Raw genomic sequence first — 72,089 nt, forward strand, 5'->3', positions numbered from 1 at the left:
CCCCCCCCACGCCATCCGTGATCTCTGCGCCCCCCCAGCCCTCGGCCCAGGCTCCAGACCCAGGTTCTTTGGCACCTTCGTCCTCAGCAGCCTCGACTTCAGCACCCTCGACCGTGAGCTGCAGCAGCAGCAGCAGCAGCAGGACGAGAAGCACGAAGGAGCAGCAGCAGCGGCAGCGGCATGTCCCGGGCGCGGGGCGCTGCGGGTCCCCCCTTCGCGGAGGGAGGGCGGTGGGGAGGACGGGAGCGGGGAGCGGCGGGGAGGGCAGGGATGGGGCGGGGCCGGGCGGCCCGTGTTGCCCCGACGCGGCCCGCGCTTCCCTGGCAGCCGCCCGCCACGTCAAGGTTTGTTTAATAATGGCCCGGGTATTTATGGCCCGGGCGGACCGGCGGCGGCGGGCGAGCCCGGAGAGCGCGCCGGGCAGCGGATGAGGCGCGGCGGCCTGCGGCTCAGGGCGCCTCCCCCCGGCTTCCCGAACCCTGCCCGGTGCCACCCGAGGGGGAGGATGGAAACAACAGCCGTGCTCTGAGTCCCCAGCCCCTTCCCGCCACCAGACCCCGCGTCCTGCGGAGACCCCCCGCGCGCCCCCTCCCCTCCCACTCCCCTCCACCTGTCCGCCCCCCTCCCGGATCCGGGAGTGCGGGTAAGCGAGCGATGGCGGACAACCTGAAGAAGCTGGTCTCCAACGAGGCTTTACAAATGTTGCAGGACAAGCTCAACAGCTGGGCGAGGGACTACAACGTGAGTCGGGGAGGGAGACCGCGGGACTCGCCTCGGCACGGGACCCCAGGGCCTAGCGCCTGTGATCCCAAAGGGGGACCCTGTCCCCGACCGCGGGAAGCAAGGGTGCGTGCCATCGGGGTGCAGGGGCGACGGCTCCGTGGGGACTGGAGCGCGAGTGCTGGAGCGCGGTCAGCTGCGGCGTAACCTCAGACGCCGGTGGCCATAGCAACAGGAAAGTCGGGTCTGGTCTTGCCTGCCCCCTTCTCTCGCCTCCCCCAGCTCAAGCCTTACCTTCTGCTTCTCAATTTATATTTATGCAATACTACTCTGTCTTCCTGCAAGTCTTCCACTTTGAAAACATCCAGGGGTCATATTAGAATGGATTTTTATAATTTAGGAATTATTACTCAGAAGATGACATGGATACTTGCTGAAGCTGGGCGTTTTGTTCCTGTGTGGGTCAGCATGGCGATAAAGGGACTCCAAAGCAGATTTCAGGAGGTCCATCGCTAAGGCTTTTGTGAGAAGCCATTATTCTGTAAACCAAATCCATAAGCATTACCCAAATCTCAATCTTTGCCCAGCTGGCTCCGGGTTGGGTTTGCCTTACATTCTGTCTCTGTGTCTTAATCTAGAGGTTCCTTGTCAGGCAGAAAGTGACATGAGTGAGAAAGTAGCATCTCCTTCCTCTACCTCAGACACAGCTTCTGAGTCCGACTGCTGACAACCAGCAGAATAACCTCTCTGGATCTCATTATTTGATCTGTCCAATGGTAGTGAAATGTGTAAAATTTCCATATTTCAATTTTTTTGAGTCTAGATTGGCTTGTTTTGGAGCTCCTCATGCTCATTACTTCTTTGGACTTGTTTCCCCATTCACACTTGAGACCAGGCTCCTGAAGTGAAAGACCTTGAAGAACAACTAGAGTTTTCTCCTCAGCCTGGCTTTCTTAGTGTCTAGTGATTTCTCTCAACATCCCTTCTCCCCCCCCCCCCCAATTGCCTCCCCTCAAAGAACCAGCATCAATCGTTTCTTCTCCATTAGTGACTCACATCTGCAATGGCAGCTGCTTGGGAAATTGAGATTAGAAAGATGGAAGTTTGAATCCAGCCTGGACAGAAAAGTCTGTGAAGCTACATCTCCAAGAAACCAGCACAAATGTTGGACTGGAGGTCATTGGTAAAACACCCACCAGCTGTGAGAGAGAAAGCTTAGCAAGAGTGCAAGTCCTGGAGTTCAAACCCTGTGTACCACAGAGCACTTTCTACATCTGGAGGTGGGCAGTGTCCCTGGGCGCTTTTCATTCTTCATCCCACTTCTCCAGCTTCAGGCAACTCTTCTTAAAAAAATGAAGTTTTGTCAGAGGTCCTTAATTTTAATAGGACTTTGATGATTTATGGGTGGAACAAAGCTATAGTCTATTTTCTGAGCACAGTAGCCTTAATTTCTTTGCTTTATCTTACATTGGTATGTTTACTTGGATAGTGTGATCCTATTGTAACCTGAGTATCTTGTACAATGCTTTGTGTGAGAAGTGGTAGCATGTTGTGACATGTCTTGGTAGTGGAACAGTATGCACAGTATTCTATTCTGATACTTAAGTTGTGTGCACAAGCATTCCTTTGAATACCCATAATACACAGGAGGGGACCGTCCTGACATTGAAGTAATACCTTTAATTATTATGCCAGGCTTTGTGCTTGAGTTAGCTTTACAGATCCACTACCTTCAAGATACAAAGAAACAGAGCCTCCTATTTAAATGGATTTTCTAAGGAATAACAGATAATTAGTGGCGAACTGGATTTAAACCCAGGATTACCCGCCCCCCCCCATCCCCAGCCCAGTACCCCTGAACTTACCTTGCAGCTGCTAGTCAAAGCGCTCTACCACTTGAGCCATACTGTCAGCTCTTTGGAGTTTAGTTTGGTTTTTCAGATAGGGTTTTGTGTTTTTGTCCAGACCAGTCTTGGACTGCAGTCTTATTACTTCCACTTCCTGAGTAGCTAGGATTATAGGCCTACATCACCATGCCTGGTCCATGATCTGCCTGACTCTTCAACCTTAAGCTCCTTTTGATGTTGTATACCAGCTCAATGGCATCCAGTTGTTGAATACCTTCTGTCTCCATGGTGTTGGTCATGCATTGTTTTGATTTAATTCACCTAACAATCTGCAAAGCATCACTATCCTCACTGTATGGGAGAGAAAACAGGTTCAGAGAGGGATAACATAGAACTATGGCAAGTGGCAGTGCATCTCAGCTGTTTGAGACTTGAGTCTTTTTGACTCCACTCCCTTTCTGTCCTCTTAGCCAATGGCATGATCTAACCAAGGACAAAAGGCTTGTAGGCAGAGAATGTAGAGCTTAGGAACAGGAAGGCACAGGCTGGGCTCAGTGACTCTTCTCAAAGAGGTTTCTGCTTGTATAGACCCTTGGAGATACAGGTGCTCATTTTCCTTATAAATTTTTGCCTACGGATCATGCCAATTGCTTCTTTTCTCTTGAGTTGCTGTTTTCATTGTTCTGGAATTTGTGGTGTCCATGGAATACTGATGGCAATACTTTATTATGACTTGAGGTGACATATATCTGTGCATGTCTACACGAACATGATTTGTTAGTCTTTTTTGGTGTTGGAATCAATTAGACACTTGATGAAATGGTAAAATATCACCAGACACTGACCAAAACAGAATGATAGCTGAAAGGCCCAGTTCTTCACCTCCCTATTGCCTGTACTCATCACTTAGAAGGCTTCATAATAGCTGTGCAATCACCTACTTCCCTGAGCGTACCTGATTTCTACTCAGACTCAATTTACTTCCTCATGGAAGCCTTCCCTGACTTGTAATACAGTAATATCTTGAATTGAATAGACCTGATGCTCATCTGTGTAGTAAGACTTACTATCTCACTGCAGGGTGACTTTGGACTCTGTCCATCTACTATGTGGTGAGTGCCATCTCTTTATTTTTCCCATGGTATCTTTTATTCAGCAATGTCTTCTCCTATTAAAGAAGCAGTGTTCTCTTTGCTCATATAGGTATGTAAATATAATATATATAAATTATGTAAAGACCACAAACAATAAAGCAGATAAATGAAGCAGCAATTTTTGTTGCCACAAAAGATCTACTCAGTTTTTAAGAATGAAAGAGCTGCACTGATACCAGCTATGTTGGCTTTACAGAAGAATTCATGTGATGAAAACCTGAGTATTTGCCTTGAACTAATTGAACAAGTTGCCAAACTGCAGGGACAACTCTTTACAATTCTCACATCAGCAGCCCAAGAAGGTGAGAGGTGCCTGTGTTCCCTGTCCTGTTCCACCTCCATTTCCTCTTTCTTCTTTTTCCTCCTCCTCTCCTTCCTTTCTCTTTTTTCCTCTCCTGCTTTCTTGTGTCCTCCAACCAAGAAGGTGTGGCTGAGTTCCTTTGCTGACCTGACTGATATATGTGTGCCATTTTCTTAGGAGGACATAATGAGGGTGTGGAAATAATTAAGCAACGTCTTCTGCCTTGGCTCGAAGCTGCTTTTACTGCTGCATCAATGGGAAAATCTCTTGATGCTAAAGTCCCTTCTCTACAGGTATGAATGCTAAAGGAGGACCCTTGGCTTTTTTGTGTATGCATTTCTTCTTCTTCTTCTTCTTTTTTTTTTTTTTTTTTTACTTTTGGTGGTACTGGGGATCACATCCAGGGTCATGGGTATATCAGGCAATCACTGTACCATTGAGCTGCACCCCTAGCCCTAACCTGACTTTGTAAAACAGTGCAATAAACTTGGAACATCTTAGATAAAAATAACATTTAGCAAGAATGTCACAATTTGAAATTGATATTGGTTTCTAGGGGACAGTGTTGGCTTTCAAACAGAGACTGGACTGGAAAGATAATACATAGGTTACTTAAGCATTACTGTGCCTGGGTAAATAAAACATTGGCATATTAGTCCATTTTCTGTTGCTACAACAAAATACCCAAAGCCAGGAAACATATAAAGAAAAGAAGTTTATTTACCTCACAGTTTTAGATGCTGAAAACCCCTACAGCCTGGTATTGACTCCAGCAGGAATTGCATAAGGGGTGGTGTCATACTGGCAAGAATTCATATAGAAGGGAAATTTCAGATGGCCAGAATGGAAGCTAACACACAGAAAAAAGCCTGGCTTGCTCTTTTATAACCACCCTCTCCTTAATAAACTAACCAGAATGTCATGTTTCTTCCAAACACAGAGCCCTCAATGATGGAAGTACTTCCCATTAGGCCCTGTTTCTTAAAAGATTCCACATCTCTTACCTCACCTCACAAGGGACTAACACACAAACCTTTGTAGGACATACTCAGACCATGTCCAAACCATCACATTCAGGAACTTTACTAGGAAAGGTTTAACTGGATTAACATACATTTCTTTCTAAAACTCAAGCATGTAGAGCAGGCTTTTCTAGCAAGAGGGCCTTACAAGACATTTACTGAAGGCTTTCTGCTTGAATCAGTGGGCGGGGAACCAGACCCTATCCCATGGGCCTGGGTAGGTATTTAACTATTTTGTTTGTTTTCTTATTGGGCTGAATTGGGACAATGATTTTGCTGCCCTAACAGTAGGTTCATTGCTGAGGACTCGGCACATGGTAAGGACCATGCCATTAAGCAGTTCTTTTCCTGAGAATTTTTATATGCTTCTCAAATTGTCACTAACTTATGGCTGTTATTCTGGGTATAGAAATGTAGGAGTGTTCATTAATGTCTTTTAAAATTTAAATCAAGATATAATTTATATAACTTGATAAATTATGTTAAATAAGTCCATGAAATTCACGTCTGTGGGAGATAAGTGTTTCTATTACTCCAGAGTGTTAACTTGTGCAACCCTCAAGGCAACCACTCTTGAATTTCTATCATTCTAGGTTAATTTTGTCTGCTCTTACAGCTTTATGTCAATAGAATCATGGTATACATTCTTTGTGTGTTGGCTGACTTCTTTGCTTAGTTCAATTGCTTTGTAATTTACTCATGTCATTTCATGTATTCAGATTACTTTTTGATTTCTTTATCTTTCCAGAACACATTTGATAGGGAGAGAAATAGAGACAATGATTTTCAGGATCTAGACCTACAACAATTAGACAATGACTTGAAGGAAACCCGCGAACAACTCAACCAGGTTCAAGACGAGTAAGAGGAATGCAAGTTATCTTTTTCCAAAAAGAATTGTTTATACTTTAGTTATACTTTATATATTGAGGGGAATAATTGTTCATTTAACATGTGGGCAATTACAAAAAGTAACATGGTTTGTGTGTGCATGTGCATGTGTGTGTGAGTGTGTGTGTGTGTGCAGTGAACTCATATATGTGTGTGTGTATGTGTATAGGGAAAAGGGAGGGATGGGGGAGAGATGGGGAAGAGGGAGAGGACTGGAGTCAATGCCGAGGGTAGGAACAGCAGGACATATTATTCTCTGATCCCTGGTCCTTTAGCTCCTTCTTCATAGTCTCATTGTCAGCTCATATATATTAACAAGTAATGATTGTTAGATGAACAGCTTATCCATTGGGAGAAAGATGCTGATAGGAAAGGGATATAGAGGATGAAAGCTAAGTATCAGCATCCATCTATTGGAAATACATTTTTAGGAGACTATGCCTCAGAGAGTCAGAGTTAAAACAAAACAAAACAAAAATGAAGTAGAGCTGTGGTTCAAATGGTAGAGTTCTAGCCTTGAGTGACTAAGCCTAAAGGACAGTACTTAGGCTCTGAGTTCAAACCCACTACCAGCACAAAACAAAACAAAAACCAAACTAGTCAAAAGTTTAGAAAAGCTAGTAGGTATAAAATGTATTTTAAAATGTATTTAAAAAGTTAAGCAGTGCCAGGCAGCAACCAGGGTCAGATGCATGCCCTGGGCATGCAAGTCAGGGGCGGAAGTGTGGGAGGCCTTGCAGAGAAACGTAGACTTTGGGTTTGAATTTGATGAAGACAGATAAATAGAATGAAATGGCATTCAAAACCCTATAAGGAATTTTGGCTACCATAGCCTTTGGTAGGTATGGGACAGCAAGGAAGTCTGTCTTAACAGTTAATGCTGTGACAGAATAGTGTGTCAAAGCAGAACTCTGCTTTGTTCTCTTGAGCTGATTTTCTTTCTTCTTCCTACAAGGAAAATGTCTCTGTTTCATTTTGCTTGATAATGAAAGTAAAACAATTCTCTTCTGAAATGCACGCAATCAATATAAATGTAAATATGAAAGTTACCTGTATCCTCACCCCTGTGAACATTTTGGCATATTTTATGCAATGATTTTACTTTGTATATGTTTGCGTGCTATTCACAGTCATTTTCCTTTGTATGCACACAGCTATTCATAAAGAGCCAGTGGTAAAGCTACAGCAGTTAAAATGGATAGGTATAACATGCAATAAGTATAATTCCTTGAAGTTCTTAGTTTTATAACATATAGAAAGCATAATTTCTTTGAAGTTCTTTGTTTTAACTATCTCAGTCACTTTCTGGTCTTTTCTGATCTATTGTCTCCCCATTTGTGTAAATGATGCAGTTAATTCCAGGTAAAACTTCCTTTTGAGCTGACCCGGTCCCCTTGTGCAGATTCCTCTCCCTTTATCCTTTCTTAGGTTTGTCTTCCTCTAGAGAAGGGGCACTTGCTTGCTATCCTGGTGTTCCGGGTGAGGCATTTGGGTTCTGTTCTGTCCTCTTGGATTATGCTGGTCTTGAGTCCACTGAGCACCAGAATCTTGTGCTGATAGATCCTGGGTTGAGCCTTGACTGGTTAGATTTCCTGGGACATTGGCTGGCAAGTGCTGCAGGTGCTGAGGGTACCTTCCAGTTGCCTGTAGTTGTGATGTAGAGATGTAAGAATTACTGGTTGTTCTTGTCAAAATTATATGGCTGACATTACCCATAAGGAATACCAGGGACCTAGAAATTTGGAAAATGAATACTTTTTCTGTTCTTTTCTTTTTTTTGGCTAAGACTGGCACTCAAACGGATGCTTTCACCCACTGGCTGGTGCTCTACCAACAAAGCCATGCCTCCAACCCCAGAATGGATGTTTTAAAAACTATTTATATTTTTAAATTTTTTGCCAGTCGTGGCACTTGAACTCAAAGCATGGGCATTGTCCCTGAGCTTCTTTTGCTCAAGGCTAGCACTCTACCACTTGAACCATTGTACCACTAATGCCTTTTTATGTTTATGTGGTACTGAGGAATCAAACCCAGGCCTTCATGCATGCTAGGTAAGCTCTCTACCACTAAGCCACATTCCCAGCCCTAAACATTTTTTTAAAGTTCTAGTTGCATATGAGAGAACATGCAATATTTACCTTTTTATTTCACTTAATATGATGATTTCCAGTTCCATCCATTTTCCTGCAAATGACATAATTCCACTCTTTATGGTTGACTAATACTCCATATTGTGTGAGCATATATATGTGTACAGGTATATATATATATATATATATATATATATAAATGTTACAGATGAATATATATATACACCCACACATGTATATGTTAATGTATACCTCTACACACATATGTGTATCCTTAGAAATCTGTAAAATCTACACACACACATATATATACATGCATATACAAATCTATACATATATTCATATACAAATCTATAACATTTTTTTCTTGATACTTACATCTCCTGGTAGGTACTTAGGCTGAATCCATAGCTTGACTATTGTGCTGCTATATCAGGGGCATGCAAATATATCTGTTCTGTACAGACTTAACATTCTTTTTGGATATATACCCAGAAGTAGTATAGCTGGATTATAATGATGGTTTTGGTTTAGTTTTTGGAGGAGCTTCCATATAGTGGCTACATAAGTTTACATTCTCACAAAAAATAAGAATTTCCTGCATGTTTATGGGCTCCTTTTTCATGGCATCCTTGTTCATTTTCTTTTTCTTTTTTTTTTTTTTTTTTTGGCCAGTCCTGGGCCTTGGACTCAGGGCCTGAGTACTGTCCCTGGCTTCTTCCCGCTCAAGGCTAGCACTCTGCCACTTGAGCCACAGCGCCGCTTCTGGCCGTTTTCTGTATATGTGGTGCTGGGGAATCGAACCTAGGGCCTCGTGTATCCGAGGCAGGCACTCTTGCCACTAGGCTATATCCCCAGCCCCCCTTGTTCATTTTCTTGGTGATAGCTATTCTGATGATAGGGAGGTGGAATCTAGTATTATTATAACTTGTATGTCTTTTATGACTAAGGATGTTAACATTTCTTCATATAGACTATTTGCAAGAATAGTACTAAGAATGTTTATATTATATATATTCTTTCATTTAACTATATTATATATATTCTTTCATTTAACTTTTGCCCTAATTGCTTCATCATTTATGTGTATGTCCCCTCCCCATAGTCACAATTTTCTTCCTCCTGGAACAATTTGAAAATTGCATACAAGCTAGTAGTTGTTGCTCTTCCTGGAATTTACTAGTTTTGTTTTCTTTTAGGTATCCCATATGATTGGGTCTTTGGTAGCCTACTCTTTCTTTCCTCCCTTACTCTGCTTCATGACCCGTAAGGCACTTCCCTGTGGAATGAATGGACAGGTTTCCTCTGTGTAACTTGGTAGAAACCAGTTGGATTCTTACTCTGTTTCAAAGATGCAAATCCCAGTAACACATGGCTAATAGAGACAGGTCTTCACAGGTTTGATGAATCCTAGATCTGGGAAGACTGCTAGATTTTGGGTCTGCTTCAGTTTGTAGATAGGATCTGAATTGGTCATTAAAAAAAAATCACTGTGACAGAATACCCAAAGCTAATAATTTTGGGCCCTACTTTCAGAGATTTCAGCCTATGATTGCTTGGCCTCTTTACTGTAGGCCTCTTGTGATGCTGAACATCATGGTGGGGGGGTGTGTGATCAGCACTGATCCTCACTTCATGATGGTTAGAATGAGAAAAGAGAGGAAAAGGGGTCAGGACTATTGTGTCCCCTTCATGAGTGTGCTTTCAATGACCCATGTCCTCCAGCTAGGCCTGTTTCCTAAAGTTTCTACCCATTCTCAAACATATCCACCAGCTTGGAATCAAGCTTTGAGCCCATTAGTCTTGGGGAGAATTTTAAGGTCATAACTGTAACAGAACCCCAGTGTTTTACCTTTCATTGTTCTTTCACTTAAAGGAATTGCACTTTCATAGTCTCATAACTTCTGTGATGAAAGAATACGGATTTTCCAGGGATGCAGGTCACAGAAATCAGGCATTCTTTGTCAGACCATGATGCCTCAGTGATCTTCATCCAGTGTTAATTCCCCCTTCCTTATTTCTAAATTTAGATAGATCTTAAAGTAAGAGTATGACTGGCTATGTTTTGTCCAGTAAAGAGAGTCTTTGATGCTAGCTCAGTAGTAACTGAGCTATTTGGAATATTCAAGGAAATCCTGTTCAGGTAGAAATAAGATGCAAGAAAACATGAAAGTCTTGATAGTCAAGTGTGATTTTTGTGACTTTCTTCACAGATAGGCAAGCAAATTTTGTACATTTAGGAAGTCTTAGAAAAAGATAAAATACAATTCCATAGTGCAAAATAATGAGAATAATAATGGTATATTACAGAAAGAGATTTTCGTAGAGATCTAACCTAGGGTTTGGGTGTGAGGGAATTAGAGAAGATGAATTAGGAAGGTAAAAAGGATAAACTGAACAAGTCCACCATAACATTTTCAATACTATCTGATTGAATGCAGATGTCTTGTAATTTGATTCTGTTTATATTGAATGTATGTTATATGTGAAAAGTCCCTGAGAGAGTCTGTGCCTTATTTGGTAAGTCTACCAATTTTGAAAAATATGTTTTTCATTACTGATTTCTATTATAGGTTGTCTGAAACTGGAAAGCCTCTTGAAGAATCCAGGAACAGATCAGCTATATCTCTCTTGGCTGCAGAGGAGGAAATAAATCAACTAAAGAAGCAGTAAGAAAAAAGAATGATAGGATTATTGTAGCCTGTTAATGAATCATTGAATTTAGCTTTTTTGGTGTATCATTGCAATATGAAGGAATGTGTTTATGACCAGAGACGAGGTAGAAATAGTTTATATATATACATTTTACTACAAAATATTTCCTAGTTACTATAGACAATTTCTAAAATGCAACATAATATAAAGAAATCTAAAAACCATTTCATAATTCTGGTATTTCTTCTCATCAATGTATTAAAACCAAGTGATGAATACAGAAGTTTGCACATAAATTTTTGGAACCTACATTTCATTTAGCATTGTTTTTAATCTCTTACTAAGAAAAGAATTATTGCAGAACTTAGTCTGAAATAGGTTCATTATTTTCTGTCATTTGGGTAGTTTCATCGTGTTGAATGTTAACTTGGATACTGATTTTTAACCCTAGACACAATACTAGAATGATTTTGTAGAAAAAAATCTTAATTTGGGTTTTAGATTATTTCCTAAAGATCAATTTCTAGAAAGGGAAAATGAACACATTCTTTAAGGTTATACTTGTTATATCTCCCCACTTTAAAAGAGCAAGTAGGAAGCATATTTTACACACAGACACAGATGCACACATGCCACTTAATTGCTTTCACACATGTTGTGGAAACTATAGTCTTGATTTCCTCAGGAATAAACACAAATCCTAGTACTTTTATTTCCTGTTTCATTAATTTCTTATAGCTCCAATTTTGTTCTTTGTCATTTCTAGGCAGTGTAGTTTTTAATCAATTACATTTTTACCTTCTCTACATCCTTCATAACCTCACCTCTTATCTTTGCATCTTATACCACCATCATTTGCATCATAGACTGTTCTTAGACTTATATTCCTTTTTTGTTTTTTACCTGTCCTGATGCTTGAACTATAGGCCTAAGTGCTGTCCCTGACCCCTTTTGCTCAAGGCTAGCCTGTGTTTTAATTGGAGATAAGAGTCTCACAGACTTTCTGGCCCTGGCTGGCTTTAAACCACGATCCTCAGAACTCAGCATCATGAGTACCTAGGATTATAGGTGTGAGCTCACTTCTGTTTTATGGTGGCCATGCCTCTATGGATGTTAATGAGGAAGCCAACTTTATTTCTAAAATTTTGTTTCTTTGTCTGTGTCCATGCTGTATTATTTTCACTGGCACACACTTTCAGCAAGTCTTGTGAATGTCTCTGCATTTCCATTGTAGTTTGCTCCCATGTTCAAAAAATTGAAGATAACTAGCTGGGCTCACACAGGAAGCTGAAATCTGAGGACTGTGACCATCCCAGGCAGGAAAATCTATGATACTCTTTTCTCAAATGAATCACCAAAAAGTCAAAAAAGGAGCCTTGGTTCAAGTGGTATAGCAGTTGCCTTGAGAAAAAGAGCTTGGAGATAGTGCCCAGGCCCTGAGTTCAAGCTCTAAGGAGGGCACCCACACATGAGTGAATGAATAAGTAATTAAATAAGAATTTAAAGAGCCAATGAGGGGAGGAGATTATATCCTAGACCAGCTTGGATTAGATTCCAAGGTTGAACATATTGAGAGTTTGGTGCAATTGAGTACAATATAGAATTTTCCTAGAGGACCTACCAGAAGATCCTTTCTTCTGAATCCTTTCCCCAGGAGGCTGCCACTGTGGCCTGGTGCCCTGACCCTGGTAGTTCTGCTCTCCATTAACTTGAGTGTGTTTGTGTATATCTCCACCCACATTTACCATCCAGTAATATTAAGCATGCTAATAGTTACTTCTTTTCCTCCCCCTCCCTTTTTTCCTACCCTTTCTTTTTTCCATCCTTCCTTTCTCCTGTGCCCTTTCCTTCCCCTTCATCCCACTCACTTCCTTCATTGTTCAGGCTTAAAACACTTCAAGCCCAGGAAGATGCCCGCCACAGAAACTCAGAGCCTAGGCGTTCCGAACAGTACAGATCAGAACGTAGTTCCATCAAACGCAGCTCAGACCAGCGAAGTACAGACAAGCGGACCTCAGAGCCCCGTAGTTCAGATCAGTCTGACCATGAGAAACAGGTCCGAAACCTGAAGGATGAGATAGTGGTCCTGTCTTCTGAAAAGAATGGAAGGTCTGGCAAACTCTCATAAATCTTTTTCTGTAGGGGCTCTTTTTTTTTTTTTTTAACCTAGTTAGTGGTAAAAGCCTGAATGGGATAGGGTGGGTGGATGGGTTGAGTGGATGGGTGAGTAAAATGACAATAATCCCAAACCCCAACAATCTGGGGGGTGCTGTGACTTACAAGCAAAGTATTGTTTGCTTTAACTGTACAGAGGAAAAAAACACCTGGATTTCTAGAACTTGGATCTAATTTATATTGGGTTGAGAGATATAAGAAGGAAAAGAAGGGTCCTTTTGAAAGCCTGACACCAGGCTTCTGGGGTCTGATTATGTGAGAGATGGTAATGCTATTATAAGAATGTTCCATAATTTATTTAATAATTCTTTGTTTATAAGCTGTATGAGTCTTTATGAGGCTTCTGTCTCTCTGAGATGGATAGCTTTTTATTCCAGTATTGTTTAATGTCTCTTGCAAAGGCAAGTTACTACTTGTAATTTTTCCCTTATGAAAAATAAAGGAATAACTTATTCACACAAAAAAAGAATGTTCCATAGAGGCTGGGAATGTATGTGGTTTAGTGGTAGAGTACTTGCCTAGCATGCATGAAGCTCTGGGTCCAATTCCTCAGCACCACAAACACTGAAAAATCCTGAAGTGGAACTGTGGCTCAAGTGGTAGAGTGCTAACCTTGAGCAAAAAGATGCCAGGGACAGTGCTCAGGCCATGAGTTCAAGCCCCATGACTGGAAAAAAAAAAAGAAAAGAATGTTCCATAATATTAGGCTCAGTTCTCTTTTCTGAGGTGTAGGAGTTCTGTTTCTAGGGATGACTGTCCATTTTATTGTATGACCTCTCCTTTTCCTACATCATTTGGATTTCCTACCTCATTCTTACATCTTGGTTGGCATGTGTAAGTAGTGTTCTTGTAAAATCTTTTCCTACTGATGATGGACGGATCAGGTAGCTCATTAAGACAGTATTAATGGAGACAAAGCAGTGTGCTTCTCTTTTTAGCCCCAGCTCTTCCTTTATTCTTTCTACCTACCCCAGCATGTCCTGATTTAGGCTATCAAAGTACCACTCATTGCTCATCCACGTTCTCCTAAATGTTACCTACCTGAGCTTTTGTTTGGTAATTCTCTGATACTACTGTCCTGATATTAACTTGTTCAGGCTTCCAAGAGCCTGTGCCTTTTTGCCTGGTGTGTGTGCACTGTGAAAATAAGCAGAAGACTACAAGGAAGCCTTCTCCCCCCACCCCACCCCACCCCAAGTCTCCTGATTATCTCACTGCTGCACTGTATTTTACACTACTACCTCTTGTACCATGGGGTTTTTTTCCTCTAAGATTTTCCTTTGAGAGACCCATTTTCTTTTTGGCTACTATTCTGATATACATATATATATATATGTGTGTGTGTGTGTGTGTGTGTGTGTGTGTGTGTATGTGTGTGTGTGTGTGTATGTGAACACACATATTTGCCAGTCTTGAAATGTGAACTCAGGGCCTGGGCACTGTCCCTGAGCTTCTTTTGCTTAAGGCTCAGCTCCCCTCCCACTCTACCACTTCATCCACAGCTCTGCTTCTGGCTTTTTCTGTTTATGTTGTACTGAGGAATCAAACCCAGGGCTTCATGCATGCTAGGCAACCACTCTACCACTAAGCCACATTCCCAGCCCCACTAGTCTGATTATTTTAACTTTAGTTTGTACTTGGTAAGAATGTGGTTTAAATCAGAAGGCTTATGTGAGGTGCCCTGTGATGAATTAGTACTCCAAGGTCAAGGGAGGAAATGCCAAGATAAGACTTCTCCTCCTTGGGCTCTTGACTGTGCTATTCCCAAGCTGGTCCTATTAATCATCTTTCAGAACTTCCAAGCCCTCATCTGAAAAATGGCCACCATTGAAAGACTTGGCCTTCACAAGGCTGTTTAAAGCACAAATTGAGTTAGTGCCTGAATGGAGGGGTTTATAGGTGCTCACTGGACACATACTAAGTATTGTTTCTTGTCACGTTTGAGGCGCCTGGGGACAAATGCCTTCCCACAGGCCTAGTGGAGGGAGGGCATCACTCCGTTAGCTTGCTCTGGCCAGCAAGACTCCAGTGTGTCATCTGTGGGCTAGGTGGGGGAGAAGCAACAGAGTCGAGGGACAGCCGCAGAGGAGAACGCAAGGGCTGCCCTCGCTGATTGCCATTCCCTCACAGGTCCACCAGGAGCCGGACTCCTAGTCCCATACGTAGCCACCGAGACAGCCGCAGCCCCACCCGCAGGGACAGTCGTAACTGCAGCCGCCGAGGCAGCCGCGAACACAGCCGCAGGGGCAGCCGCGATCCCAACCACAGGGGCAGCCGCAATGCCAGCCGCCACCGCAGCGGCAGCCGCCACCGCAGCCGCAGCCGCAGCTGCAGCTCGGACCGCGACCGCAGCCGCAGCCGCAGCCGCAGCCGGTCTGGCAGCCCCTCGGTTGCGATTGCCAAGATCAGAAGTCCATCCCCGAACCGTTCCAAAATGTCCAGTGTGGCACGCAAGGCCGCGCTGCTGTCTCGGTTCAGTGACGCCTACTCGCAGGCCCGCCTGGACGCGCAGTGCCTGCTGCGGCGATGCATCGACAAGGCGGAGACCGTGCAGAGGATCATCTACATTGCCACCGTGGTACGTGAGGCCGGCAGCCCACCCGGGGACAGGAGGCAGCACAGGCACCCCCGCTTTGTCCCTTTCCTCCTAAGTTCCTCTCTTCCCTCTTTCCTTCCTCCTCTTCCCCAAAGGTATTTACAGGTCATTTCGCTTTTCGCAGTAAATAAGTATTCACACCGTGTGCATTAATAGTGATGTCAAGTGATCATTTGTTGGGGAGTAGGACTGTGTCAAATGAGCCTGTTCTAAATTGAATTGTGCCTGTACCTTTGGGCTCACTGGGCATATGTGTACACAGTAGATTAATTACTGCAAATAACCGCTTGATTGTCTTCCTGCAGCTTAGTTTGTTTAAGAGTTATTAAGGGGGCTGGGGATATGGCCTAGTGGCAAGAGTGCTTTCCTCCTATACATGAAGGCCTGGGTTCAATTCCCCAGCATCACATATACAGAAAACTGCCAGAAGTGGCGCTGTGGCTCAAGTGGCAGAGTGCTAGCCTTGAGCAAAAAGAAGCCAGGGACAGTGCTCCAAGCCCCAGGACTGGCAAAAAAAAAAAAAAAAAAAAAAAAAAAGAGTTATTAAGTAGTTAACTAAAACTATGAGCATGCTGGCTACTTGATTATGGCAGACTTTAAAAGCATACAAATGAAATCATATGGATGGGTACCCTACTGAGACATGAAGAATCTATTTTGAGATAGTTAAATATTAAAAAAAACCAAAAGATTAATAGAGCAGAATGATCAGAAATCCATATTTACACATTTATATCAGAAGTCAGAGATTGGCAAACTAAGGCTTATGAGCCATAGTTGGATCCAGCTTGTATTTCTGAAACATAGTGCCTCAGAGTTAAGATTGTTTTGCTTTTAGTTTTTTAAAGAAAAAGTCTCACTATGTAACCCAGGTTGTTCCTCCCTGCCTCAGCCTCCTGATAAGAATGGTTTAATATTTTAAAGGGATGTGAGAATTAAAAAAAAAAAAGCAACAGTCACCGAAAAGCTCAAACACTGGCTCTTTGTAGAAAAGAGCTTGCCAACCCTGGCATATATAATGAAGAAGCACTGCTGGGCACCAGTGGCTCATGCCTGTAACCCTAGCTACTCAGGAGGCTGAGATCAGAAAATCGAGGTTTGAATCCAGCCTGGGCAGGAAAACCTTATGAGAGACTCCTATCTCCTATTACTACCAAAAAAGCCAGAAGTGGAATTGTGGCTCAAGTAGTAGAGTGCTAGTCTTGAGCAAAAAAAAAGCTCAAAAACAATGCTTAGGCCCGAGTTCAAGCCCCAAAACCTGCACAAAAAGATAAAGAGAATTACCTACTGAATTAAAGTTGTATGAGCATACTTGTCTTTCTTGAAAAACTAGTTTTCCTAGTCCTTGCTATATAATAGACATGAAATAAATGTTTACTGAACTGATATATAGTGCAAACACAAGTAATAATTTTCTTTTACTTTTTGGCCAGTGAGTAAATAAATTTGCTGCTTGTATCCACAGCAGAGTATTTTTATCCCCAAATCTCTGCACTGCTCTCCTTCCTGTACTCAGAATTATGACAATAATGGTTACTTGTCTTGAAATTAGTGATTGAGAGTTGTCATATATATATATATTTATATGCTTCCAAAATTAAGAGTTTTTTTCTTTATCTCAGATTAAAAATCTTTATGATCTATGGTGTTTAGTTACTTGAAGACTGATACAATGTTGTATTTTTATTCTTTCTAATCCCTTTCTTTGGGTGGGTGGTTTTACATCCTCTTCTCACCAGGTAACTTTTCTGTTTTCATATGCAGGAAGCCTTCCATGTGGCTAAAATGGCATTCAGACATTTCAAGATCCGAGTGAGGAAGTCACTGACGCCATCCTATGTAGGGTCAAGTGACTTTGAGAATGCTGTCTCAGAGTATATCATTTGTCACCTTGATCTATATGATTCCCAAAGTAGTGTTAATGTAAGTATGGGGTCTCTTGTTATGACTAGTTTGTGGCTGAATGACACACTGAGTAGTGATAATACAGCAACTCATCCTGTACTTAGCATTGCTTCTATGTGATGGAAGAATAGAAAAGAATGACAAGCAATTTACAGTATATAACATGTCTTTATTGGTCTTTTCCCCCCTTGGACAATTTATAGGGTGAAATGTTCTGAGCTTTTTGGTACTATTTAGAATTTTTTAATAAATTAAAAACCTGGGCTCTGGTGGTTCACACCTGTAATCCTACTACTCATGAAACTGAGATCTGAGGATTGCAGTTCAAAGCCCGTACAGGCAGGAAAGGCCATGAAACTCATTTCCAATTAAGCTCTAGAAAACTGGAAGTGGCACTTGGGCTCAAAGTGATGGTAGAGTGCTAGCCTTGAACATAAGAAGCTCAGGGAAAGTTCAAGCCTCACAATCACTACCACCACCAACAAAATTTTTTAAAAAGAAAAAGAATTAAAGGTTTAGAAACAGAATATCTTAGTCCTTAAGAGCAAGGACTTTGGGAAATAAGTGTGGATTTGAATCCTGACTCTCCTACATGTTTTTGTACATGATTATGTTTTTGTTTTGTAATCTTTCAATGGGAGCAACAATGGTCATTATCCCGCAGAGCTACTGAGATATTCAATAAGAAAGAAAGGTAATTTGTTTAGCACAAGACTTGGCACATAGTGAATACTCAGTAAGAGAGCTCTCTTTTAATTATTATTATAGATTAGAAACAAGTCAGTTGTATGTTGGTACCTCATACACTTACAATAGAAAGCTAAGGAGCTAAGAGATAAAAGGTGTGGATTTAAAATTTGTAGGGTCTTTCTTTAGCTCTTAGCATCTCATTTATACTCTGTGAAATCTTTTCTTTTTCCCCTACTAACAAGGAGAGCATGCACTGTTTGTTTTTCTATTTATTTTTATTTGAAAGCGTGTTTTACTCACAGGCTCTTTTCCCATCTCCCATTAGTCTAAACTCACGTCAGAGTCCTCAGGATAGGTCAATAACCAGGTGATGCTGTCTCTTGTTTTTCAGGATGTGATCCGAGCCATGAATGTCAACCCTAAGATCTCCTTCCCTCCTGAAGTTGACTTTTGCCTCCTCAGTGAATTCATCCAGGAGATATGCTGCATCGCCTTTGCAATGCAGTCTTTAGACCCACCCCTTGATATCGCATTCGGGGCTGATGGAGAAGTCTTTAATGATTGCAAGTAAGTGGCACAAGGGTAGAATCTAAGGACTGTTCATTAATAAATTGTCTTGTCTCTATTCCCTGGGAACATTTAGGAGAAGGGATTCCAGCTGGGGAAATCAATAGATCTAGGCATTGCCATGGGCTTTTCTCTATTTCTGGTAGGACTCCTTTCTGGGTTCATTCTCCACTGAGCATATGGGCTGTTAGAGAAGTTAATATCTAGAGCTAGTCAATACCTAGAGCTTGTCTTCAGCATTGTGAGAGATGGATGTTTTACACATGCACATAGCCAGACTAGATTTCTCAAAGCATGGTACATAAATCACTTGTATCAGATCACTCAAATTACTCCTGTACCATTTTCCATGACATGAGGTTGAGAATGGAGCTCAGTAAACTGTGATCTCACAATCACATCAGTGTGCTGTATGCACATAGATGTTTGAAAATGTGTGCTCGTAACTCTTGTCTAAGACTATTGGATTTCTGGCAAGTTTTACATGGTAAATATCCCCCTTGTATTTTAATTGTTGTTGTTGTTGTTTCCAGTTGGTCGTGGGGCTTGAACTCTGGGGCTGGGTGCTGTCCCTGAGCTTTTCAGCTCAAGGCTCACATTCTACCAGTTGAACCACAGTGCCACTTCTAATATCCCCCTTGTAAATGAGAAGAAATAAACTGAAAATGTTTATTGAGATTTAATGAGATCTCAGCTACATCTGGAAATTAATCCTGGGAAAGGCCAAGCTAGTGGTTAAGAACACTGATTTTGGCCTCAAGGTCCCCTTATTAGCTGTGTAATCTTGGACATGTTACTTCACTTATCTGCCCCACAATTGAATATGGGTGCTACTTTTAACTTACCAGTGAGAGGAATAAAGACCCTCCCCTGCTTTGTTCCTTCTGGTACTAGGGTGTTAGCTCAGGGATTACTCTTGCTGGGCAGGCACCCTACTACTTGAGCCACACCTCCAGCCCTATTTTGCTGTGATTATTTTTGAGGTAGGGTCTTGCTTTTTGCTTGGACTGTGAACCTCCTGTTGTATTTCTAAATGTAGTTGGGATGACAAGTGTATAAAATTATGACAACTTTTTTAAGATCTGGGGGACTTGTGAACTTGTCTCCCCCCCTCCCCCCGAACTCCTGCCTCCAGGCCCCAGGATGACCTAGAAGTATGACTTGCCAAATCTCAACCTCGTGAATAGTTGGGATTGTAGGCATATGCCACCAAGGCCCAGATAGTACCCTTTTATTCTTATTCTGCATTTTGTTGGCTAATTTGTGTGGTTTGTTGTTTCTTTAGCCTTCAAATACTATTGAATCATTTTGATTTAAGCTGAAACTTATCTGTTTTGCTTTTCACTTTTGCTGTGACCAAACCATGTATTTTCTCTATGTATGTAAATACTCTCTGGACTCAATTGCTGGACTTTGTAAGTTTTCACACTGCCTTTTTTCTTACTAGGTCCAACTTATTCTTCAGGCCAGTTGAGCTATTTTACTTTTTTCCTATCTGCGCCCTCAATGCTGACTATATTTCATACATGTTATTGATAAACATATTAATTTATCATAAGATTGAGAGGGCCCTCAGCTCTCACCATTTATTACCCCTTCTGGGGGGCAAGTATAATTATTGAACCAGTTTCCAATTGTGTTAAAGCCACCTGAATCCATATTTGTCTAGATCTAAGCATAATCAAACCTAAAACTGTATGCCGAGATTTCTCCCATTGTGCTGTATTAACTGCCTAACTTCTGGCTATGGATTTAGCTCAGTGGTTTTAAGAGTTTGCTTAGTGTGGCCAAGGCCCTGGGATTGCAGCCGTAATAGCAAAAGCATTGACCTCTCTTCCCTCTTGTTTTGTGTGTTCACACAGGTACCGCCGAAGCTATGACTCAGATTTTGCTGCTCCCTTGGTCTTTTATCATGTGTGGCCGGCCCTCATAGAGAACGACTGCGTCATTATGAAGGGAGAAGCTGTCACCAGGAGAGGGGCTTTTGTACGGTGGCCTTGCATAGTGAAAATTCATCCCCAGTGTTTGATTCACAAGTTCGAGAACATTTATAAACCCAAAGATTCTATAAAAGAAGTTGATAAAGAATTGTTTGATAAGATTTCATACAAAGGAGAGGAAGGAGATGGCCTTTGAAATAATATCTTTTTGTTTTCACCAAGATACCTTTAGCATTTTCTGGCAACAGTTTCTTTAGTTGCTCTATTTAGAAGTTGGAAACTAGTTATATTTAATTCTTCAACTTAAATATATTTTGATATTTTCAAGCCAAAGCCCTTGGATTTCATCTTGCTGGAGGCCTTCTATAATCCTATACATTTAAAAGTGATTAATTGACTTTTAGGAAATAGTTTGCCAGCTTTTTTTTCCTAAGTAATTTTCCATTTTAGTGGCCTAAACATGTCATTTTTCTCTCCTTGGTATGATGTATAGGGAGGGGAGAGGGATGGAGTAAAATGGTCAGGGGATGTAGGGATGAGAGGAGCCAATCAGGTTTGGAGTGTTGCTTCCTAGTACACTGGTTGTGGAAGTCTTTCCATATGTTAAACACTTGGATCAGACTTCAAAAGGGAGTCTGTATGTGTGTGTGTGTCCCTGGGGGTGGGGTAGGGTGTGGATTTCGTGCTGGGACTGCTTAGATATTCTCTGCACAGTTCATGTGATGTATTGTTTACTTCTACCTTTCTCAGAAAGTTAGGCAGATTCTGAAGAGAGGCCCTTGGTCTAGAGCAAAACCACTGTCTGGGTGGCCCTGGTTCCTGTTTTCTTTGAACCAAACCATAGAGGAAGTGGTCATATCAACAGATAGTGCAGACAGAGAATAGTTTATTTTTTATATAATTTAAGAATAATTGTTTTTGTAGCTTAAAAATCCCATTATATGTGAATTCTGGTGGAATAAAACATTTTGTACTATGAAATTTGATCTGACCATCACAAACCCTCATGAAACATGTGTCTTGCCCCTACAATGGTTACTCTCTATTAAGAAACTTAGCAGCAGTACAGTTTGGAAAGGAGGGAAACAGCCACAGATTTTAAGCTGTATGTCAAATAGCTATTGCTTCTTAATCTTTCATTGAGCACATCACCAACATTCGTCCAAACTTAAACCTTTAAAAAAGGGTAAAAGGAAGAACTTGAAAGAGTTGAATGAAGGAACATGTTCAAAGAAGCATTTTACCTGTAAAATCTTAGTGAATGCAGTTTTTTTCTTGCTTTTTAAAGACAGCTTTATTGAAGTATCAATACATAATAAAAATAGCACATGTCGCCCAGGCCCTGAGTTCAAGCCCCACTACTGGCACACGCATAATAGCACATGTAGATGATGTATGCAGTTTGATGAATTCCACAAGCCACTGTGTTGTTTCATTTCATTCAATAATATTTACTTATTCTGTGGTTAGTCATAATCCAGGCACTGCCCCTAGGTGCTAGAAGATTTAACAATGAAGAAAACAGACACAAATCCCTGACTACATGGAGTAAATGACTACATTTGCCAATACTTATAAACTCAAGTGTGATTTCTCACACATAAAACCTCAGAAAAAAAATCCTATAGCATCAAAGATCTGAATATTCTCCAAATTTATTATGCTAGAGTTTTGTTTAAAAAGTGTTTGGCAGATGTTGGGCAGCTGTAGAAAATGAAAGTGGTGAAGCTCATACTGGTGAATACACATAGCAAAGTATAATGCTGTCAGTAAAGCCTCTCATTGGATGGAATATGCAGTTTTTTTCATCCACTCCTCTTTCTCTTTTTCTCTTTAGTGGAATTCAATGCGGTCTGTAAGTCGATGTCGAAGCAGGAGTTTAAGTCCTATCTACCCTCGTAGCCACATTGGTTTAAGTACGGTACATATCTGTCCAATCATTTTTTCCCAATCATCCTATCATAGACAATTTTTGCTTCAGTAGTTGCCTGTAAAAGAGGTGATTATAAGTCTTTAGGTAGAAAGAGACACTGTTGAATAACATTAACTCTGAAGTGATTTTTTAAAAGATCACTATAGGCTTAGGAATTTAGATTTCTAGAAAAAAAGAAATAGAAGTGGTTTTTAAAAATGTATTTAGCTAAAAGAGTAATATTGGCTGGGAATGTAGCTTAGTTGTAGAGTGCTTGCCTAGCATGCATGAAGCCCTGGGTTCAATTCCTCAGTACTACATACACAGAAAAAACCGGAAGTGGCTCTGTGGCACTGTGGCTAAAGTGGTATAGTGCTAGCTTTGAACAAAAAGAAGCCAGGGGTAGTGCTCAGGCTCTGAGTTCAAGTCCCAGGACTGGCAAATAAAAAAGAGTAATATTTCTTTATCTTTGAATGAAATGGCTATTAAAGATCTGATAATCTTCTGAATAGAAAACTTTATACCTTAATCAACTGATTTGGGATCAAGTCCCAGTTTTAAGGAGAAAGTATTGTATGAGTTTAGAGAAATTGCTAGAATTATCTAGATTTCAGTGCTCTATAAACAGCTTTACAAGGCATTAATTGTTTGCAACTTCGAAGTAGAAAAATGAGTTTAGGTGTTAGTTATTGGGATTATTAATACTTCAATAAAAAATAAAAGAATAGCAAGAGCTTTCTGAAAATTACGGAGATAACATCCCCCCAAAACAGCATTACAACTTACCCCTGTCCTCTATTCAACAAGTAATGTTAGGTCAAAGCCCTTTGGCTATAAGTCTGGATCAAGACATAAACACCAGGGTAGGCTAAATGATTTGCGGTTCCTCAAATTCCAATTGTTGAGATGTGTGTTTGGCCTTGTTTTAGAAAAGAGAGCATTGCAGAAGAGCTCCATTTGATGATGCTGGATGGTGTATCAGTTGATAGAGCTTCAAATTGTCTCTGGCAATGCAGCCATGGCCCTAAAGTGGCAAAACTTCCTCTTCAGAACAAATTTTAAAAAGAGTAAAACATAACCAAACAACCCTGCACCAGTCAGCTCCTTCTCATACATTTCTTTGGCTGGATGCAGTTTTTTGGAGGGACATGAAAATGACCAAACATGGTTATCTCCCGTCAGTGGCTCTCTATATAGGAAAGCCAGAGTTGGTAGTTGGTTTGGTCTTGTAGAATGGGTGGAATTTCAACAGTGGAAGAAAAGAATGAAAGAATTGCTAGGGAAGTAGAAGAGCTAAGCCTCAGATAGTCCTTTTGCTTAATATCTATTTTCATAAATGCTTAAGTATTTACACTATTGGGCAAAAGCAAAATGCTAACACATTTAGTGGACTGATAAGGAAAAGGAAATCTTGGGAGCATTAGACTGGGGGAGATTTAAAGATCTCCGTATTCTAAGAATGATGCTATCAGAGGTCTGGGTAATACTAGATACTTCCTATGTTCCAGCCATGACACACGTTAACTCTAGACTCTCATTGGAAGTTTTCACCAAAGCTTCCTTTGTGATAAGCACTTAAGAAAGCTATGTACTTTCTTTCCCCTGTTTCTTTTCCCATGAAAAGGGAGAACAAAGTCATTTAAGCTTGAAACAGGTCCATTTTTCAATGGTGAAACTGCTGCCTAACTTCCTTCTTTTTCCATCACCCTTCCCTTACAATAAAATTAGACAGAATTCAAATACTTTTGGCTACTCTATCTTTTTGGCTTGCTAAGTCATGATTCAGCAACAGATTCCATCTTCATTAGCACATATTTATATAAGGCCTTTGAGAACTCAGAGCAGATATGATGTTTGTAGCCAACATCAGTGTTAGAGCTACAGCTTAGTCTTTTTAGATTAATGAAAGTGAAGTTGAGATTTGAAAGTGATTCTTTTCTGGCTGCTTGGTAAACTTCCTTATATAGCACGAAATTTTGGACATATGAGGTAACTTTTTAAAAGATCTGTCAGTACATCACAATTTTTGCTTTTGTCAGTTAATTGTATTAATAATTTGTGGAAATCAGTGAATTTTATATGGCTGCTTTTCAGCCATTGAACCCAGCATCTAATTAACAATGTAATTTAAACCAACATAATATAGTTACTAATATAATATGAACCAAAAACAGTGCCCTTTTTATAAAAGCAAAAAAGGAAAAAGTACATCAGAGCCACTATAATTGGTTAGTTTTATGGAAAGGATATGTCTGAAGAGTTCATTTGTTAAGTTCCATCCACCGTGTAGTTCACATTACACTCTTATGTCTTCCAGATATCTCGAAGCCGGAGTCCTTCTCCAATAAGATGTTTGTTGCCAAGTAAGTGAGATCCTAAAGATACAGTTTTTTACTCTTTCAAGTGATTAGCATGTTGCAGGAAGATGAATGTTTGGCTTTCTAGGGAACATCTTTTTCTCCTCCCCACCCTTAATTTCTGGGCTCTGTCATGGATGGAACCCATAGGGGACCTGTGAGTTATAGTTATGTAGGGAGGTTTAATTGCTACAAACAAACTGAGTGCCCATTTTCCATATAGGTACTTGTGCAAGAAAATCTAAGCAAGTGACCATCATTAATGGCATCTCTTTTTTTTTTCTCCCTAGGATTTTAAAACCACCAGACAAGTTCCTTCGCCACAGTTCAGGGTAACAGCCAAGTTCTCCAGTGCCTTCACCTGCCTGCCTGCCTTGTCTGCCTCTGACCTCACTTAACATGATATGAAAAGGCAATTCTGTGTATCACTCCACACAGAGAGTTTATATTTTGGCTTAGCACATTTGTAACTTTAGGTACATTGCACTTTATTTACTTTCTAGGTACAAATTCCATTAATTTCATAAAAACGATTGCATAGGCATTTAGGATCATATTCATTTAAAGCAAAGTCCATTACAGAGGTTCAGGATTTACATTCTGAAATATGGAGCTCTTTTATAACAACCCTATGGACAAAAGTAGAAAGTCTGCTTATTATGCTCAGTCTAAAGGGAAGGCTCAGTCATCTCAGTTTATTAATTATAAATTCTTTAATTGTTGATAACTTTTAACCTGAAACCACACTGGTTGTTTTAATTAGCTTTTAACACTTGGAAGATAGTGCCAGTCTCAGGCTGGAGAATTTAGCGCAGTAGCAGTGATTTGGGGTGAAATGTAGAAGATAATAGCATACAATTAATTGGTTTGCTTTTGTATTCTTCCTTGGAGAATGTTTCATTTGGGTGTAGAGCTGATTGTCAAAATCACAATCCAACTTTCAGTTCAGATGAATGATTTGAATGGAGGCCAACTTGAGATCAATATTAATCACCCTGTGTCTCCTAGGAATTTTCTGTTTTAATGAATTTGTTAAATATAAGTATAAAGTTATCTGGGACCTGCCCTATCTGCTTTACCTAGTTGTTTGCAAGTTCAGACCTCCTGTGAACTCTACCTGGCTAAAATATCTAAATTCAAGGCCCCATTTATTGACTGAGTACTGAGTTTGTTTCTTTCTTAACTTTTTCATCATGAAGTACTCTTGAAAGTTGAAGATCAAGATAAAAATGAACTGCTATTGACTTGGGCTAAGTAATGTTCTTCCTGTTTTTTTTTTTAAACATTCAAGCCAACCTTGCATATGAGCTTCTCCATATATCATGAGCTCATGCAGAGATATGAATTTCTTCCTCCTCATGTTTTTTTTTGTTATTTCTTTGAAGCCAGGTAATGTGTTGAAAGGAGCTCAGTAGCCTCTAGACCCCTTTAATTATTGGCTTGCTTTAATGCCTTGAACAAGTTACTTCCTTCATCTCTCTGAACTCGTCTCACTGTAGAATGAGCATGTTGGATGAAATTAGTACTTCCCTGAACCTTACCAGACTCAATACATATATTTAAAAAAAGATAGAAAAGTGTAGAAAAATATGACAGAGACTACTATCAACTCTCTATAACAACTATACAACTATTCTTTTCATGTATATCCTGAAAGGAAAGCAGAAATTAATATGAAATATATATATATACACATGTACTTTTAATCCACACATACATTGTCCTAACTACCAAATAAAGCAGAAGAAAAGGAAAGCATTTTAGTAACAATAAAATATATTTCAATAAAAAGCAAAGGTATAGCCACCATAGGATAAAAAAATAAAGGCATTAGATGACTGATTTTATGCAGGACTTGCATGTGGTATCATCAGCTACAACTGCATGTGAGTGTTTGATGTACTGGTGGCAGAAGATCACATCTTGTCATTGGAAATGACTTTCTGAGGTGCTGAGCAACTCTTAGTAATGTTTTTTACACAACCCTCTGCCCCCACCCCCGCCCCAGGTCTTGCCTTGATTTACACAGCAATTGCATTCCTGGACAACTCAATGTATATTAAAACCATGCAATAGTTACTTTGTGCTATATATTAAAAGACTTTTCTAAACTCTTACAAATTAATGAAGCCAAACGTATAATTGAATTTGGAAAATGGTCACATATAGCTTAATTGAGTGCTTCTCAGTCTTTAGCTAGCTCCTTGCCATTTTTGTTTTAAACTGTAACTATAGAGGAAAAGCTGGAATAAATTTTGGAAAGACCACTTGAAACTCAAGAAAGCTGGCTTGTGCTCATTTTGCCTTAGAAACTTTGAAAAAATGAAACATTCTTATTTTGTGCCCTGGGTTAGTTTGCATATTAGTAGTTTAATCTCTAACAATAAAATCAAGACAAGGTGCTTTTGTACTGTGCATTCTTTTCAATGAAGTCCTTCTTCAGATAATCAGGGTCATTGATGCCCTTTGCCCATTATAGCCTATGAGGCTGAACCATGGCCACACATCCATCTAGTGAATAGGGACTCCTGCAATCCCATCATGTAGCTTAATTGCTGGCTTCGTATTATTTTATCCATAGCTCTGCTAGTCATATTCAAGCTGTTCTCTGTGACTAGTGCTTTAGCATTGCTGTAGAATTTTTACTTGAATTATTTCAGCTGCTCCCCACAATAATGAGATCAGTCTTCAACTTTATCAATAAGGACTCCACAGTCTTTAAGATTTTCTTACTTCAGAGTAAGACTCTGTTCTGTTTTCTTTCTCTGTCCATGGCACATAGCATCAGTTCTTTGCTGTCTTGTTCATTTAGTCATTCACATACTTTTTGAATACCTCTGTATACACATTTGTAAGTGGGCAAGTTTCATGATGTTTGATGTCATATCCAGTTTTATTCCTTGATGATGTTCCTGTCAAGGTAAGCATAAAATGGAGTTAAGAGTCCATTTTATTTCAAAATGTTACATATTAACAAAAGGATTTGAAAACATTAATTTAGTACCTACTTAAACTTATGAAAGGAGAAAGGAAGATAATGAAGTACACAGGGCATGTAACTCAACTATGTCATCCACAGGTGAATTACTCAAGCCTTTTAACAAGTAGCCATTGAGCTTATAATCCTGGCAAGATGAATACTAAAATGAGTGTGGGAAGGGTGAAAAGGAAGGGCAAAAGGAAGACCATTTCTACCACCACTTGTTTGCCCTGCTTGCTATGTTTGCAGGGCAGTGTGCAGCCCATTCTAATTTGCTTATAGAAACCTGAAAAGTCTGTCTGCTTGAGGAAAGAAACTAGCATTACACGTTGCATTAGGTAATTGAAATACGAGCCTAGGAACCATATGGATAAGTGACATTTAGTGTATGTCATTAAAATACCAAGGCAGTGAAGTGTGTTGGCCTTCATACAGTGAGTGAGCAGGGCCCTTGAAAATCAGACAAGAACTCATTTTCTTATTTCAAAATGAAATGCAGTCAGACAATGTCTCACACAGCAAGCTGGCCACTTGGGGTGAGTATGAACATGGTAATTTCTGTAGTTCACCCAAAATTGTCCATCCAAACTGAATAGCTATTTCTACTTTCTACTAGGTGGGTCACACATGAATGTGATAAGTATGCTATAGGTTTTATTTCAATATAGTTTAAGGCATTTATATACATTTAGTGATTCAAATGGAATAATATATTGAAATGTGAAGTAAAATACATTAGGAAAGCTAACAATGTAGAAATTGGATAATTTGCAGAAGGTCTTGAGTCTAATTGTATGAATCAGGGCTTTTAGAAGTTGATTTATAGTGTTGGATGTTGGAGATGAACATTGTATCCCTTCTACTTTTTTATCTTTTAAATTAACACACAGTAATTGTATGAAAGAGTTTCATTATATTTCCACATATGCATGTAATGTACTTTGATCAAATACATTTCCTTCTATTGTTTTCTCCTCTTGCTCTTATCTTAGACTAGGGTACATTAGAGATTTATCTTAAAATAGACTTCAGGAGTGCTCCAACCCTGTGGGTCACAGCATGGAATTATTAGTTTATTCATCATCCTTTCATATAAAACATTGGTTGCTGTTGTGTGTGGTTCAGGCACTATATTAGGCCCTCAGGATACAATGGAGAGCAAGACTTTCAGTTGTGGTAAGAAAACTTCTAGCGCTCCTTGGCAATGTATACCAATGGGGCTGCTCTGTGGTCTCTCCAGGAGAGAGGGCAGAGATGCTTAGTGACCTTTTTGGGGGATGTTACATAATATTCAGTCCATAATGTTGGCAGAGTGTTGAATCCATGTATTTCTTGGTACTGTCACCTGGACTTAACACCATGTAATAATTCACTCAGAACTTCAGGCAGAGGTTTTCTGGTTCCTTGTAATGCATAGTGAGAATGGATTCAAACAGACAGGTGCCACTGAGTCATGGGCCAAAGGACTTTGTACTCATCTTCACAAGTAGGTCTCTTAATGCTCTACCGCATGGGAGCTTTCTGAGATGTCACATGCAGCATTTGCCAAACTTGCTCTGCCCTGGGACCCTTTGGTTTACAGAGTGAAAGCTACGACCATTTGAGGTTATGTTTTATCAACTTTTTACAGCCAGTGAAGGAAGAATCCTGACTGTGCCATCTGATAAACAGACTCTTCACCCCATAAATGAGTGACTTGGATATGGCTTTAGCACAGTTCAAATTAACTCATTGTGAGGACCTGAGAGGGTGGAAAGTTAATCTTACTAAGTGTCTAGAGATAGGGCCTTTGGGAGATGGCAAGGATTAGATACGATCGATCAGGTCTAGCGCTCATGATGATGGATGATGACTCCGGATGGTCTTACAGGAGAAACCAGAGAGACATGTATACATACATTGGCTCTTTGTATACTGACAAGAAGGCTATTACTAGATATATCCCCTAGACCTTGTACCTCCAGAAACTAGCCCAGATGTACCTCTTTATAAAATAGCCCACCTTCCATATTTTATTATAGTAGTAAAAAGTGGATGAATACTACTAATTATTAAGAGAAAAAGACTAGATCTGTTTATTCCTAATCTTTTTATGTGATGGTTTCCTTTTGTCTATTTTATGCCCTTTGCATCAATTGTACCATAAAATAAAATTACTTTTTTCTTTTGCTGGTCCTTGGGCTTGAACTCAGGGCCTGGGTGCTGTCCCTGAGTTTCTTTGTGCTCAAGGCTAGTGTTCTACCACTTGAGCCACAGGGCAACTTCCAGCTTTTTCTGAGTAGTTTATGGAGATGAGACTCATGGACTTTCTTGCTTGGGCTGGCTGCTAACTGCAATCCTCAGATCTCAGCTTCCTGAGTATCTAGGATTACAGGCATGAGCCACTGGTGCCAGCAAAATTTCTTTGATCTAAATACTTATGAGCTTATATAGCATTCACATCTTATTTAAATCCTTTACCTTGATATATTTATTCACCTTCACTTCTGTTTTCTCTCCCTAATCTGCTTAATTTTTCTTTTCAGAGTTTCAGTTTTTCTAGTTTCCCTGACACAGATGGATATTCACTTCTTACATATTAGCACTTAAGGCAACCACAGGTCAATGACAGACATAAATATTTGGAAATACTGACTAGCATTCTATGTAGATTTATTTATATCCAGATGCTTACAATGCATTTTATGAACTTTTCAGGTAACCTATTTTATTTTTTGAGTATTTGACTTTACTAAAAAGTGCCAAGTTTCAAAATATACTTACGGTAATTTTGAATTTTGATTATTATTATATTTTGAATCTCTTAGATGAAAAATCTGGCTAGCATTACCATTTTTTTTGATGATGAAAACACTTGGCATGTTTATCAGAGAGAATTGAATCTTGGCTTTCTCTATTTGCTTACTTAATAACCTTCAAGGACATTGGTGTTTTCAACATCAACAGGCAGTTTGCAAAACTCTGGTAAGCTTAATAACCTACAAGCAGAATAGTCTCTTGCATAAACTCCCCTGACCTTTAAAATAGAAAATGGCAAAATATTTAAAACACTTGCCTCAATCTAGAAAGAAATCTATATCTACATGCATGCATATAAACATATGGTAAAATGTGGGCTGTAAGATTAACTTTTCAATAAAATACAAGGATGAGAATAATTTATTTCACTTCTGTATATAAAAACCCTCTTCTGTGTTGGGACAGCTTCTTTGTTGAATGTGTCAGAATGTGTATTTTCTACTTAGAAGTCATTCCTGTTCACCTTAAAGATTCGCGTTCACTGTATCTAAGTAGAAGTTGGAGTAATGGTTACTACGTGAGTCCCCATGGCTCGTAGTTTGAACAGTCGCAGTCGCCTGCCAAAGTTAGCCAGAAGTCCCCCAGATAATCCAGACTTGGGAATAGCTTTGTGACAATGTGCATCTCTGAAGAAAAATCCCAAATGAGTGAAACTGACATCTCGTGTTAGACCTCACCGATGGCTCACCTCACTCCGAACGCTGAATGGAGAAAACTATCTTTTCCTATATACTTGAAAAGACACCAAAAATCCTGAAGGAAGACTGGATATGAACTTGAAAGGTTTCTATTCACAAACACCAAAACATTTTCTTTTAGAGCCCAATATAATTCCTATCATCATAGTGCATTAATATTAAAAATGGATTCAAAAAGTTCTGGAGTCAGTGTAACCTCAGTTCAAGTGTGAGAGCATTTGAAAAACATGAGCCCCCAAAGAAATGTTTGGTCAAGACAGCAGATTTTTCTAATACCTTTCTTTGCTGAATTCAGATTTTTTTATGATTAGCTAATTATGGAAACGCAATATGTTGATTTTTGAAAATGAAATTAGTAACATTTCTGTCACAAATTTAATCAACTTGAGCAACAAGTAAGGAAACGCTAGGGAACATAATTCTATTCTTTGTAGCTCTCTGGGACTGTGATTCACATAAGGTTGGAAGTTTCCTTGAGAAATGCATGGGGTTAGCCACAAGATGGCAATGTTGCTTAGGAAATGGCAATATTTGCTGTAGGGGCGGGGTGGGGGTGGGACTCAAACTGGAAAACACTAATTCCTGTCTTTTACTGTTCTCTGTAAATTTGGAGAATAAGTTGATGGGGGATGGTCAGGCATAAAATTCAAAGTGATAAAAATACAATGTTTTACATAACTATGTCTTTAAAACAGAATTTAAGCAAATTCTCAGAATATTTTTTTTCAGTATTAAATGCCATTTAACACCATCATCTTATCAACTTAGAATTTTTACTGAGAGATACAGTGCAGTTAATATTTTGTCCAAAAGATTTTTGCTCTTAAGAAGAGTTCATAGTTTACTTCATGAACCCTTAAGATTTCTAAGATTTTTCATTTAGTATTTCTGATGACAGGAAGCTCTGTTTCAGATACCTTTAGAGTTATTTCAAGTAACAATTTTAGTTTCCTTGAAAGACAGAATGATATTCCTAAGCAACCTGCAAGAAAAATTGCAAGGACCCACCAGAGGGATGTTTCTTGTGCTTTAAACAAGAACAATTTATAGCATTAGTAACTATTTTATAAAATCATCTTTGCAGCAATAGAAATGGGGTTTCTATCAAAAATGTAGATTTTCATTTAGGCTTGAGGCCTACTATAGTATACGTGTAAGTTAGGCTTGAGGCCTTCTATAGTACACACACACACACACACACACACACACACACACACACACGTTGTCAGTTGTGGGGCTTGAACTCAAGGCCTGAATGCTGTCCTTGAGCTCTTTTTGCTTTGAACTACAGCTGCACTTCGTTTTTTCTGGTGCTTAAAATTCTCCAATTAATAGTCTCTAAAACGGTGCATCTGGCACAGTGAGTGTCTACCTTATTTGTACTTAATTTTCACAAGCAGATGCTAAGTGTGGTATTGGGAACAAGTCATTGGTAAGTTGCCTGTTTCATTTGTTTGTTTTGGTGGTGCAGGTCCTGGGGCTTGAACTCAGGGCCTAGGAACTGTCCCTGAACATTTTTTTTGTTGTTGTTGTTGTTCAAGACTAGGTAGGCTCTACCACTTGAACCTTACCTCTGCTTCAGCTTTTTAGGTGCTTAATTAGAGATAAAAAACTCACAGATTTCCCTGACTGGGCTGGCTTTGAACCTGGATCCTGAGATGTTAGCCTCTTGAGTAGCCAGGATTATAGGTGTGAGCCACTGCTGCCCTGCTGCCTGCTTCTGTTTACCGTCTATGTGTAATTAAAGACAATTGAGAAAAGGAGAGGAAGAAGTTCAAATGTGAGAGATGTCAGGAATGGTGAGCATTGAAGGAGAGGTTGAAAGAGGGTCATTTCAATCATCTCTAGATTTGCTCCTGGGAGATAGCTCCCGAAACAGGAGATGAGGATGGGCTGTCCACATTGAGTTGTGTAGATTTTGCTTTTCACAGCCCTGGGGAGCAGCTGTCATTTGGGTCACTGCTGCTCCATCCACAGCTTGGGACAGAGTGTAAATCCACGCACTGCTTGCTTCATGAAGAGAGCCTTGCTGAGCTGGAAGAAGCAAAAGTAAGCCTGTACTAAAAATGCTTAGGACACGATTTCTATGCTAGTGCAAGCTCCTCAGTGAACTGTGAACTCAGAAACAAAGTGTGGGGGTTGCCAGTGGCTCTGAGTAGAACATGTTGAAAACATCGTCCTCTTGAACGATGCAGTGCCCAGCAGCCTGACAAACACATGGATAAGAGGAGGAGACTTGGTGCCATCTTTGAAGTTCCTAGAAAGCATTTTCAGAGAAGAAATCATGGAAGTAGTTCTTTATTTTTTTCCTTCCCCCTGCCCCCCGCCCAAATCTGGGGCTTTGAACTCAGTGCCTGCTCACTGTCTTTGAGATACTTTGCTCAAAGCTGGCACTCTACTACTTTGAGCCAAAGCTCCGCTTCTGGATTTTGAGTTGTTAATTGGGGATAAGAGTCTCATGCGGACTTTTTTGCCCAGGTTCCGCAGAGCTCAGCCTCCTGAGTAGCTAGGATTACAGGCATGAGCCACAGGTGCCCGGATGCTTTTCTCCTTTTAAGCTGAAGTTCCTTAAGAAAGAGAAGAATGGACCAGCATTTGGACAAGGATAAGGGAGTTGCCTAGAATTCACATAAAGAATAATATGAAAACAAAATCTGTGATGGTCATTGCCAACTATGAAACAGACAGGATGATGGTAGTCATACATTCTAGTTTGGAATGCACTTGCAGTTGTCTGCAACCCAGTTGAATTTGGCTACAGTTACTGGGCTTTATGAGAAAATCCTGATGTGAATTCTGTCTGTTCAGTAAGTCATGTTACAAAGAAAACCAAACCTAGCCAGCAAGTTTCTTATACCAGAGGAAATTAGACTGCCATCAACTTTTTTTTCTCTGATGTCACAAAAGTTTTACACACAAGAAATAATGACTTGTTCCATTTTTGTTTTGTCGACATGTGCTGTGTTGTCTATTTATACTTTATTCCGAGGGGTGTTTTAGGTCCTGCCATACATCATGGGCTCAGTTGCCATTCTAATATGCAGGCATCATTACTGGTTGTCTTGAAAAGCGTGCTCTTTTTAATCTTCCAAAAGAACACTGGTTAAATGTTAAAGGATTCAACAAACAATACAGAGACTTTTTTTTGAGCAAAATATAATCTCCCACATTCATATTGAAAGAGAACATCTTGTGTTCTTGGGACAGCATAAGATAACTGAGTTTTGTTAGTGGCTGGACGCAATCCCACTGTATATTCTTTGCTGGAGCTTTCTGAGATATGCATCTTATTTGGCTTGAATGAGTCTACATTGGAGCACTGCCTTAAGCAAAATTACCTAGTGATTGCAGGATAGCGCGGGGTAAACTAACAGGCTATTTTCTGCTTTGAAAAACCAGTGAGTACTTTATAGAAAGAAATCTCAGAAAGACATTCAGTAAGAAGACAACCCTAACATCACACCTGCCTTGTAAGAAAGCACCCCTTTTCATACAGCAGTAATACATTGGAAGGAAATAAATTTCTAAATTATTATTCATCAGTCATTACTGCCACCATTTATACTTTCTGAATGGTGACAATAAAGTCCCTGGAACTGAAGGAAGGCTTTTCTTCTTCCTATGATTGTGGGATCCATGTGTGCTGTCCCCTTTCCCATGGATGAGGGGCTTGCTTTTTATTACCAGAATTCCAGAACATGGACACCTGACTAAGTTTCTTTTGCTCCTGCTTTGCTTGTGGCTGACATCAGCGGCCTCCCAGCAGCCGTCCCTGCCATTCCACATGCAGAAGCCCCTGACGATAGTGCCAGACCCAACTCTACTGCTTTTGCCTGATAGAAATCCTAGTCACAAGGTAGCTTTGTGTGTGATTTCCTAGCCCCCCGAGAGCTACACCAAACACTGGAAATAGGACAGTGTGTGGAAAAATGAAATGTGTCTCTGGGCTTGACTGAGAGATGACAGCTGAGTGTCCACTCCATCTCTTCCCCTCTCGCCAGGCTACAAGAGCAGCAGACTGTGGAGGCTTTGTGTGAAATGTGGGGCTTGAGATGATATGAGAGATTATTGCCCTTTTTCAAGACTGGTTACCAGCTGGCTTAGACCAACACATACCAAATAGCCCAAGCTATGCAGCTTTGGTACATGCCACATGAGCAAGAGACCACTCTCCACCACAACGCTGATTATTACCAGGACAGGAGACTGGTTGTGAGCTTTCAATATGACTTTAGATATGGAAATACTGCAACTAAGAGACAAGGGGAAGTGAGAGAGAACAGGGAAAGAGTGGTTGTAGAGAGATTGCACAGAGACTATCAGGCCATGAATTTTGGAATCATGTATGTATGTGTGTGTGTTGTATGTATGTGTGCCAGTACTGGGGTTTAGACACTGAGCCTGGGTGCTATCCCTTAACTTTCTCACTCAAAGGTGATGCTCTACTTTTTGAACCACAGCTCCACTTCTGGCTTTTTTGCTGGTTAATTGGAGATAAAAGTCTCACTAACCTTCCTGCCTGGACTGGCTTCAAACCTTGATGCTCAGATCTCAGCCTCCCGAATTGTCAGGACCTCAAGGATCCCTTCTCCTCACTTCTCTGGAGAAGATGCCCAAATGTTGGATTTTTTAGGACCCCCTTCCCCCTCTCTCATGGGGGAATGCCTGAACTCAAATTATGAAAGACACTCAGCCCTACACCTCCCACCGGCAGAAGGAATAAGGCGTATCTTTGTGGACTTCGCTGAGTTGAGGAGAAATGACGAAATCCCCTTCCCCACCAGCCCCCCTCACGTGTATGACGCAGGAAGAGAATCCCCGGGAGACAGCTTGAAGGTTGAACGGGTCTTCGCCGCCCAGAGGGCGGGGAGAAGGATTTATTACGATGACAAAGGCGGAAGGGGAAGGACTTGGGCTGACTGACTGATTGGCTGACTGGAATGCCCATCAGGTGATGTCATGAACCTTCCCCTGTGGGCGGGGATTACAGTCCCCCAAGAGCTGGGTTTCTGTAGAAGTCCCCGCCATGATGGCACGCACGTGTTTGCCCCCCAGGGGCGGGGGGCTTCTCTTCCTGTTACAGATGGAAGGGGAGGGGACAAGCTAAAGCCAACTGTGACCTCTTAAAGGCATAGATGTCCCCAACACCGAATAGCTAGGATTATAAATATGAGCCACCATTACCTGGCTCAGGCCATGAATCATAAGAAATCCCCATACTTCATGAGGTGAAATATTTTCTTCTTCATCAAAAAGTTTTCATGATGAGTTGACGCCCACTCTGAAATGATCCTCAGATCAGAGACCTCAGAAGTAGATGTGATGGTTCCTGTGAGAAGATAAATGTACCCAGAAGATTTTTTCCTCTTGATTTCTGATGAAATATTGGAAGTGTTCTAGCACTGGGGGCAACTGAGTAGCCCTTCTCCTCCCAGGAAGACAGAAGTTAAAATGAGCCTTACACATGTCAGCCCTGGAGCTATTTTGTTCTGAAGTAGCCCTGTGTAAGAGTGTGGAGATGTCTGATAGGTCTTAGGGTCACCCCACATCTCAGGTGTGTGGGAGACTTCATCAAGACACCTCCTCACTCCACCCTGAAGACATTGAGGTTTTGAGGCTCATTAGGAGCATCCACAGAGGACAATATCTCCATTCATGCTGGAGGACGCAGAGAGCCACCAGCAAGGATTCTGCAGGGTCTGATTTCTGTGTAAGAATGAGTGATGTGGTAGGAAGATGTGTTAGGGATGAGAGGTACAGAAGGAAGGCTGGAAACAAGCTCCTGAGTAGTCCTGTTACAAAACTCATAGGTATGTAGGTCCATATGGGTTTCATATCTTTTCTTCCCTCCCCTTTTCTCCCTCTGTCCTGTGATTCTTGCTCTAAGTAGGAAGAATCCTTTACTGCCAGCAGACTTTGAGGTGATCCATAGGTGAATTTTCTCTTAGCCATTATATTGTAAACACATGGTCCCAAACATCACATTGCACTCATAAAGTCAGTTGTATGTGTCAATTAAAAATAAAATGAAGCATTTCACAGCAGGTATAACATTATTATCCCATTTTCAAACATTTTTCATGATTATAAAAAAATACCTGAAGTAAGGAAACTCTATCTTGGTTTTTCTCTTATAAAGAACTCACAACACTCAGGATGTAAATCTGGGCACCAGTTCCTCCAGTAATGAGATTGTTCTGCAAAGACTCTCTCTATCCTGTATCTGCAGAAGTAATGGATAGAAATTCTGATCTACTCTGGGCTGGGGTTCTGATGACAAGAAGCAAAAAAAGTCTCCTTTCCCTTTTCTATGCCAAATGTGTTTCCTAGAAGTGTTTGGTCTAGTCAAACAGAATTCAGAAGCTAAAGGCATTGTCCCACTCTGTAGATAGAAATGCTCAGCAAAATACAAATGGGCACAGTTCCATTCCCTCTTATTATCCTAATAAAACAGATGACTGAGCCCCCAAATTAATCATGTTAGGGGGACATAGGAGAATCTTAGTGACATGCTATGTTAATACTAGTTTGCTAAATCCTTTGTCCTAAATCTTTCGCCTGTCTGGTTGCACTTTTAATAATTAAAAACTCAATTAACTCAAATACATAAACCCAGGCAGTATGCAAGCTTGCGTTTCATTTGGAGCCCAACTTGTAGAAACAGCAGACAGTTTATGGGCTTTTATTTTGGCCTGAACCTTCAGGGGCCTGTTAGCAGGCCTCTGCCTTTCTGACTGCCATATGCTTTCCTCACTGCAACTTTAATCAAGACCAGACGTAGCCTGATGTGAAATAAGATCTGAAGGCCCTGAGAAGTCACCCTAATGAAACTTGAGCAGCTGGAGCCCACAGACAGAGAGAAGTGGATTTAGAAACAGCATTTCAGTTCTAGATTTCCAACCCCTCTTAATGAGAACACCGCTCAAATTTGGATTATGCTAGAAACATGTGTGGGGGTTCCTGTGACTTAGTTTAGGAAGTGACAAGTGACTTTCTGGGTATATAGATGTTATTCTAGTAACTTGGGCAAGGAGGATCCCCTATTGTAGGTCAAGTCCTATAGGTGAGTGTTTTTCATAATTGGTTTTCATTCGATTGGGCCAATAGAGTCACCAGAAGGCATTGTGGGAGAAGAAAAAGCTGGGAATAAAATGTCCTCAGTATCCCATGAAATGACAGATTGGACCTGGGGCTGGGGCTGGATGCACAGGGGAGAACAGAACACTGGAACAGAAGCAGCTGGGCTTGGTGTGGGGGACTTCCTCATCCCAAGTTTGCTCTTTGGTCAAAGTGAGAAAAAGCAGTGTCTAGAGAGCCCATCGCCTGAGAGAGGCTGATTGTTTTTCAGCCCTCTGTGGAAACATCTGGAGCCTTTCACATTCATTGGCTCCATGGAAAGAGAGCTAGCTGGACACCTTGAATTTGTTCCTCTATCCTGTCACTTCTTAGTTTATGAGCCACTCCAGTTGTTGTTCAATGGAGGTGGAAAGGTTTCCCAGGCCTTCACGTGGGACTCACTACACATACATTCTGGAAAGAAGTTGGACTCTCAGATCCCCTAGGTTAGCAAAGTTTAACAATTCTGGTGAAGCCACCAAAGAGGTCTCTCCCTAATCAGATGTACAAAGAAAGCACCTGTATGTATACAGGACTTTTGAAGCTCTGCCTCCACATCTCCTCTCATTCCTACTCTTTTGGAGAATTGGACTGATTAACCTCAATCTAATTTGCACTTCTGGTCCTGAGACAGCTATCTTGAGACCTTATGCTTTTGACATACTCAGATCATATCCCATGAAGTCTGACCTGTCTGCTCATGTCCTCAGGGGTTCTGTGTTATATTGGCTGATGTTTGTAGGTCTTGCATGTGTGGTCTTTTCTTTCTTTTTCGTTTTTCTTTTGGCCAGGCCTGGGCCTTAAACTCCAGGCCTGAGTACTGTTCCTGGCTTCGTTTTTTGCTCAAGGCTAGCACTCTACCACTTGAGCCACAGCACCCCTTCTGGCCATTTTCTACATATGTGGTGCTGGGGAATTGAACCCAGGGCTTCATGTATATGAAGCAAGCACTCTTGCCACTAGGCCATATTCCCAGGCCCCCGGTCTTTTCTTTCTTGACAAATCAGGAATGAGGGATCCTCATTGCCTCTCCCCCATCTTCTATGGGTCCCCATCTTTAGTGTAGCTAGCTGCAGCCGCGGTTGGCTGCTGTGTACTTAGCTCTACTTACTTCCCATAAGGCCAATGTATTTCAGCCAATACCAATGAGACACAGATAACTAGGGAGCTCAGAGAGCAAGATGAATCCTATTCTGCTTAAGCATTCTACCTGTTGTCTTTCAGGTCATCTGGGGCTACCTTGAGCAATGATCTCTAGCCCTAGACATCCTGCAAGGCACAAATTCCTCTTAACTTAGCCACTGTTTTTCTCTCTACTGTGGCAAGGGAGAAATGCACAAAGCTGAACTTCTCTCTTCCTAACCATCTTGCCGGTCTCACTCCAAAATCCTGGCTGGACAGAGTAGGTTGTCTTTTATTGCCTTTCTCTTCTACTGGGTCTTCCTTGTGTCTAATCTTTCTGTGTGTCTCTCCTTTTTTTCCTTTCTGACTGTCTCATACTCTTTCTTCCTGAGTTACACTTATCAAACGATTCCATGTTTTCACATTAGCTAAAACAATAACATACATTAAGTTTTTTTGAAGGCTATATAATTAGTATCTGATTATGTTTAGGTGGAGGGAAAGCAATAAGCCTATATTTTACTTCAATTTCATATATTTGGGGCTGTTGGAAGTTTCAAATGTGACATACTATTGTTAACTTTTCTGTAGTATCAGTAAATCTATGTGTTGGTTTTTATCATTATAATGGCATGCCTGAGACAATTAACTTAGAAGGAGAACAGGCTTATTTTAGTTCATCATTTTGGAGGACCTATCCTGGCTCAGGCAGAGATGTTGCTCTGGGTCTGTGGTCAGGTGGGTGCTGGAGGGCGGGGAGCATGGAAAAGAACAAAAGGCCAGGAAGCAAGAAAGAAAGGGAAAGGGCTGTGTCCCATGGTTCTTTGGGGGACCATCCCAATGAACTAAGGACCTTCCTTCTACAAAGTCTTTCTCTCCCTCCCCACCCCCCCAGAGCTGTACAGCACCTCCCCATGATACTACTCTGGGGATCAGGGCTTCACACATAGACCTGTGGTAGACATTCAGCATTCTAAATGGAGCATGGCAGGATACTACTGTGTTTTTTTTACACATCTCACTACTGAGACTTGAACTCAGGGCCTGGTTGCATTATCCTCTAGCTTTTTTTTTTTTTTTGCTCAAGGTTGATGATATACCACTCAAGCCACCACTTTACTTTTGGCTTTTGGGTAGTTAATTGGTGATACAAATTTTACAGCTTGGGCTGGTTTCAAATTATTATTCTTAGATTTCAGCCTCCTGAGTAGCTAGGATTACAATGTGAGCCTGGCTGGAATAATACTTTTGAGTTTATTTGAAAGTATAGTGTTTGATAAAAAATAACATGTCCAAAAAAAATCTCATCACAATCAGGATGCCATAAAGTACACGTGCATGAAATTGGGTGGACTAAAATGTAGGAATGAGTTATATTTTCATTGTAAATAAATGAGAACTATTTGATATTAACTGAATGCTTTCCTTAAAATGAAAAAATGGAGGGGGTGAGGGAAAGAAAAGCTAACGCCAAAAAGCAAAGGGATCCAGGAACTGGAGTGGTATGGTCAGAGGGTGGGTTGCCACCCATACCACTTCTCTCACTTCTCAGTAGAACCCGGGCCAGGTGCCCTGCTGAGAAACCACAGTTCTGTTCCTTCCGTGCCAGGGTTAGCCACGTGTCCAGATTCCAGTCACCCATGTGCAGCTGGGGATGGGATTTCTGAAGAGGTATATTAAGAAGCAAACTCATTTTTTCCTTCTTATTCCTCTGGTTTCAGCTGGATTTCTTTCCAAATAGAAATGGGACCGTTAAAGATGGAAGCCACAACAAAAGCTATAGGACCACAGACATGGCACAGATCCTGTTGGCTTCTTGGAATCACAGCTTCCTTCCTAGGGGGCCCCACTCCAGACTCTTTTACAGAGAGAATGTGTTCTTATGTGATCAGTACATTTTTCTTTTTAGCTTTTCCTCCTCCTCTTCCTCCTCTTCCTCCTTCCTCTTCCTTTCTTCTTCTTCTTTTTTTTTTTTTTTGCCAGTCCTAGGGCTTGAATTTAGGGCCTAGGCACTGTCCTTGAGCTTCTTTTACTCAAGGCTAACACTACCACTTGAACCACAGTGCCTCTTCCAGCCTTTTCTGTGTAGATGTTCTGAATAGACTTTCCTGCCTGGCCAGTACTTTCCCCTCCCCCCCGCCCTCCCCCGCCACCGCCATACTAAGTCTATTCACAACTGAATATAACTGTTGTTCTGACTTAATTTTATTTTTTTTCTGAAAAGCATTCATCAATATTGGTCTCGATATTGGTAATCATGAGGATGGTTAAGTGACAGGAATGATAAACACCAAGAATTTGGGATTGAATTTTTTCCCCCAAGATGGCAAAACATACTGTACTTTGAAAGTATGCTTAGAAAAATAAACAACTCAGTACAAATTAAGATCTCTTGTTACTCATTCTCTGTCTAGAAACCTCATTTCCATGTTCTCTTTCACAATTGTATGAATCTTGAATTACAAACGTCTCCAATTGCAGAGGCTGCTGGGAAAATACACACACCATGGCCCATGCATTCTGTGTGGACACCTGGTCCTTCCTACGAAGCCAAATACCTGTGGTTTGTTTGCATTTGCCTGTGGCAGGTTGAATGGAACCAGCCTGGAGATTTCAGAAGAAAAAATTCTTGATAGAACCCAGAGATTATATAACTTGGATGTCATCTCAAGTCTCCTGAACCCCCAAATCTACATAAGAGTGGTTAGCCCAAAATAAAAACTGAAAGTTCAATCGCCACTAAAACTCCCAAATCCTGTCACCTCTGGCCCTATTTCTGTGTCTCAGATATCTTGGTTACACTCTGCATCTTAAAGCTGCTTCAATTTTTCTGCCCCTTCAACACCAAGTGTAAGGCCTTCTTGATCTGTCTGTTTGTCTGAGTCTCTCTCTCTCATGAAGTCCTAGGCAGATGCTCCAACACTTGAGACACACCTCCAACCCCTTTCTGAATGTGGTTATTTTCTAGTTAAGATTTTGTCCTTTGCCCAGGTTGGCCTAGACTGCAATGCTGCAGTTTGTTTTTCTCACATAGCTCATAGCTGAAATAACAGGCTTGTATCACTGAGCCCACCATTGACTGAAATAGTTGCCTGATTTCTTTTTGTCTGGGCTGACCTTGAACCTCAATCCTTTGGTATTTGTTTCTCAAGTAGTTAAGGTGACAGGTTTGAGCCACCATTCTGTCCTTGACTTAAAGTATATTCTTAAGTAAAATTTAGAAAAATTGCTTTCCAAGAGATTTTGCTATGCCAAGTCGTGAAACGACCACCAAGAAGGCCACTGAGACTCAGACATTCCAAAATGCAAAAGCAAGGCTTTATTCAGGCGAGCTGCAACTCAGGCTTCGTCCTACCCACCGACACAGCGGAGGTTAGGAGGAAGCCCCAAGCTGCGATTGCACAGGGCTTATAAAGGCAAAAAACAAAGTTACAGCAATCAGGTGTTCAAGCAAGCAAGATTAGGACACAGGTACAAATCTGATTGGCTCAGGGCTCGAGGCATTCTGGGGGCAGTTAGAGTTAAGCATTCCCAGTGGTTAGAGTTCTCGACCGGCTGGGCCCTAATAAGCTTGTCCTGAGTTTGCTCACAGGGCCTGCTTATCTCAGGTTCATGTGGTAAAGTGGGGTTCACGTGGTAAAATGGGGCCTGACTTCAAAGTCTGGCACTTCATTTCCCCCTTTTCTCTTTGGTACCTTGGGAGCCAATCATGGCTCCATTCTGTCCATTTCAATGGCTTGCATGTCTAGGGGATGATATAGAGATAAGGCATGGGCCAATAGGGCCCAAAGTAATAACCAAAAAAACAACTCTGGTCCCTTGGTTTTAAAGGGGGGCTGATGGGTGAAGATCATCCATCTTCTGTAGCTTCTTCAGGCTGACTGAGGGACGTTGACCTTACCTAGCCAGGAACCTATAACCTAACTTTACCAAGGGACTGCAGGATTACTTCAAACTGGAAATTAACTTCCAGCTATACAGACTTACCATTAGCTGTATAGTGTTTAGTATCCAAATGTCAGCAACAAAATAATACATAAACTTCTCAGCTGTGCTCTAAGGGTCAGGTAGCTATACCCGTATTCCTGAGCAAGCCCAAAACTACCAATGCCTTCTTGCATGGGACTTTACAGGACTCCTGCTAGTTGCTAAAATAAGGGGCTCACCCCACTTTGGAGTGAGCTGCCAAAATAGCATCAACATTAGCCAGGGTAGCAAGGAAAGAAGGCAAAAAGAAAATTATAACAATATTCATTCTAACTTTCTTTTCTTGAGGCAAAGGCGAAGCGGCTGAGTCGGGTGCTTGGAGACCTCCCATGTTCCACCACGGTAGTTGTCGTCCAGGGCAAAGGGGTCAACTGGCCTGGCGTGGGAGCAATGGACCCAAGTGTCGATGCCGTCTACCTTGAGGGCAGTGGGAGTAGTCAGTAGCACTATGTAGGGTCCCTTCCACCATGGTTCTAAGGATTTAGGGTTATGCCTCCAGACGAACACCCAGTCCCCTGGTCTGAATAAATGGGGGGTAGGGACAGAAGCGGAATCATATAATGCCTTAAGTTGGGGCTACATATTCTTGTGCACGAGCTGCAAATAATCAAGTTTACACAAAAATTCAGTATTATCCAAATCAGCAAGCAATTCAGTCTGAAGGCTAGGGATAATGGGCGGGGGGTACCTGTACATTATTTCAAAAGAAGTAAAGCCAAGCTGATAGGGAGAATTTCTTACTCTAAGCAGAGCAAAAGGAAGGAGTGACACCCAGTCTGTGCCAGTCTCTAAGGCCAATTTAGTTAAGGTCTCTTTTAGAGTTCGATTCATTCTCTCTACCTGTCCTGAACTCTGGGGTCTATAAGCACAATGCAATTTCCAATCCATCCCCAGTGCAGCGGCTATTCCCTGACTTACTTTTGAGACAAAGGCCGGTCCATTGTCTGACCCAATGGTGGATGGGAAGCCATACCTGGGTAGGATTTCTTCCAGGATCTTCTTAGCCACTACATTTGCAGTCTCATGCTTTGTTGGATAGGCTTCAACCCATCCTGAAAAGATGTCTACAAAAACTAGCAAATATTTGTATCCAAATTTTCCAGGTTTAATTTCTGTGAAATCTACTTCCCAATACACACCTGGCCTATCCCCATGGAGGCGAGATCCTTTAGTAACTTGTTGATTGGGGGCATTGGCAAGCTGACAGGCCTTACAATTTTTAACAATATCTTCAATAAGTTTATCTCCTTGTCTAATTTTCACTTTGGAGTATTGGAGCAAGTCCTGCATTCTTCGAGTTCCCATGTGAGAAGCTCGGTAGATTCTCTTAAGGATCCCCTTACCCAGCCCTTGTGGCCAGATAAGTTTCCCTTCACCAGTTTTCCACCAGTCATTGTTTCCTTCTCTGTCCAGGGTTTTGTGGGCCATGGGAATTTTCTTTATCCACTCTAAATCTTCTTGGGAATACTGGGGTATAGGAGGCAAAGCTCGTGGTCCTGGGTCTACTAGAGTCAATACTTCTGCTCTGGGCTGGAGGGCTGCTTCCTTAGCTGCCTGGTCGGCCACTTTATTCCCTCTAGTCACTGAATCAACTCCCTTTTGATGACCCGGACAGTGCATAATGGCAATCTTTGCTGGTTCCCATAGGGCCCGGATGAGGCTTAAAATCTCCTGCTTGTTTCTAATGGCCTTTCCTTCGGCTGTCAGTAGCCCCTCTCTTGGTAAATGGCTCCATGGACATGTACGGTGGCAAAAGCATACCGACTGTCCGCATAGATATTTAGTCTCTTTCCTTTTCCCATCTGTAAGGCTTTTGTTAGTGCCACTAGTTCTGCTCTTTGTGCAGAAGTCCCCTGAGGGAGTGCCTCCGCCCACACTATCTCAGTGTCTGTAGTAACCGCCGCACCCGCATACCTTTTTCCATCTCGAATGAAGCTGCTGCCATTGGTGAACCCTGTGTGCTCAGCATGTAATAGTGGTAAATCCAGCAAGTCTGGCCGGAGGCTATGTGCTTGGGCCAGGATCTGCTCACAATCATGCAGGGGCGCTTCCAGATCCAGATTCGGCAGCAGAGTTGCTGGGTTTAATGTTGTAGGGACACAGAAGCTGATACATGCCGGGTTAAGTAACAAGGTCTGGTGATGGACCATGCGTGCATTGCTCATCCATCGGTCGGGCGGTTGTTTTAGCACCCCCTCTAGAGCGTGTGGAGTGGCCAGAGCCAGGTTCTATCCCAGAGTCAACTTATCTGCATCTTTTACCAAGAGGGCCACTGCAACTATTATTCTTAAGCATGGAGGCCACCCAGTGGCAACAGGATCCGATTTCTTTGACAAGTAGGTGACTGGCCCAATTGGCTGGGTGAGCACCCCTTTTGCTATTCCTTTATTTTCAGCCATGAACAATGTGAATGGTTTATTCACGTCAGGTAGGCTTAAGGCTGGGGCTTCCAGAAGGCTTTTCTTGATTGCCTCAAAGGCTTTTTGCATCTGCTCAGTCCAATGAAATTCTGGGAGGTTTTTGGTGGCTCCAAATAGAGGCTTGGCCATCTCAGCAAACCCAGGTATCCACAGCCGGCAAAAGCCCGCTGTTCCCAGGAACTCTCTGACTTGTCTGGCTGACTTAGGCACAGGGATTTTTAGCACAGTCTCTTTACATGCATCTGACAGCCAATGCTTGCCCTCTTTTAATATGAAGCCCAGGTAGGTGACTTCAGGTTTACAAATTTGTGCCTTTTTAGTGGAGGCCCTATAGCCCAAATTGCCAAGAGTCTTTAAGAGCCTAGCTGTTCCCTTTGGACAGCTATTTTTGTTTGGAGTGGCTATTAACAAATCATCTACATATTGCAATAGACTTATTTCAGTATTTTGGGAGTGGTACTCACTCAGGTCTTCATGTAACACTTCATCAAAGATGGTAGGCGAATTCTTGAATCCTTGAGGCAGCCTGGTCCAGGTCAATTGACCCTTATCCCAATTTCAGGATCATGCCAAGTGAATGCAAAGTAGCTTTGGCTCTGTGGGGCTAAGGGCAGGCTAAAGAAGGCATCCTTTAGATCCAACACAGTATACCACACATGGCTCGGTGACAGGGAGCTCAGCAGGGTATACGGGTTTGGGACTGTTGGATGAATGTCCATTAATCTCTTGTTAACTTCTCTCAAGTCTTGCACTGGTCTGTAATCATTAGAATTAGGCTTTTTTTACAGGCAACAGTGGAGTATTCCAGGCTGACTGGATGGGCTTCAGAACTCCTAAATCTAACAATTTTCTGATGTGAGGAGTGATCCCCTTCTTTGCTTCTAGGGTACTGGCGAACTCTTAGTAGGTCGGCTCCGGCTTTGAGTTCCACAAAGATTAGAGGACGATGTTTTGCCAGTCCCATTCCTCCAGTTTCTGCCCATGCTTGGGGAAACGCCCGTAGCCACTCATTTTCCGGAGACTCAGGCTTAAGATGCTGGTATAGCCTATACTCCTCTTCTAACTTGCTAGTTATTAGTATACTAACAGGCTTTTCTCTTGAGTTCGTCACAGAAGCCCCACTGCCTGTGAACTGTATCTGAGCTTTCATTTTTGTTAAGAGGTCACATCCAAGCAATGGATAGGGGCAGTCAGGGATGACTAAAGACGAGTGGGTTACCTGGCCCGCTCCCAAGTCCACTGTTCTTCAAGTAGTCCATTTATAGGGTTTAGTGCCCGTTGCACCTTGGACCCATGTTGTTTTAGTGGACATTGGCCCTCTCAGGGCTAGTAATACTGAATTTTCTGCTCCCGTATCTACCATGAACATGACTGGATTCCCCTCAACTTTCAATGTTATCCTGGGCTCAGGGAGGGGATCTGAGCCCCGACTCCCTCAGTCACTGTCCTCAGCCATCTCTAAGGCTGGCAACACTCTTGATCCTACTTTCTGTTTTTCTTCCTTTTTCTGGGCTAGCTCTGGGCAGTTTTTGATCCAATGCCCCTCCTCCTTGCAATAGGCACATTGATTCTTCCCCACTCTTGATTGGGGTTTGGGCTCCTGCTCCTTACTTGGAGAGGAGGACTGTCTAAAGTTTCCTGCCTGCACAGAGGTCAGGATTTCCCTGAGGTCCTTCTTGTGTTGTGCCTGTTGTTGCTCCCAAATTCTAGCCAAACTCCTTAACTCTGTTCCTCTTTTCTTGCTCAATTCCACATTCTTTGTCCTTCCTTTCCTGTCTTTGTTTTCCTGTTTCTCTATTATAAACCTTTTCCACCACTGCTACTAGATCCCTAATAGATTTTTCACCGAGCCTGTCTAGAGCCTGCAACTTCCACTTTATGTCCGGTGTGGCTTGATTTATGTAGGCAAACATAATCATCTGAGCAGATTCCTGGGCCTCAAGATCATACGGGGTATATTGACTAAAAACTTCCACAAGGCGCTCAATGTATGCTGCCGGACTTTCACTTTCTCCCTGTCTGATATCATAAACTTTGGCCATATTAGTAGGTCGGCGAGCTGCCACCTTGAGACCTGCCAGCAGAGCCTGGCGATAGACAAGGAGTCGCTCCCTACCTTCAGCCGTATTGTAGTCCCATGCTGGTCGGGTCTCGGGAAAATAGGTAGCAATCAAGGTAGGATTCCTGATGGGCATTCCGCTGGGGCTGGGGATAAGTCTCCAGGCCGCTTCTTGGGTATGATCTCTCTCCTCAGTGGTGAAAAGGACCTGTAAAAGCTGACTACAATCATCCCAAGTGGGCTGGTGAGTGAAAAGTATAGTTTCAAACAAGCAAATTAAATCCTGGGGTTTCTCAGAAAAGGGGGCATTTTGGGCATGCCAATTGTAAAGATCACTAGTAGCTAATGGCCAGTATTGGTCTCTCTTGTCACCTTTTGTCTTTGGAATGAATATTGGGGTAGGGGAAGGAGTGGAGGAGGGAGTCGGTAAGAAAGGCCAAACCCAAGCTGGAGTCAACTAGTTCCCTCCCTGTCAACTAGTTCCCTCCAGGTGTCTATATAAGGAATCTGGTCTAGATAGCCTGAACAAGGGGCGTCGATTAGGCTTTGTAAAGTCCTGATCTTAATTATGTCAAAGCTCCCTCAGGTGGCCAATTAGCTCTCTCAAGGGTGGGCCATTCTGACTTGCACAGGGTGATCTATTTTTCCTCCTTAAGGGCCACACCTCGGTTCTGAGCTATCTCCTTGACTTCCCTCCAGTGAGCTAGAGTCAAATCTAGAGGGCTAGATGGAGGTCACCAAGATAGAACGTTACCCATAGCTCTGATCAGACAAAACAATACAATACAAACAAAACAATACAAAAGGAGGAAAACACAGGCCTGAGAACAAGAAAAGTTGGGCATTTCCCAAGTTGGCCCACGACCTCCTGCAAGGGTGCAGAAGGAGTGGACCCAAGTTCAAGGTGGGGTTCCAGGGGTCCTCCTTCAAGGGTAGAGAGTCTGGGGCGTTCCCCAGTCTCCCCAGGATTGCCAAATAAGCGCGTCCGCTTCGACAAAGCCTTCAAAAAATAAGCAAAAGCAAAACAGACAAACAGATACATTACAGGACAAGACAAATGAACAGGGCTGTTTTCTTACCTTCGGAGTTTGGGATCTCGGGGGTCTCTGGGGCTATCCCGGACTAAACCCCAAATGTTATGCCAAGTCGCGAAACGACCACCAAGAAGGCCACTGAGACTCAGACATTCAGAAATGCAAAAGCAAGGCTTTATTCAGGCGGGCTGCAACTCGGGCCTCATCCTACCCACCGACACAGCGGAGGTTAGGAGGAAGCCTCAAGCTGCGATTGCACAGGGCTTATAAAGGCCAAAAAATAAAGTTACAGCAATCAGGTATTCAAGCAAGCAAGATTAGGACACAGGTACAAATCTGATTGGCTCAGGGCTCAAGGCATTCTGGGGGCAGTTAGAGTTAAGCATTCCCAGTGGTTAGAGTTCTCGACCGGCTGGGCCCTAATAAGCTTGTCCTGAGTTTGCTCACAGGGCCTGCTTATCTCAGGTTCATGTGGTAAAGTGGGGTTCGCGTGATAAAGTGGGGCCTGACTTCAAAGTCTGGCTCTTCAATTTTAGGAAGAAAAAACTGGTCTACATGGATTGGCCTAGGAGCTGGTTGATGATTCGGTATGAGGTTACCCTCTCAGAGGCCTGAGGTTGGCTAAGTGGTCCTTTAGCCTGATTGTGATTTACAGACAATCCCAGGGGTTCTGCTGATATAGTAGAAGCCCTTTGGAATCCACACCTTTTTGGAAGTTTTCAGGCCAGACAGCATCAAGCCAATGAATTGCCTGGTTTTAGGTTCTTCACACTACAGATGAGCTCAGCACAGTCTTGAGGCAGCAAGATATCATAGTCAGAATTTTATTCCAAGACCCAGATGAACTGTTTCATATTTATTACTGAACTATATGCCTGCCCTGCCAGACTATTGGCCAGGCTAGTAGCACAATTCAAATACTGCTAGGGCCAGAGAGATCTTGCAAATCAGTGAATAGGATCAGGTGGTTCAATGCCATAGGGAGCGGTAAAGGCTCTGGAGAAGTACAATTGCATGCCCAAATGGGATGGCTACGACATAATGCTACCCAAGTACGGAGGCTTTGTCAATGTGATGCTATACAAATATAGGGCCTTTGGGATATAATCAAATTTAGTTGTATTCTCGAGAATAGGTCCTTGCGATGGGGTTAGTGTTCTAATAGAAAGAGGACCATCAGCCAGAGCTCCTTCTTGGTGCCATGTGAGGACACAGCGAGAAAGCAGTGGGGCATCTGTGTACCAGGAAGAGAAACTTTACCAGAAGTGGAATCTGCTGTAGTGTGTGCTGCCCCAGCTCACTAACACATTGGTCCTGGGAGGATACAAGCCCACAGTTGCCATGAAGGGCAATTTTTAAAGAAAAGCTGGTATGTAAAGCACACAATGAACCAAATAAAACAAAGCTGTAGTCCATGTGTGGCCTCTGGGTCATCACTTTGCCGGTGAAGGTTGAGAGTTCAGGGTCAAATGCAGGGTAGGGTCCCAAGCTCTAGCAATTACCAGCTGTGTAACCTTGGCTTGATGAATTTACTTTCTATAACCTTTTTCTGTAATACTAACACTGTTCTAAGGGTGAAATGAAATAACTCTGGGGTTAAAAGTAACACATCAGGTTAGTCCCATAGAACACGGAAGATGATCCAATCTGAAAAGTCTATGTATTGTATGATGTTATCTACATGATGGCTTGAAAATGGTAAAACTCTAGAGACAACAGAAAGGGTACTGGTTGTCAGGAATTCAGAGATGGAAAAGAAGGACAAAGAGATAATGCCAGGGATATTTAGGGCCATGACACTATTCTGTACAATAGTATAATGATCTATATATGTTGTACATTTGCCAAGACTCATTGAATAAAAGTTCAACATGATGAGCCCTCATGTAGCTATGTTCTTTACATCAAGAGTCACTACTAATTTAACAATTATACTAAAAGTACTACATTAGCACAGAATGTTAATAATAACCAAAACTGAGAGTGGGTCTGTAGAAAAATGTTCACATGAACAATAGTGTTGCTAACACCAGTGATGAAAATGTTGACATTTGTCAGTCATTGCTCTCTTTCAGCCAACTCAGTGGCTGAGTATTATTGGTCACAAGTCAATGGGGCAACACTGGTTCTGACAAACAGAGAAGGCTGCACATCCATTCATTCATTTTGGCTAGACTCTGTCACATTGGGATCTTGTACCATGTACCACATATAACACTTACACTAAATGCACCTGCCTCTGCTGATGTGATGGGGTTGACTGACCAAGAGCCGTATTCTCCCATGATGCTTACATTTTTTAGTAGCTGGCTTAGGTTGTTCACAAGGATCAAAGAGAGAGGAAGTGAGGGCCTTTCACATTGTATTATTCTGTGAGCCAGATTTCCAAAACCAGCTTATATCCAAGAACTAGACATAGTAGGAGGTGTAACATTACTGTGCAAAGAACTTGAATGTAGAGATGAGGTTGTTTTTGTTCCCCAGACCTGGGGCTCAAACTCAGGGCCTGGGCACTGTCCCTGAGCTTCTTCTGCTCAAGGCTAGTGCTCTACCACTTGAGCCACAGAGCCACTTCTGGCTTTTTTATGTGGTGTACTGAGGAATCGAACCCAGGGCTTCATACATGCTAGGCAAATGCTCTACCACTAAGCTACAATTCCAGCCCTGCAACCATTTTTGTTCAGACAACTCACCAAACTGATGCTAATGATGCTTTTTAAATTATTTGTCCTTATTAGGTTTCTTCTGGTCCTTTTGATTCTTTGTATAGTGTAGTCAAATGTATCCCTGGAACTTTTATTTTTATCGAGATGGGAGATTTTATTAAAAAATTAGACCTGGCCGAAGTCTAGGGCTTTAATCTAGGGAGACCAAAGGAACAAGAGAAATAATTCTTGCAATCACTCAATCTGGAAAATAACTGTAAGAGCTCTCATGAAACAGGTCTATGAACTTTCTAAGGGCCCTATAGCCACACCAATAACTCCAATGCTGTCTTATCGAAAGCAGTGATTTCTGTTGCTCAACTACATTGGAAAAAAAAAGAAACATCTGACTCAATTTACCACAGCTCCTGAAGTCTAAGACATTCAGACATGACTCACAACTTTTCTTCTTGTGAATGAGAGTCCCATCTGGCCTGGGAATAGCACTGATCCGTGTTATGCTTAATGTGGCTCCAGGAACTCAATGACATTTGAGGACGATGTGTTCTTACAACTCACGGTCTGAGAGCCATGGTTTTCGTGATCTGCCCTTGGGCCACTGTTTATGCCAGTGGAGAAGCACTGTGCAATCTTACTGGAAAAGTATTTGCTAAAAACCCAAACACCTACATTATGGAGAAAGAAGGTTGAAACATTTTCCCATTTTGTACAGAAATTAGCACTAGGTAAATATTTGGAATCCTCTTCATTGAGTCAGTGTAGGACTTCAGATGTTCCAAGAGAAGAAGCCCAAACACCATTAACTGCTGAACACAACTGTTGAACTTGTGTCTGCCCAAACACTACGGGCTGTCTGTCCTTGTTTGACTCCAGCATATAAAACTTGAGTTGGAATGAGCAAAAGCTCTGCCAATCTCCTGGTGAGGGGGAGGGTTTCTGGGTTTCTGTGTATTATAGCATTTCTCTCATCTTATTTCTGAAACTTTGTACAGAATTGTTCATCCTCAATGGAATGTATTTTTTTTTCAGCATTAAGGATCCAGTTGTAGGAAGATTTCTTGCCATCCAGGGTTTTGGGCCAAGAGAGAAGCAGATAAAGTTGTTGCAGGACATTTGTTAGAATATTTCCTCAATTGCATTTCATAAAATGCAAGTCCAATAAAATAATGATTAAGGAAAAGTTACACTGTCAGAGAACTTTGAGCAACAATGCAAATCATATCCCTGTCTTGGAAAGCTTGTAATACATATTAGCAGATAAAAATCTCTGAGGATGGGCTGGGGATATAGCCTAGTGGCAAGAGTGCCTGCCTCGGATATACGAGGCCCTAGGTTCGATTCCCCAGCACCACATATACAGAAAACGGCCAGAAGGGGCGCTGTGGCTCAAGTGGCAGAGTGCTAGCCTTGAGCGGGAAGAAGCCAGGGACAGTACTCAGGCCCTGAGTCCAAGGCCCAGGACTGGCAAAAAAAAAAAAAAAAAAATCTCTGAGGAGTTTTCCAGGAAAGAAACTTATTTTCTATTTTTATCATTGAATGTTTCCCACTTGTTTGCCCTGGGAATCATTTAAAAATATATAAAGAATGACTGAACAATGTGGAAAATGCTGTCACACATGTTGGTGTAGGGGTGTGTGTACAGGGATCTCTGATCACTGCAGTACCTTCCTGAGGGAGACGCACGCATCCTCTTCCCTCCTGGAGAATGGAAACGGTCCTGACTTCAGGCAAAGTCTCTGTTGACAATGACTGACTGCTGTGAATGACAGTAGCACGCTTAACAAACCAAACCAAATCCAAAAATGACACACACCACCACCACCACCACCACCATAAACCACTTACACGGAGTCTCTCAATGATAACTGTTTTCACTCCACATAAAGTGGGGACAAATGCCATATTTTTGGCCCCTGAGATGTCAGCACCATTCACAATACCTCAACCAGAAACAAACTCACCATAACTCTTCTTCATTTATTTTCACATAAGTAGCCCTCAGTATCTGGAAGAGAGCATGGATTCAAAGAACATTTTCTGAATGTCCAAATTAAATCTAACTTTCCCCCAAATACTACACAAGATGATTTGGACTTTATTCAAAAGTTGTTTTCAATGTGATTTTATATTTGCTTTAAAGGGACATAAACAAGAATAAATACTTTTTGTCATAACTCCACAGTATTATTGTGTATGCATGGCTAAAATAAGAACAGGAGCTGATTTAAGAAATAGTAAGTAATTAAAATAACAAGTGCAGGGTAGACAATTGTAAAAGCGGTACATGAATGACTGAAGCGGAGGGAAACACGCGGAGGAGCAAATCCTCTCGGAGTCTAGAGAAGATAGAACTTGGAGCCTGGAAGTGAGGACATATTGGCTCTCTCTAAAGGACCAAAATGCCAGCCATGTTGGTAGCAGTTGTCCTCATCTGCAAAGTCCATACTTACTTTGTTTTTAGGTGGGGAAAAATACATAAATTATTGTTTGTTGACATGAACAAATAAAAACAATAGTTTCTTAAATGCACTCAATTTGCCAATGGTGCTTGGTTAAAGAATCTTGGTGACAGGACTAGGGGTGTAGTTAGTTTAGTGGTGGAGTATGTTGGGCCCCTCAGTTACATTCACAAACTTTCCCCTTCCAAAAAAAAGAAAAAGAAAAAAAGAATCCTGGTGACAGTTGTCTATGTAAAACTGGAGGTTCTTGCCCTGCCTTGCTGAAATTGGGCTTTCTCTGGGTTCCTATAGTTAAATACTAACTTGCTACAGGGCAGGGTGAATGAGACTGAATTTGTGACATACACATATATATATATAAACATATTATGTTAAATATGTTACATATTGCATATAAATATGTTAAATATATATTTAAGGGGTTGTAGCAAATTAAGTATTCCATAAATCTATAATTTAATGCTTTCCTTAAACAAAATTTTACTTGTAATATATAAAAATAGAATGATAGTGCTTCTGTGGCTTCTGTGGTAGAGCTCTAGCATTGAGGGGAAAAGCTCAGGGACAGCACACAGGCCCTGAATTCAAGACCCAGTACTATAGTATGCACACACACACACACACACACACACACACACACACACACACACACACACACATACACAGAGAGAGAGAAAGAGAGAGAGAGAGAGAGAGAGAGAGAGAGAGAGAGAGGCGCTAGTCCTAGTGATGGATAGCCATGGGGATCCCAGTGGCTGTGGCCAAGGGGTGGGGGTGGGGCAGGGTGAGTCCTCTCTTGGCCTCCCCTCATCTTTCCTTTGGCCTTCTCAAAGTTACAGTTTGAAGACTTCTAGATGAGATCATTTATAAGGTCTTTTGTAGATGGGAAAGGTTTAGTTTTTAATCTGTTGGATGTTGTGAGTATGGGCTTAAGAATAGTAGGAAGCAGTCTTTCAGTCTTTAAAGCAGGGGACTCAGCTCCTGTTTTGTCTTCAAAACTCCAAAGCATTTCCTACTTGTCCTGCTGGTCAGTAGAGGAGATGCTATATTTAATCATACATTTGGGGAACTGGGTTGTAAGAGAACCAATACTGCAAGTGTGCAGCAGGCCAGCATCTGGTGGTTTCTTGATGTCAGATTCTGATAATCCGGATTCACAGAGATGAAAAGATAAAGATACTAGGTGTATTATTTTTTTTTGCCCACACCCTTGGGTGGACTGGTTTTGGGGGGAAGCTGTCAGACTGAGGCTTCTGATACTTGTGATGCACCTTAAGTTTCTGTGAGGTGGGTATCTACCTGATACTGGGCAAAAGCATAGTTCCACACGATATCAAACACAGTTGTGAAGGGCATTGTGTTTGTGTGGGATAGCTCATGACACTGACCGGAATCTGTGCACCTTTTCTCAATGCAGCCTCATGCTTTAGCTTGGACCCTTGGGAAAGTGATTCTGGCCAACAAAGATGCACAATTGTGCATTTATTAATTGTGCAGTAACTAATTTCACAATTGAGCAGGATCCTGGAAATCTCCCTACCGAGGGCAAGGAGCAGAGAGACTCCAGGCATAACTGTGCTCAAGTCAGAGACAGCAAGGGTAGCATCAGGAAGTCATGATTAGTATTTTCCTGAGCATACTAGAAAGGAGCAAAGACTTACCCTAGAAGCAGACATCTTAGGGAAGTTGTCCTGACATCCAGAAGAGACAGTCCAAATTAAACAGGATTATTCCTTTAGACCTCACTTGAGGGTTGAACCAAGAGATTCTTGAGATGGAAATACAGAATGATGCCATAGCCCACTGTCAGTCTCCTATACGTAGTGCATACAAACAATCGTAGTGTCTGAGCTGACCACAAGCACAAAGGCAGGGCACCCTGCTTCTTTGCTTTTCAGGCACTTCTGTGTACCCAGCATTTAGTATAATGCATGTCGCCTAGCAGATGTTTGTTGGCACATGAAAAAACACCTTTGTCTCAGATTGTACTTTCCAGTAGATAGTAGATCCAGGGCATAAAGCCAGGTCTTCAAACCACAGAGCTCACAAGGCTACACTTCACTCACTTCATTGCATCTATAGCCCTTCCAGCATCTTCACTCAGTTTTCTTCCAGTGAGGTAGTTATACTACACCTCTCTTCAACAACAGCAACAACAACAACAACAAACTTCTGACTAAATCACTTAGTGCTTAGACACTTTGCCCTTGAGTTATTACCATGTCTTATGAAATGGGAATTCCTTTCTGCTTCTACTGTTTTTATTCATTGATACTGGCTGCTGGATTTTATTACCTTTTCTGCCTAAAAAATATTGGCCTTCAGAAACTGGTCTCTCATTCTTGACAGAAGGCAAACTAATTAAAAGTCTGCTTACAATTTTTATAGGGCAAAATGCGTTTTTAGTGCAGGCAGGGAACAGAGCCCATCTTAAATAAGAAGTAGAAAGTAAGAGCCTCTCTGGGGTTAGAAAATATATGAATTGGGAAATCAACATGAGATTTCTCCAATGCATTGAAGGTAACGCAGATGCTCCCAGGAGAACTAAACAGTAACCTTTTGGTCCATGGTTGCACTGCAAGTGGGCTATATCATAGATCAAAGAAATGGAGACACCCTGTAAATGCTGCTAACCAAAATATCCAGTGTACCTGTTATGTAAAATCTGAAACTTGTGGGAAAATAGGGCAAATGGAAGCACAAATTAGATTTGACTTCTGAAATTTGCGGGGAATAAGAGCTGTTATGGAAGACAGGTAGTTCAGAAATCTTCTGCAAGCTGTTCTTGTCATTTTTAGAATATTTTTATTGTCTTTGGAGTCAGGCTGTCTGGGATTTAATTCTGGCTCCATAACTAATAGGCACTCTAGGCGATTTCATTTTTCTCTTTGTACTTCAATTTCCCCATCTCTAGAATGGAGCTCATACTAATCCTTAATGTGTAGTGGTTTTGCCCAAAGTTCAAATAAATTAAGGCCTACAAAGTTGTAAGTGATGTACATGATATTCAAAATTTCTCTATATTTCTTTGTAGAATTATATATTCTTTCATTTGAACTCTAGTGATAAGTTACACACACAGTCAGGACTTCCTATATAACTTGAAGCATCTTGTACAAAATGGCAACTGAGGACTTTTGTTCTACTATCAAGAATTTTGACTTGGTGATAGAAGAGCATTAAGCCAAGTATGGAACCCTTTCCAACAAAGTTTCTTCATAACACACAGACTTCCTACACAGGAAGTTGGTTCTCATACTGACATGTAGAAACTAGACATGCATTCACATATATTCACAAAATAGATTAGCATGGTTTCCTAAAATCTGGAAAGGCCAATGAAATCTGTTAGTTAAAACAAAACAGAAGATCTGGGCAATGGTGGTTCCCTCGTCCCTACCTTCTCAGGAGGCTGAAATCAGAGGATTGAGGCTCTGAGTCCAAGCAGATAGTCTGAGAGATTCTTATGTTCAATTAACCACCAAAAAGCCAGAAGGGGAGATGTGGCTTAAGTAGTAGAGCTCCAGATATGAACAACAAAGCATGAAACATGAGATCTTGTGTTTAAACCCTGGTACTAGCACAAAAAAAAGAAAAAAAAGAAAGATAAAAAGAAAAGAAAGAGAGACAAAGAGAAAGGAAAGAAGGAAGGAAAGAAAAACAAAAAAAGGTATAGGTTCTATTTGTAAATAAACCCATCTAAGAAAATAATCTCAGAATAGCCCTTTTTATAAAAGTCAGTTTGGGGGTATTTCAGGTGAAATGTAGAAATATTTACTAGTTTCACAGAGAAAATTAAAGCTTGCATGTCAGTAAGGGCAAAATTCTTCCAGGCTTCACTTTTTAACTTGCCATTGCAAGTTCAGTAAGATAAAGAAAGGCTGCTTTGCTATACCAGTCCTGGGGATGTGCTTGAGGGATGAAAGTCTGCATACACCAGGGATACTTGCATATCCATGTTAATTGCAGGACTATGACTATTAATACATGTTAATTTCTGCCTAGATATGATTTCACCTAGACTGGAATTAGCCTAAGTGCCCATCAATGGATAAATAGTTGCAGAAAACATGGTCTATATGCATAATGGAGTACTATTGAGTTATGAAGAAAAATAAAATCAGGTTATTTGAAAAAAATGGATGGAACTTGAGACCATTGTGCTAAGGAAAATGTTTAACTAGATTCCAAAAGGTGAATATTACATTGTTTCTTTCTTATGCAGAATCTAGGTTTTTGTTTTTCTGTTTTTTGTTTTGTTTTGTTTTCTTTTTGTGAAGCTTGAATTCAGGGCCTGGGTGCTGTCTCTGTCTCTGAGGTCCTTTTGCTCAAGGCTAGTGCTCTACCATTTTGAGCCACAGTTCCACTACCAGTTTTCTGGTGTCTAATCAGAGATAAGTATTTCATACAGGGTATCTACTTTTTCCTTGCAGTCTTTGATCCATTTGGAATTGATTCTGGTGCAGGGTGATATATAAGGATCTAGCTTTAGTTTTTTTTTTTTTTTTACAGGCATTTAACCAATTTTGTCAGCACCATTTGTTGAAGAGGCTGTCTTTCTTCCATCCTCTTTTTTTGTCCCTCAGTTGATGAATGGATTAAGAAAATGTGAGATACACACATACATACATACACACACACACAAATACACACATACACACACACTTGAATACTATGCCTCTGTCAGAAAGAATGACATTGCCCCATTTGTAAGGAAATGGAAGGAGTTGGAAAAAAATCATACCAAGTGAAGTGAGCCAGACCCATAGACTCTATGTTTTCCCTCATTGGTAATAATTAGTATATCTAGGATAGTCCTAGCAGAGGATCCCAGTAGCTCAATAACTTTGTGCATATAATCATATAAGATGACACTAAGTAAAATGAACTCCAAGATATGGAAACAAGTAGTTTTTCATTGTTGTTATTTTTAGTGCACTATATGAAATTATTTATTTTTTCTTGCATTTTTCTTCCCTATAGTCTAGCCCCTGTTGTCACTGTATTTGATTTTGGTACTTTGAGTATGGTATATACATTTATCTGAATTAGGGAAGGGGAGAGGAATATCAAAATGGTGAGACAAGGGATAAAAGGCAAACCAATGCAACAGTGATACTTACAAGACAATATGTTGGCAATTAATTGTACAAATTGCGGTGGGGGGGGAGACTGGGGAGGAGAGAAGATGAAAGAAAAATGAGGGAGGAGGTAACAAGCCTGACAAGAAATGTACTCACTGCCTTATGTATGTAATTGCATCCTCTCTGTACATCGCCTTGACTATAAAATAAAATTTTAAGAGTACAAAAAAAGAGAGTCTCATACACTTTCCTGCTTTTGCTCTGTGATTCTCACATCTCAGCCTCCTAAGTAACTAGGATTGCAGGCATGAGCCACTGGCACCTAGCTAGGTTTTGTGGTTTGGTTTGTTTGTTTGTTCTTTTTAAATGTGAAAGTAAACCAGGGACTATTTGGGGAAAAGACGGGGTCCAGTGGAAAGGAGTAGGAGGAAAGAGGAAGCCAGAGAAGCAGAGTACGTGTGTGAACAAGATCAAAATAGGTTACATATAAGCATGAAAATGTCATAGTGAAACCCATTATTTTGTACAATTAATAAACACTAATAAAAAATTGAAAGTGTTGTTTTCTCAAAAGGCTGTTTAAAGCAACAATAGTCAACAAATTTGTTTTTTAATTTTTCTTGTTGATTGCCAGGAGATAATCCTGGATTAAATTTCTCCAAATTATACACGGCTTTCCAATAAAAAAGACTTGAGCCGCAGGAACAAAGAACCAAACAAATAGCAAATAATACCCCTGTGAATGGATGAAGAGGAAAATTGAAGTTCTATTTTTTTCTTGCCAAATCCTTTTAATTTGTGAATATAATGTATACAATAATTACTATGAATTTATTATACAGATCAAGGCAATCAATGGGAAATTGAATTCAAGATAAAAATGGATCTGTCCCACTAGCCCATTAGGTAACATGAATAAAAATGTATAACAATATATTTAAAAATTATGTTTAGAAAGCTCTTCATCTACTATTGTCTAAAATTCTTTGAAGGCTCAGATGTTCCTAAGGAAGCAGCTGTCCCCGAATGTTTTTCATTTAGATTGTGTAGATTTCATTGCACTACAATGATATTTAGCAATTGTGTGTGTGGAGTGCTTTTAATCATTCATTTTCACATGAGAGATACAATTGTAATTTGGAAAAAATAGCAATTATTTTATTTTATTTTTGCCTGACATTCACTTGAAAATTTGTGCTAGAAGAAAGTATGGAAGACAGAGGAAAGCAGAAAAAGTAGGAACAAAAATAGGTCTTTCAAATGTCTGGAATATTTGATTATTTTGTTAGGAATAGAGCAACAAAAGTAGTTTTAATCTATGCTATGAGATTCCTAAAGGTTTTAATCCATGTTATGAAGGTATTAAGAGACAAAAGTAGGGTACATTCGGCAGGATACATTGGAAATCTGGAGCTAGAATAAGTTTTGTGAAATCCAGCAAGAGATTTAAGAAAGGTGGGGAAATTCTCAGAATGGAGTCTCACTGAAGTTTACTTATTTTACTTACCTTTTTGTTGTGGTAGTTGGTTAAAAGTTTAGGGTTCTATTTTCCTAAATATTATATAATTATACATTGCCTTGAACAGTACATGAGAGTTCTGGATGCTCCTTATTCTTGCCAACACTTGGAATGGTCAGTCAGTCTCATTCCCATACCTACTGGTAATTTTTTTTTATATAAATGATTGTGATCATGCTATTTGTAAATGACAGTTTTATTTTTCATCTTTAATCTAAATGCTGTTTATTTCATTTTCTTGGTTAATTTAGTACAATGGTTGGATAAAAGTAGCTGTAATGTGCATCTTTATCTGTTTTTTATCTTGGGAGGAAAAGCATTCATAATTTCAATACTAAGTATGATTTTAGCTGTAGATTTTTGCAAGTGTGTGTGTGTGTGTGTGTGTGTGTGTGTGTGTGTGTGTGTGTGTGTATCCTGAGGCTTGAACTCAGGGCTGGATGCTGTTCCTGAGCTTTTTTGCTCAAGGTAAGTGCTCTAACTCTTGAGTCAAAGCTCCACTTCTGGATTTTTGGTGGTTCATTAGAGAGAAAAGTCTCACGGACTTTTCTGCCCAGACTGGCTTTGAACCATGATTGTGAGATTTCTGCCTCCTCTGTAGTTAGGATGATGGAAATGAGCTACAGGGGCCCAGCTGTAAATACTTTAAGAATCAGGCTGATGGAACTCATCTGTATTTCTAGTTTGCTGAGATTTTTTTTCTTAATCATGAGTGGATGCTGATACTAGATTACATCAAATGCATTTTCTTCATCTAGTGAGATGGTCATGTTTGTGGAAATGGTGAATTGCATTGGTTGACTTTGAATGCCGAGGTCATGATAGATTATTTTTTAAACATATTTTAAGTTTAAATTTCATAACATTTTATTTAGAAATTTACATATATGTTTACAAAGAATATTAATTTAAAGTTATTTTTTCTTATCACATTGTTAGTCTTGATCATAGAGTAATTCTGGCTTTATAGAATTAAGTTGGGAAATAGTCTCTCCTTTCAGAAGTTCAGGAATTGACATTTTTCTTCTTTAAATATTTGGGAGAATTATCTGGTGAAGTTATATGATCCTAGAATTTTGTTTGTGACAGGATGTTTAAACTACAAATTCAAATTTTGAAATACATACAAGTATAGTCAGGTTATTTATTTATTTCTGGGTAGCACTAGTCATTTGTTTCTTTCAAGGAGTCTGTTTCATTTTAGTAGTTGACTTCACTGGAATAGAGTGCAATATTCCCTTATTGTTCTTTTTTTTTTTTTTGGCCAGTCCTGGGCCTTGGACTCAGGGCCTGAGCACTGTCCCTGGCTTCTTCCCGCTCAAGGCTAGCACTCTGCCACTTGACCCACAGCGCCACTTCTGGCCGTTTTCTGTATATGTGGTGCTGGGGAATCGAACCTAGGGCCTCGTGTATCCGAGGCAGGCACTCTTGCCACTAGGCTATATCCCCAGCCCCCTTATTGTTCTTTTAATAGCTATAAAAACTACAAATCATGAGGTTTTCGACTCTGAATGGCAGGAATAAGAACTATTTCTGGTATGGCATGACCTTGCACTATTCCTTGCACTCATCTCCTTCCCTTGGTAGCTTCCTGCTGTGTATATGCTGATCAAAACTCACTTGAGACTCCTTTAGGGCCTGTTTCAGAGCTCCAGGTGTCTCATTTTGCACAGCTCACTTCTCTCTGGTACTCTCACCTGAAACTCTAGCCTCCTTGACCTCCCACACTATAAGCTCTGTGCTGCTAATGTGCCTAGGTTTTTCCTTCACACTCTAGGGGCTGGCAAACTTCATTAATGAGCTGGTGTAATCACATAGATTACTTCATTTGTTTCTCATCTCACAGTAATCATTGTCCTTTTTTGCTTTAGGTTCGATATCACAGGTTATCCATATATTTTGTCTGGCCTTTCAGTTATTCCAGGCAGGAGAGTAATTCTGGTTCAGGTTCCATGTTCCATGATGGCAGGAAGTAGATGTCATCCAAATAGATTTTTTTCCTATATCTGTGGTGTTGGGGAATCGAACCCAGGGCTTCATGTATATGAGGCAAGCACTCTACCACTAGGCCATATTCCCAGCCCAAATAGATTTTTGAAAGTTCATGTTTACCAAGAAGTAGGTTCTGGACATTGCCAGGAGCAATACCATGTCTTAATACTCTAAAACAAACATTAAAAAATAAACACATGTAGCAAAGTATATAGGAAGGAGAACATCGAAACGGTGAGACAAAGGGTAAAAGGCAAAGCAATGCAGCAGCAATACTTACAGGACAATATGTTGTAAACTAACTGTACAACTTGGGGGGAGGACTGGGGAGGAGGGAAAGTGGGAGAAAAATGAGGGAGGGAGTAACAAGTTGGACAAGAAATGTACTTACTACCTAATGTATGTAACTGTAACTCCTCTGTACTTCACCTTGACAGTAAAAACAAAAAAAGAAAAGTATATAGAATTCAAACTATGAGAAGGTACTATTCGTCCGTTCCACCCCCCCCCCCAACCTGCTTTTCTTTTAATGATGATATCAGGTCACAGGAAGATTAACTAGTGTCTTCAAAATTCTGTAAGCGTGAGATGTTTGAGACTGGGGTTTGCATCCAAATGTGTTTGAGGTCAAAGCATGCTCTTAAGCAGCCTCTTCCCTTTACTGCTGCATTGCTTACAGGGCATTGTGGCAATTGACTTGATTTGTCTTATGCATATCACCCTAGAGGTCCTCATCCACTGTAGGTTCATTCTGGACTTTTCATTCAAGATGGGGAACTATACAGGCTCCATACTATTAGAGACTGATTTCACATTTTCCCTTTTTGTACAATATCAGTTTATTTGAGATCCTGGCTTTTTCTTCCTGCATATATTGAAGGAAAATTAGGCTAAAAGTTTGTAAGAAATAATAAATGTCCATGGCAATGTATTAGGTTTGGTCAAGTGGTTGCACTTCCTTTATAATAAGAAGAGGAAAAGAGCAAAGTGGTTGTCTTTGAGGATGTTCTGAAAGCTTGAATGCAAGAAGTGAGTCTCAGATTTCAGGTAAACTGCCAACGTGCCTGTATGAGAACTGGCAGGAAGGCTGATATGTGGCAAGATCTATGGGCGTGTTTACAGCTGTTCCAAGAATCCTCTCAGAATAGAAAGATAGAAAGTCCCACAGAATAGAAAGGTACTCCAACCAACACAATCTACACAAAAGCAAAGAAGTTTGTTGAGGATCTTTTTGAGGGGAATAGTAACACACAAAAGAATGTGATCCTGGGGAAATTTTGAGTATATTGTAATTTCGACATTCTCCACCAGTTAAGCTAGTGAGATTTTGGTTGTCTCAGGGGTGGAAACCAATGAACAGCAATCTAGAATGTATGTATAAATCTTAAACCCACAGTTTTAAGATCTGAGCTTGTTCCCCCAGTCTCTTTTTTCTCTTTTTGATGATTGTTGAATCTTAATTATACAATCAACTATACAATTAAAATAAGTTGACTGTTGATACGTAGTAAACACAAATAGGCAGAAAAAAAAACTCACCTGCAATTGTACTACAAATAGATAATCACAGTAAATCTATAGGTGACTAACTTGGTTGGTGGCCTTCATCTCCTTCTATATAAGTCACATGTGCAGTGGTGTGTATGTCTGTGTGTGTGTGTGTGTGTGTGTGCATATCTGTGACTGATAATACTAGAATAGCTTGCAATACATCAGGCAGATATCCCTACTGTGTTTGGGATCAGGTAGAAGATGAGCACAGGCCTAGTGTCTGTCTGGGTTGGAGGAGGGCCTTGCTAAAGCATAATACAATCTCATAAATTGTATTGTATTTCCTATTTAAATCTTCCCAACTTTTGACTTCTGAAACATCCCCAGAGATGGAATGCCTAGAACTATGATTAAAGAGTGATCATTTATATGAGAGTCCCAAAAGTAACCCAGGCTTAGGGTCTGGGCTACAAACAAGACAGAACAATATTTTCCAGGCCCACAGCTGTGCAGGTTACAGTCCCCAGAGGTCCTCTAACCATGAACTTGATTGTGGAGCGCAGTTCCCTCTCCCTGTATCTTCTAATACCAGAAAGGCTGGATTCTCCATGAATTGAGCATGACCTTAAAAAAAAAAAAACCCAGATGACAAAAGTTAACAGAAGGGGTGGTGTTAGCTGGTTCCATGCCCTTTGGCAAATTTATAGGCAATTGAAGTTCCACCCCACTCCTGCAATTTGGTATATTTAGTTGCACAAGAAATCTATTTACTCTGAGTTAGACACTGGTAAAGGACTATTACCAAAGAGATGAGAGCAGGAGCCTTAGAAAACAAGGAGCAGAGATACTAAAGGGTACTAGTCAGGCAGAGCATGCTTGCAAATCTGGAATGACCCAGTGTGGAGTGGTTGCTGTTCTGCCTCTAGTATCAAAGAGAAGGACCCATTTCAACAACTGCAGGGCCCCTGTCAAGAGCAACATGAAGGCCCATTTTTGCATATAAAAATATTTAAAGTTATGGGAAAGTTATAAATTAAGTAAATAAAATTTATTGTCCCTTTTTTTTTGCCAGTCCCAGGGCTTGGACTCAGAGCCTAAGGAGGGTCCCTGGCTTCTTTTTGCTCAAGGCTAGCATTCTACCTCTTGAGCTACCGTGCCACTTCTGGCCCTTTTGATCTATGTGGTGCTGAGGAATTGAACCCAGGACTTCATGTATAAGACGCAAGCACTCTACCACTAGGCCATATTCCCAGCCCTATGTCTTCTTTTCTTGCCAAATATACTTTGGCAATCAGCTCCAAGGTCAAGTATAAACTTCAACATTTTCAATTTCTTGATATAAAATGAATGAAGTCTAGCCTTGAAGTGCCAGACTTTGAAGTCAGGCCCCACTTTACCACGCGAACCCCACTTTACCACGTGAACCTGAGATAAGCAGGCCCTGTGAGCAGACCCAGGACAAGCTTATTAGGGCCCAGCCAGTCAAGAAATCTAACCGCTGGGATTGGTTAACTCTGACTGCCCCCAGAATGCCTCCAGCCCTGAGCCAATCAGATTTGTACCTGTGTCCTAATCTTGCTTGCTTGAACACCTGATTGTTGTAACTCTGTTTTTTGCCTTCATAATCCCTGTGTAATTGCAGCTCGGGGCTTCCTCCTAACCTCCGCTGTGTTGGTGGGTAGGACGAGGCCCGAGTTGCAGCTTGCTTGACTAAAGCCTTGCCTTGCTTTTGCATTTTGAAACGTCTGAGTCTTGGTGGTCTTCTTGGTGGTCGTCTCGCGACTTGGCACATTTGGGGTTTCATCCGGGATCGCCCCAGAGACCCCCGAGACCCCAGACTCTGAAGGTAAGGAAACAGCGCTGTTCATTTGTCTTGTCCTATAATTTGTCTGTTTGTCTGTTTGTCTATTTTGCTTTTGCTTATTTCTTAAAGGGGTTCTTTAAGGGGTTGTTGAAGTGGACGCGCTTACTCGGCAATCCCGGGGAGACTGGAGGACGCCCCGGACTGAGTCCACTTGGGTCCACTCCTCCTGCACTTTTGCAGAAGGTTGTGGGCCAACTTAGGTCTGCTCCTACTGCTTAGTTTGCAGGAGGAGGCTTGTGTGCCAACCTAGGAGATCTCCGACTCATAGCTTTTCTTTTTCTCAGGCCTGTGTGTTGTATTGTTTGTTTTTTTGTAGCCTTTTGAACTAAACATCTGATCAGAGCTGTGGGTAATGTTCTATCTTGGGGACCTCCATCTAGCCCCCTAGATTTGACCCTAGCTTACTGGAGGGAGGTCAAGGAGATAGCTCAGACACCTGGAGGGAACTAGTTACAGGGACACTACAGCTTGGGTTCGGCCTTTCTTAAAATGTTTCAGCTGTGCCCTCCGCTCTGGAGGGGCCCAACCAGTCCTGGTGCTGGCAGCCCAGGGCACAGAGGCATTGGTCCCGAGTCCTGACCCGCAGTCGTCGCCGACAGGGGCAGACACGGGACCAGCCCAAGCCACCCGCAGGCGGTGGGGAGTGACCCCACCGCGCAGCACTGTCGTCTGTGTTTGTAAGTCTAACAGTCTCTTTTGTGTCAAACCTGCATGAGACGTACAGGTGACAGCTCACAATCAGTGTGAGTGTCCTCAAAAAAGACCTCTGGGGGGACCCCCACCCAGCCTTCTTAAGCAGACTAAAAATGTCTTACTATGACTATCAAGCCCTGGAAAATGAGGCTGGAGAATGCTAAAATCATATATTAAAGGTTTTGTCTTAAAATTTGGATGTTGCAGGAGTAAGATACCTCTTGCCACTGGAAAATGTATGGCCGATGCTTATTCTGCGCACTTTAAGATCTTTTGAATATGTATGTGTGTGTATGCGTGTGTGTGAACATGTTCAAGACTGTTAGTATGATGTAAAATTGAGTGAGTTTAAGTTTAAATTCAAATGGTCATCAAGTTTGGGCATTACCAAATGCTTTAAAGGATGATTGCATTGTTTTAAAGAGGAACTATAGTTAAAAAAATGTTTAATTAAAAAAATCAGAGCTAAGTATCAGAAATTTGGATTTAAAAGGATATATATTAAACTAATGGGGATAGAAGTAAACTCTCATTAACTCTATGTATGTAGGAAGAAATGGCAAAATGGGCCAATGTTTCTCACTAATATATTGGAAAGCTGAATGGATATGTATTTCTAATTGTAATTCTTGCATTAAGGAAAAATTGTCACTTGAGTTCAAAGGTCTTCATGCCATGCAGTAACTGGGACTGAAGATAAAAAAAAAAAAGAGGCTCCTTTGAAACAAGCAGTCCGTAGGCAAAGGGTGGCATGGCACCTGGTTTCAGAATGCCTGTGAGCTTCAGTTTTTCCAATGCAGATAAAAGCTGAAGTGTTGGGTTAGTAAAAAGGCTTTGGAAATCAAGAATAAATTTCTAGATAAGAAATTTGGAAGTAAAATTGTCCTAAATAATTATTGCAAAGTGAGAAAAGGAGAATTATGGCTACCAAAATGTTTAATTGACATTCCACCTTCTTTATAGGTTTTTGTAACAGTTTCCAGCAGGCCCACAGAGAAGCACAGGTGATCCCTACAAGTTTGTCAAGATCTAATACTGGCCCTTAATAAGTTCCAGGTAAGAACAAGCTTTAAAACTACTTCTGTGTGGACCACCTCATAGCTTTTAATTGGAGTAAAGTGGCCTCTTGTAAGACTCACTGATCTGAAATCTGCAGTTCGAAGCCAGCCCGGGCAGAGAAAGGTCCCTGTGAGAGACTTGTCTCTAATCAGCCAGCAGAGTGCTGGGAACGGAGTTGTGTGGAGCTCAAAGTGGTAGGGTGCTAGTCTTGAGCTGGAGAGCTGAGGGACAGCACTCAGGCCCTGAGTCCAAGTCCAGTGGAAAGTCACTCCTCCTGGGACAAAAGTGATGGAGCATCCAGAGGCAGTAAGCCACTGCTTGGATGGCAGAGATGGTGTCAGATCCTAGAGTCACTCCTGTTTGGCCTTTCAAAAGTTAAGCAAAGCCGGGAAGTCCTAGAAGAATAGTTCGTAAGCATGCCTTACTAATGCCCATGTCTGTCTACTGGGCAGGGACTTGCCAGTCATCTGTGATAGTGGTTAGTAAGGGTAAGTTTGTCAAATGAGAGGATAGTTTAAAATCTCAACCCCCCACATCTACTCAAAGCTCTGACTGGCAGTGAGAATTTTAAGCTGATACATCTGTTCAGGAAAGAAAGCTTGTAAACCTGAGATTGTGTCCTTATTGAGATCTGTTAAAGGCCTGCAAAGGTCATCAGAGATCAGTTCCCCAGCCAGTCAGGAAAAAGCTCTTACAAACTAGAATATTAAAAGGCACAAATTTGTAAACCTGAAGTCACCTATCTGGGCTTCATATTAAGAGAGGGCAAGCATTGGCTGTCAGATGCATGTAAAGAGACTGCTGAAAATCCCTGTGCCTAAATCAGCCAGACAAGTCAGAGTTCCTGGGAACAGCAACAGCAGGCTTTTGCCGGCTGTGGATACCTGGGTTTGCTGAAATGGTCAAGCTTCTATATGAACGGAGGTATTGACGCTAGTAGACCCAGGACCACGAGCTTTGCTTCCTGTGCCCCAGTATTCCCAAGAAGATTTAGAGTGGATAAAGAAAATTCCCATGGCCCACAAAACCCTGGACAGAGAAGGAAACAATGACTGGTGGAAAACTTGTGAAGGGAAACTTACCTTGCCACAAGGGCTGGGTAAGGGGATCCTTAAGAGAATCCACCGAGCCTCTCACATGGGAACCCGAAGAATGCAGGACTTGCTCCAACACTCCAAAGTGAAAATTAGACAAGGAGATAAACTTATTGAAAATATTGTTAAAAATTGTAAGGCCTGTCAGCTCACCAATGCCCCCAATCAACCAGTTACTAAAGGAGCTTGCCTCTGTGGGGATAGGCAAGGCGTGTATTGGGAAGTAGATTTAAACCTGGAAAATTTGGATACAAATATTTGCTAGTTTTTGTAGACACCTTTTCAGGATGGGTTGAAGCCTATCCAACAAAGCATGAGACTGTGAATGTAGTGGCTAAGAAGATCCTGGAAGAAATCCTACCCAGGTATGGCTTCCCATCCACCACTGGGTCGGACAACAGACCGGCCTTTGTCTCAAAAGTAAGTCAGGGAATAGCCACTGCACTGGGGATGGATTGGAAATTGCATTGTGCTTATAGACCCCTGAGTTCAGGACAGGTAGAGAGAATGAATCGGATTCTGAAAGAGACCTTAACTAAATTGGCCTTAGAGACTGGCACAGACTGGGTGTCACTCCTTCCTTTTGCTCTGCTTAGAGTAAGAAATTCTCCCTATCAGCTTGGCTTTACTCCTTTTGAAATAATGTACGGGTACCCCGCCCATTATCCCTAGCCTTCAGACTGAATTGCTGATTTGGATGATGCTGAATTTTTGTGTAAACTTGATTATTTGCAGCTCGTGCACAAGAATATGTGGCCCCAACTTAAGGCATTATATGATTCCGCTTCTGTCCCTACCTCCCATTTATTCAGACCAGGGGACTGGGTGTTCGTCCGGAGGCATAACCCCAGATCCTTAGAACCACGGTGGAAGGGACCCTATGTAGTGCTACTGACTAAGGTAGATGGCATTGCCACAGGTCCATTGCTCCCACGCCAGGCCAGCTGACCCCTTTGCCCTGGACGACAACTACCGTGGTGGAACATGGGAGGTCTCCAAGCACCCGACTCAGCCGCTTCGCCTTCACCTCAAGAAAAGAAAGTTAGACTGAATATTGTTATAATTTTCTTTTTGCCTTCTTTCCTTGCTACCCTGGCTAATGTTGACGTTAACCCTCAGCAGCCTTTCCAATTATTTTGGCAGCTCACTCCAAAGTGGGGTTACCCTCTTATTTTAGCAACTAAGGAAGCCCCCTTAGGAACCTGGTGGCCAGACTTAGTAGTAGACTTATGTAATCTGGCTACAGGCAACTGGGATGTGCCAGATCACTTGGACCCGAACCTGAATAAGCGACTTCCTGAGTGTGATGAGCAGGAGTCCTGTCCAGTTTGATGTGTGCAGTCCCTTGGTAAAGTAGACTAAGGTTATAGGTTCCTGGCTAGGTAAGGTCAACGCCCCTGAGTCAGCCTGAAGACGTTACAGAAGATGGATGATCTTCACCCATCAGCCCTCCTTTAAAACCGAGGGACCAGAGTTGTTTTTGGGAAGATGAGGCAGGATAAACTAGAGGCATGCAAAACAGAGGTACAGAGACTGTACTTGTGAGAAATGGTGACAGGCCCTTTGGTTACTACTTTGGGCCCTATTGGCCCATGCCTTATCTCTATATCATCCCCTAGACAGGCAAGCCATTGAAATGGACAGAATGGAGCCATGATTGGCTCCCAAGTTACCAAAGAAAAAAAGGGGAAATGAAGTGCCAGGCATTGAAGTCAGGCCCCACTTTACCATGGGAACCCCACTTTACTATGTGAACCTGAGATAAGCAGGCCCTGTGAGCAGACCCAGGGCAAGCTTATTAGGGCCCAGCCAGTCAAGAACTCTAACCGCTGGGATTGCTTAACTCTGACTGCCCCCAGAATGCCTCAAGCCCTGAGCCAATCAGATTTGTACCTGTGTCCTAATCTTGCTTGCTTGAACACCTGATTGTTGTAACTTTGTTTTTTGCCTTTATAAGCCCTGTGCAGTCGCAGCTCGGGGCTCCCTCCTAACTTCCGCTGTGTCGGTGGGTAGGACGAGGTCCGAGTTGCAGCTTGCTTGAATAAAGTCTTGCCTTGCTTTTGCATTTTGGAACGTCTGAGTCTTGGTGGCCTTCTTGGTGGTTGTCTCGCGACTTTGCACAACAGCCTCACACCTTGGACATTCCCTTCTTTCCTTACTACATCAGCCTGAAACACAAACACCAGCCACATCTCCTGAAAAAGTCATCTCTTGACTTCCCTTTGGGTCTATAGACAAGAGAGTCTTCATATCCAGAGTCTCACCCATCCCCACAGGGCTGGGCATAAGAAAGACAGCCCTGGACTTCCACGAAGATGGTGGAGGAGCAGCAGAGCCCTAGCTAAGCTCCCTCTGACATCGCAGTTTTCCCATTCCAGAGACACTTTTACTCCTAGAAAGATAGCCCAAGTAAGTTATAACAGTACAGGGATTCTGGCCAGGAAGGAAAAATCACCGGCACAGTGCCCCACAATCCATGCACCTAAAGCACCCAGCGGTGACCAGGGAGAAATCCTCCAGACGGCTGCAGATGCATGCGGATCGCAGGCTGAGCACAGATGGGCCGAAATCGCAGAGAAAGCATGAGTACCCCACGAAAGACATTCTCACTCGCACCCACAGATCAGCTTCTTGAAGATAGCCCTTCCCCCACCGCCAGAGCAAAGTGCTATCTTTGACATGGGCATAGCGTCAGACCAGACTAGAACTAAAGCGGGCCTGGGGAAAGTGAGGACAAAGGAGCCATCTTTGAAAAGGACAAGAGGGACCAATCAGTGAGAGCCAGCTCCACCCAGGAGAATGCCTCCTGCCCAGGCGGGAGGTTCGTCTTGGGTCCGGGCTCACATACTTGTGTGAACTCAGCCAGAGGTGTCCCACCCTGCCCGCTAGAATTTCTAACTTAAAACCAAAAGCAGCGAGCAGCTATGGGCGGCACGGAACAACCAGACGGGAGAACAAACAGTTCCCCAGACAGATAAACGGTCCTGTCACAGAGGAAGCACAATTCCCAGCCCAAAACGGAGCTGAATTCCATAGCCAGCTCCTCCCAGGAGGCCGCCCCGCCCAAGAGGGAGGAACCTCCCCCAGGCAAGCATCACTCAGCTGAGTAAACCAGGCCAGAGGTGCCCCGC

At 41.6% G+C, this 72,089-nt stretch overlaps 1 protein-coding gene across 1 annotated transcript; it reads left to right on the plus strand.

Annotated features, from left to right (window-relative positions):
* Positions 1-654: 654 nt before the first annotated feature.
* On the plus strand, positions 655-27,218 carry Spata18 (spermatogenesis associated 18). Its single transcript, XM_048364182.1, has 14 exons — positions 655-741; positions 3,918-4,023; positions 4,200-4,315; positions 5,793-5,905; positions 10,599-10,694; positions 12,565-12,789; positions 14,986-15,013; positions 15,149-15,433; positions 17,216-17,374; positions 18,438-18,613; positions 20,476-20,599; positions 22,391-22,474; positions 24,783-24,828; positions 25,113-27,218. Exons 1-14 carry the CDS (start codon positions 655-657, stop codon positions 25,118-25,120), a joined length of 1,653 nt encoding a protein of 550 aa, XP_048220139.1. The 3' UTR covers positions 25,121-27,218.
* Positions 27,219-72,089: the final 44,871 nt, after the last annotated feature.

Source organism: Perognathus longimembris, chromosome 16 (assembly GCF_023159225.1).
Source record: "Perognathus longimembris pacificus isolate PPM17 chromosome 16, ASM2315922v1, whole genome shotgun sequence".
In the NCBI taxonomy this organism is placed as follows: domain Eukaryota; kingdom Metazoa; phylum Chordata; class Mammalia; order Rodentia; family Heteromyidae; genus Perognathus; species Perognathus longimembris.

Coding starts and splice junctions, on each gene's coding strand:
- Spata18 (XM_048364182.1), top strand. CDS start 655: ATGGCGGACAACCTGAAGAAGCTGGTCTCCAACGAGGCTTTACAAATG. Junction 742..3,917: donor GCTGGGCGAGGGACTACAAC/GTGAGTCGGGGA, acceptor TTGGCTTTACAG/AAGAATTCATGTGATGAAAA. Junction 15,434..17,215: donor TCATCTACATTGCCACCGTG/GTACGTGAGGCC, acceptor TTTCATATGCAG/GAAGCCTTCCATGTGGCTAA.